General features: G+C 33.9%; 4 protein-coding genes across 24 annotated transcripts; 2 read left to right on the top strand and 2 right to left on the bottom strand.

The window, feature by feature from the left end:
* Nucleotides 1-37,386: 37,386 nt before the first annotated feature.
* LOC140176067 (uncharacterized) lies at nt 37,387-37,752 on the top strand. The gene has a single exon (XM_072205926.1). It carries the CDS (start codon nt 37,387-37,389, stop codon nt 37,750-37,752), a length of 366 nt encoding a protein of 121 aa, XP_072062027.1.
* Nucleotides 37,753-40,371: 2,619 nt separating this feature from the next.
* On the top strand, nt 40,372-41,279 carry LOC112721184 (secreted RxLR effector protein 161-like). The gene is made up of 2 exons (XM_025772259.1): nt 40,372-40,413; nt 40,764-41,279. The coding sequence occupies exons 1-2, from the start codon at nt 40,372-40,374 to the stop codon at nt 41,277-41,279; spliced, it is 558 nt and encodes a 185-aa protein (XP_025628044.1).
* A 9,790-nt stretch (nt 41,280-51,069) lies between these two features.
* Nucleotides 51,070-56,323, bottom strand: LOC112720572 (uncharacterized). 20 transcript variants are annotated; one of them, XM_072206620.1, is made up of 9 exons: nt 56,181-56,323; nt 56,027-56,090; nt 55,866-55,942; nt 54,869-55,024; nt 54,367-54,426; nt 52,822-53,336; nt 52,555-52,679; nt 52,293-52,373; nt 51,070-51,445 (listed from the first exon to the last, which is right to left on the bottom strand). In XM_072206620.1, coding segments are annotated over exons 6-9 (306 nt in total). In that variant the 5' UTR covers nt 52,824-53,336; nt 54,367-54,426; nt 54,869-55,024; nt 55,866-55,942; nt 56,027-56,090; nt 56,181-56,323; the 3' UTR covers nt 51,070-51,347. The 20 variants fall into 20 exon arrangements, 15 of the variants coding, with proteins under 15 accessions (XP_072062721.1, XP_072062716.1, XP_072062726.1 ...); XM_072206615.1 differs by having other exon boundaries at nt 54,869-54,985; XM_072206625.1 differs by having other exon boundaries at nt 52,822-52,937; nt 53,233-53,336; nt 54,869-54,985; nt 55,866-56,323.
* An 8,717-nt stretch (nt 56,324-65,040) lies between these two features.
* LOC112720571 (uncharacterized) lies at nt 65,041-68,083 on the bottom strand. Of its 2 annotated transcripts, none has more exons than XM_025771555.2 (5): nt 67,948-68,083; nt 67,727-67,819; nt 66,991-67,626; nt 66,072-66,416; nt 65,041-65,605 (listed from the first exon to the last, which is right to left on the bottom strand). In XM_025771555.2, exons 2-5 carry the CDS (start codon nt 67,766-67,768, stop codon nt 65,531-65,533), a joined length of 1,098 nt encoding a protein of 365 aa, XP_025627340.1. In that variant the 5' UTR covers nt 67,769-67,819; nt 67,948-68,083; the 3' UTR covers nt 65,041-65,530. The 2 variants fall into 2 exon arrangements, with proteins under 2 accessions (XP_025627340.1, XP_025627341.1); XM_025771556.3 differs by having other exon boundaries at nt 67,727-67,810.
* Nucleotides 68,084-72,089: the final 4,006 nt, after the last annotated feature.

Here is a 72,089-nt window from a genome sequence, read left to right as displayed (position 1 = left end):
TATGCGAAATTGTCTAAGTGTGAGTTTTGGAAGGATGAGGTAAAGTTTTTGGGTCACGTGGTGAGTAAGAAGGGAATAGCCGTAGATCCAACCAAGGTAGAAGCTGTGATGGATTGGAAGCAACCAACCACAGTAACTGAGATAAGGAGTTTTCTGGGTTTAGCTGGCTATTACCGAAGGTTCATCAAAGGCTTTTCGCAATTAGCTTTGCCGTTGACAAAGTTAACTCGCAAAGACACTATGTTTGTTTGGACTCCTGAGTGCGAGGAGAGCTTTCAGGCATTGAAGAAAAAGTTGACCACTGCACCTGTGTTAGTGTTACTTGAGCCGAACGAGTCTTTTGAGGTGTACTGTGATGCATCGTTGAAGGGTCTAGGGTGCGTGCTGATGCAGCATCATAATGTGGTGGCGTATGCCTCACGACAGTTGAGACCTCATGAAGTTAGTTACCCTACGCACGATCTGGAACTCGCTGCGGTCGTATTTGCCTTGAAGGTGTGGAGGCATTATCTCTATGGGGTTAAGTTCCAAGTCTTTTCCGATCACAAGAGTTTGAAATACCTCTTTGATCAGAAAGAGCTTAATATGAAGCAAAGGAGGTGGATGGAATTATTGAAGGACTACGACTTTGAGTTGAATTACCATCCGGGAAAGGCAAATGTAGTGGCGGATGCGTTAAGTCGGAATTCGTTATATGCGTCTTGGATGATGCTTCAAGAGGAGAAGTTGCTCAAGGGATTCGAGAGTCTAAAAATTGGTGCTCGAGAAGTATCTGGAACCTTGTGTTTAAGCCGATTAGAAATCTCAAGTGACTTTAAGTCCGAACTCCTAAAGGCTCATGAAAATGATGAAGCGTTATGGAAGGTGTTACCGGCTATCGAGCAAGGAAAATAGTGGAGAGTGTCGGAAGAAAAAGATGGGTTATGGAGATTCAAGGGTAGGATCATTGTGCCGGATGTTGGTACTTTGAGGCAAGATATCTTAAAGGAGGCACACAAAAGCGGATTCTCCATTCACCCGGGAAGTACTAAGATGTACCATGATGATGTTTTGGTGGCTGGGTATGAAGAATGATATGGCGGAATATGTTTCAAAGTGCTTAACTTGTCAAAAGGTAAAGATTGAACATCAAAGACCTTCCGGGATGTTGCAACCTTTAGAGATTCCGCAATGGAAGTGGGAAAGTATTGCAATGGACTTTGTGTCGGGATTGCCAAGGACTGGTTTTGATGCTATCTGGGTGATTGTGGACCGACTGACAAAGTCAGCTCACTTTTTGCCCATTCGGATGACTTACACCCTTGAGGAGCTAGCTCGGTTATACATAAAGGAGATTGTGAGACTCCATGGTGTACCTGCTACTATAATCTCTGATAGAGATCCTCGTTTCACTTCGAGATTCTGGGGTGCATTTCAGAAAGCTTTTGGAACCCGATTAAGCTTGAGTACAGCTTACCATCCTCAAACAGATGGTCAATCTGGGAAGACGATCCAAACACTAGAGGATATGTTGAGAGCTTGTGTTTTGGATCAACCGGCAAGTTGGGATTGGTATATGCTGTTAGTGGAGTTTGCATACAATAATAGTTACCATATGAGCATCGGAATGGCTCCGTATGAGGCATTGTATGGGAGGAAATGTCAATCTCCGCTATGTTGGTATGAAACTGGAGAGAAAGGCTTGTTGGGGCCGGAAATGATAGCTGAGACTACTGAACAAGTTAAGAAAATCCGAGATAGGATGCTTACGGCGCAGAGTCGCCAAAAGAGTTACGCCGATCAGAGGCGGAAGCCCTTGGAATTTGAGGAAGGAGATCATGTTTTCCTTAAGGTTACTCCGACCACAGGAATAGGTAGAGCGATTAAAGCAAAGAAGTTGAATCCTCGATACATTGGTCTATTTCAGATCCTGGAGAGGATTGGGCCGGTGGCGTATCGCGTGGCTCTACCACCTCATCTTTCAAACCTGCACGACGTATTTCACGTGTCGCAGCTTCGAAAGTACACTCCTGATGCTAGCCATGTGTTAGAACCCGAATCGGTTCAGTTAAGAGAAGATTTGACGCTTCCAGTGGCTCCAGTCAGAATTGATGATACTAGTATCAAACGGTTGCGTGGAAAAGAGGTTTCATTAGTCAAAGTGGCTTGGAGTCGAGGCGGTGTTGAGGAACACACTTGGGAACTTGAGTCGGAGATGCGAACGGATTATCCGCACTTATTCTCAGGTAATTGCATTTGAATTTTGTGGGCAAAATTCCCAATTAGGTGGGTAGAATGTAAGACCCAGTTAATTAACGGCTAATTAACCCATAAATGAGAATTTATTCTAGAAAGCCAAAAATGTTATTTTTATGGCTAAATGTGATAGAGGAAATTGAGACGAGAATTTCGGTACCAATTTTATAGAAATCGGACCAAGATTGGACCGAACGGGCCAAACCGGGCCAACCGGACCCAAAGTGGGCCCTTGGCCCAACATAACTAAACCAAAACCCTAGTTTTCAGCACTCTCTCTCCTCACAACACACTCAAACACGCTGAAATTGAAGAGAGGGGAGGAAGAACACTCTCTCAAGTTCTTTCTCTCACTTGATCTTCAAACCACCATAACTTTTGATCTAGAGCTCCGATTGCCGCTCTGTTTGCGGCCACGCGTTCACCGCGGAGAGCTCTACAAAACCCATACAACTAATCTTGAGGTAAGCCACGTGTTTCTGTTCGAAATTCCAGCCCTTATTTTCGAGTTTCATGGGTAAAATGTTGAGATTTTGGGTTCTTTGATGTTATAGGACCCAACTCTCTTGAAGGAGAAGGTTAATGTTGTCTCCTTGGACCTTGGGTGTGGTAAGATTCTCAACCCTAGTGTGATTTTGTTGTTCTATGATGTTTGGGTTTTGAGATGTTGTGTATGGGTATGATGATTGTGGCTTAGGTTGTGTATATGTGAATATTGGAGCTTGATTGGTGATTTTGGAAAGCTTGGAAGAGGGTTTTGTGTGATAAAATCTATTCTTGGAGGTGTTGATACCTTGAGAGCTTGTGGACAAGTGGTTTGGAAGTGCTCCGGTTGAGCTTGGGGAATCGGCTAAGGTATGGTTTTAGTTTCCCGTATCTAATATGTAATGTGGTAGGAAATACTTAGGCTAGAGGTCCTAAGATAGGCATTGAATTGTTGGTGTTGTTGAATGGTTGAAATATATGATGTGTTCATATATGTGATTATGAATATTGATGCCTTGATTGTGTGAAATATGAGAAATGCGTGTTGTGATATATGCTTGATGGATGATTGAGGTTGAATTGATGGGTGGTACCATGTTGATGGTGAGTATGATGTTGATTATGTATAATGATGGTTAATTGGAAATGGTATTATTGGAAATTGGGATGAGGAAGGATGTATGACATGATATTGTGTTTGTCCTTTAGCCATTTGATTGAGAAGTGTTAAAATGGTTGGATGTGGTTTTGGAAACCTTGGTAAAGTGTCAATGTGTGAGTTGAGGATGGCTTGTTGTTGATTTTGGTACATTTTGAATGATTTCAAAGAGAAGGATTGAAATTGGCATGTTTGATTGATTTTGAAAAGAGTTGAAAGTGGCTTGTTTTGAAAATGGCACCTTGTGGTTTTGTATGAAAACATGGTTTTTGGGCATACTTTGACGGGACATAACTTGGACTACGGATCTCTGATTTGTGCCAAATCTGTTTAGAAATGAAATTGGATCCAGGATGTCCATGCCGTTCGAAGAACGAGTGAAAAACGATTTAAAATGAGGAAGTTATGTCCGTCGGAAGATTGGGGTTTGAATCTGTAAATTCTGCAGCTTTTAACTTAGAAAATTTTTAGCAGAATGACCCCTCGCGCATAGGCGCACTTGGTGCGTACGCGCCGTTCTTCGAGAAAGCGCCATCCACGCGTGCGCGTGGAGTGCGCGTACGCGTGGACCTGTTTTCATCCCAAAGTTGATTTTTGAGTTTTAAAAGCCAAATTTCATACTTCTAAGCCTCCGATCTCACCACTTATGTCTTAAATCATTATGATATGCCTAGCATGAGAAAAAGGGCTAGTGAATGTGGTAACTTGCGAGTGAAGCAAGGGAAAAAAATGAATGATCATTGAGGATCAAAGATGATTATGTGAGATGCGGAGAATGGCGGTGGAAGTGCTTGTTGTGCCATGGGCCGAAGGGCCGTAATTGTTAATGAATTGGCTGGTTATGGATTTAACCGTGAGCCGGATGGCTAGATTATTGCCGTGTTACGGCGGAGCCATGTTTATGGCCAAGTATAAATGCATATATGATGTTGATTGAATTGTGAAGGTTTGCACTTCCACCATTGGAGATGAGGGTTTCCCTGGGTAGTAGCAATGGCTAGCCACCATGTGCTCCAGGTTGAGACTCGAAGCTCTTTTGACCCTATGTCGTAAGTGTGGCCGGGCACTGTGAAAGGCCCGGATGAGCTCGCCCCCATAAATATTCACCAGTGATGGTGATGGATAAATATTCACCAGTGAGGGTGATGGATATGGATCATGATTATGATCAAGTTTATGATGAGTATAACTCGAGTTGGGGATGCACGACAGAGGGACAGTCCAATGGTTAGCTACCAGGACTTGTCGGGTTGGCTCTATAACCGACAGATGATATCATCAGCCACTAGGGACAGGCATTCATCATATGCATACTATGTGAATTGTTTGAGATTGCCTATTTGACTGCATATTACTTGCTAATTGTCTAAATGTCTTAACTGCTCCTATTTGTATATTCTTTGTCTGATATAACTGTGTTTGCTATAATATACTCCTGCTGGTGGTTGGGAGGTTTGAAGGAATTGGAAAGGGAAGTATTAGTTAGACTGAAGAATCTTTAGTCAGATACCCTTATATGGTTTAGCTTGTTTATAAGCTTTGATATTATCTGGAGGAAGTTCTAGGATTGCCTTTGGCTTTCCTCTATTATTATGTATTATATATGTGGAAGCTGTTACCGTGCTGGGGACCTCTGGTTCTCACCCATGCGGATTTTGTGGTTTTCAGATGCAGGACGCGAGGCTTCTCGTTGAGGCATGCTGGAGACTTCTGGATTAGCGAAGATCCTTTGTTCTCGGGACTCTGTTTTGGTTTATATATCTTGTTTAGATACTTTTATCTCCATTAGATAATACAAACTGTGATGACTCCTTCTAGAGGGGATTTTGGAGATTAGGTTTTCGGTATTTATGTCCCTTTGGGTTTTCCTTGGGGTTTTCCTTATTTTATTATATGTATATATTGCTATGCTCGAACCGGTTATCTTCGCAGCCGGATTTTGAGTCTTGATATTCCTGTTTTTGATACTCTTTATATATATGATCTTGCGTTAGCTTATCCTTTGCTCGTTGTGTTAGTGATCGGAGTGTTGCGCTTTGAGTTGCGGTTTTTGTTTATCCTTTTTTTTCTACAAGGCTCCTAGTTATAATCAATCATTCATACTACTATACGTACTAAATTTTTGTTTTAGAGGTCGTAATACCTTGCCATCTCTGAATTATGACTTAAGCATAAGACTCTGTATGGTAGGGTGTTACAGTATCTACCCAGGCAGAAAATAAAAAATCATTAATTATATTTTCAATTAGATTAATCGTAATCCCAATCACACATAATCATACTCAAATTTGTGAGTGGGATAAAATCACTGTCCTTACCGTGGGCAGAACAATACTTCTATTCCCACAATTACACTGCAACACTAAGTAAGCGGGACAAGACTCACGTCCTTACTTCTACCTGGTGCAGGTGTCTTACAAATCAAGTCGTTATTGGGGAATGATTCATTAAATTCATCATATCTATCCTTTACACAACAAGTCTTTATCGGAGAATGACTTATTAAACTCATCATATCTATCTCTTTTTCCAAATATAACCATTATTAATCATAAACACACAAGCAGGATAAACCTCTATCCTTGCCAATCCAGCCATTCGGCCACCATCAACCAATATCAAGATCTTTTAGTAATTTCATAAGTTATTAAGCTCATTAACCCCAATCTTAGGGTAGATTACCAATTCAATTAACTCGTGAGTGGGATAACACCACCGTCATAACTGTGGGAGGCACAAGGCCATCATCCCCACTTAATCCGGAGCAAGTGGGACAAAGTCACGATCCTCGCATCTTACCCAGGTGCCTCAAATCCTAACCTAGAGCAAGTGGGACAAACCACAACCCTTGCATCTTACCCAGGTAATTAAACAATAATCATTAACTTTTAAATCAATTCACAACTTATTAGATTTATTAACCCCAGTTTCTACTAATTAATCAATTCTGTTTCTCGTGAGATGGATTACACCACCGTCCTCACTGTGGATGGCACGAACCACCATCTCTACAACTATGTCATCCGGTTTAACCAAGCGTTTATTTAGAAATAATTTAACTTAATTCATTAGACTTAGCTACTCTCTATCCAGAACTAAAAAAATGAGTTATGAAACTTTATTTAGGGATTACAGGGGTTTATAAGTGTGCCAAAAAAGCCAAACAGTCAAAAGTAGAGTTTCTTTAAGAAAATAGGATCTATGCGTACGCATCACCCCTCATACGTACGCATGAGTTGTAACACTCGGTCTGATTGGTTATAAATCTCTAATCATCACTTTTAATTTAAGACAAGTTCTATCGAATTCCGAACTCCGAGTGTCAAATTATGACCCGTCGAATTTGGTTAAAAATCAATTTTTACCAAAAATTTGCATAATGTCATTTTTATAAAATCTTCAATTTATCTCATTTCAAACCATCACAAACCACTCCTAGACACCCACAGCACATATTTCTCAATACTCAATCACCTCTTAATCAGTCAAGCCTAATCAACCCACTTTTAACTCATATGACATAAACCATCGAAATATATATTTGCAACTACAACCACAACTCATTAATTATCTATCCAAACTTATCATTTCAACCACAATTCACAACATGGCACTTACAACACTTACTGTAACTTATCAAATAGGGGATACATCACTCTATCACGGCTTCCAGACCAATTTTCATTTCATAGCCTTAATAGGCAATGAACCACAATTTTATATTCAATTTCATTCACATATACATATATTGCTCAACAATGCTTCAATTTATACAATCATAGTAATTCACATCATTTCACACAAGCATTTACACTAATCAATCACCATCAATAATAACCCATCATCCAACACTATCTTAGAGGCAATTAACCTAGGTTTTTACATAACCTTACATAATGTCTACCCAAAACCAAAATTCATACCTTAATAATAGCGGTTTTTTAACTCTTTGATTTCCTCTCCGAATGGTTCTAAGCCTCAATTTTTCCAATCTACGCCTCCACTGAGCATTCCACAAGCAACCCAAGTGTTCAATTTTGCAACAATCTATGCCAAGCACTCAATCAACTCTATAGAACTCAAATTCACGAAAATCTCAATCTAGAACTCATGTAAAATAAAGACTTAAAGAGAGAAATGGCCTCCTTACCTTATCCCATTCAAAACTTGGGTGGAATCTTACTAAAATCCATGCTAGAGCTTCTCTATTACGGTAAAATCACAAAAATCTTAATACTCCATACCCAAAATGAAAAATAGAAGGAAAACTCAAAAATAGATCAAGGTTATTAGGAGTAGTTACCTTAAAAGTGGTATAGAATTGAAGAGCACGACGAAGTGATCGCATGGCCACAAATGAGTCTTTGATTGGAACTACGATTTGAAAGTTATGTGGATTTGAAGATTGATGTGAATAGTAAAGTTAGAGTTTTGCTCTTCACTCTCTTTTCTCTATACGTTGTGCTCTCTCTTTTTGGGGTCGAGAATGAGTTGAAATATTGAGTGTGAATGGCTTTTAAGCCTTGGACTTGGGCTCAACATGGGACTGTTTGTGATTTTTGGTCCGTTGGCCCTATCTTGGACCAAAACCTTTAGGATAAGTGTCCGAATTTTTATTCTAAATATTTTTCTTGTCATTTCCACAGTTTTAATTCCCTCACACATAGTACTAAAAAGACTTAAACTGGTACAGCTAATTCTAATGCCAATGCGCATTTTTTCGCAATTAATCATATACCATTTATCGAGGTTTTACAATATTCATATTCATGAATAATTCTATCAAAATTTGAATTAAAACTATAAGAAATTAATAGAATAGTGATCGATTTTGGTAGTCACTAAATTAGAAAATAGCAACCAATTTCGGTCATTAACTATATTAGTGACCGATTTTCAACCAAGGCTACAAAATCAATAGCAAACAATATTAGTCACTAAATCGATCACTAATAAATTAGTTACTAAAAGTAGATAAAGTAGATAAAACAAAATAAAAGCCTAACAATTAGACCAAACACAATGTTTAGAAAATAAACAATTTTACTTTTAAATAAGCATATTAGCGACCGATTAAGTTAACTCAAGTTAACAGAATAGAAGAAGAATATCTTCAGGAGAGAAAAATTGACAAAGATATACAAGTATAAAATGAAGTAGTATGCAGTTTGAAACTAATCTAAAATTTGATCTACTTAACTAATTTTTCATGGAGCTTTGACAAATTGTATCTACAAAGCACATAAGACAGTGGCCTATATATACAACAGGCATTGGAGCTTTGGCGAGCAATGAGTGAGTGATGACGACCAGAGAGGAGAGCGCAGCGGCGAGGGGAGAAGAGTGGCAACGAGAGAATGACAATTGGAGAGGAGAGAGAGTCAACGACAAGCAATCAGTGAGGAGAGAGAGAGAGAGAGAGAGAGAGAGAGAGAGAGAGAGAGAGAGAGAGAGAGAGAGGTGAGTGGCATGTGTTTTTGTGAAAATGAAACTCTAATTTTAGAAGTTAGATTATTTTTATCGTTGAGTTAAATTAGTGATTAATTTTAGCGATAGACTTCTCTACTACCTTATTTTTTTTGTTAGTCGCTGAAATGGTAACTAATTTTACCAACAGCGATCGATTCAGAGACCAACTCCTTAGCGATCGATTTTGCAACTAACAAATTTTCAGTCTAACTTTTATGTTGGTCGCTAAATCGGTCACTAATGATAAATTTTGTGATCAATTTTAGTGACTAACTACTTTATTATCTTATATTTTGCTAATTGCTGAATGGGTCACTAATTTTATCATTAGCGACCGATTTAGAGACCAACTCCTTAGTAACCAATTTAATAACCAACAATATTTTCAGCCTAGTTTTTATATTAATAGCTAAATTCGGTTGCTATTCCAATAACTTTTTGTGGTGAATTACATCTCTTTGGTGCAACAAAAAAGTTAAGAAAAACAAATGAATTACCAATTTTTCTTAATTTTCTTAAATTTATATCAATATTAAAGAAATAAAGAGATAGGGGGTTAATTTTTTAATTGGTTGAAATTTTTATACAACACATTTAACGTATACTTTATAGATATTTAATTTATTACTAATTGTTTTAATTTATATTATATAAAATTTGGTATAAAAATAAAAAAATAAATTCTTGTGGTAATATGAATTAAATATGCTTTTAATTAACAACGTATAAAATAAAAATTTATCTTAATCAATTTTAAAAACTATGCTTCATTAAATTATTTTTATATATTATTTTGACTCAATGATACTATTTATACACAAAAAATAATCACTGGTATACAATAAAAATTAAATAAGTTAAACAATACATATATTTATATATAAATTGATTTTTGTGTATACACATAGTATTTTTTTACTAAATACATATATATCAGAAAACTCGAAATTAAAAGTAATTCAAATCTTATTAAATAATATTTAAATAATAAATAAGAAAGAGAATTCTTTTGAGTAATTTTAATTAAATGGATTTATTACTTATAAAGAAATAATAATTAATAATTCAAAAACATATAGTGGATGGAAAAAATAAGAAAAATATATATTATGAAAAAAGAAAAAAATGATAGATAATTAAAAATAAATAAATAATTCATAGAAAAATATATGATATAATTTAATGTCTTTATTTTAAAATACTTTGTACTAAAAAATGAAAATGAGAGATATGATAGAAGAAAAAGCTACAGTAACACACACGTTATATATAGCAACAATGAGAATAATTTATTTATTTAAATTATTATAATACCAAAATTATCAGACTGTTCTAAAAGTGACTATAATTTTATACTTACATTTTTAATATAAATTATAAAATCTATATATGATATAATTAAAATGTAATGATTTAAATAAGTAAATTATCCGAACAATGAAGTATTCACGTATATGATATAATTTAACATTTTTCTATAAAATGATTATCCAAGAGCAAAATGAATATATATTAACAAAAAAATGAATCTTATTAATATTTAAAATTATATGAGTAAATAAAATTATTCTTAAATAAATCAACATACTTAACTAATGATTATACAATTACCTTAATCAACTTTTAATATATAAAATTTTATTTATAAATGTTTCTTAAATTTACTTTTTATTGAATCTCATTTGTCAACTTAAATTTTTATAGATTATTTTTTTACCCTCTTTTTATAATTCACATTATTTTATTGGATTTTTTCACGCTGGCACATCACTGATTGCGCTTCTTATATATATATATATATATATATATATATATATATATATATATATATATATATATCAATAAAGAGAGTAATTTATATTAATAAATTTATTGGTGATCAATTTTAAGCAAATATCCTGAATACAAATGAATTATATATTTGTCTTAAATAGATAAAAACTTTTTTTACCTAATTTTATTTTAATATCAAATTGTTATAAGATTTGATCTGATTAATTTAGAATAAGCATGTAAATAAAATAATTTTAATTTGTCCTAAAAAAATGAATATGCATGATTTGATTGGAAAAAAGAGAGTATTTTATTGTAAAAAGAGAATAAGTACATTAAAAAAACATTTGTACTCTCTTTTGATTTTTATATTTCATAATATGTAAATCAGATGGATTTAATTTACTATGTATATCTTGTATAAAAATAAATCGAATTATATTCATTAGATTAAATAAAGAATTTAGCCTGAATTCAGACGATACCGTGTCTTTTTTTTATCAATAAATTTAATTGGTCTAATTTAATTTACTTAAATTTATGCTAAATTAAATTAGGTTAATTTAATTTATATATAAATGCTTAAATAGAATTTGCTTGATTGGATTTATATAGATCTATTTATGGTAAACGGATAACTAATTTCTATTCAGAATATTTGTATAAACATACATATACTCTAGGAATTAGAAAATAAATTATTTTCTGATATGTGTGTAATTACAAGATGAAGTTATTATACACACCTTTTTCATGCAAAAAGCATTACACCTCTAATTAATTCAACTCGTAGTTAAAATTTTGACCGAATAAGTTTTGGTGTACACATTAAACATAATTTTAAATAATATAAGTATTTATTAAATACAATATTTTATATTTAAATAAAATATTTTTATAAGAATAAAAATAATGTAATAAGTTAATTGGTTTAAATACAATATTTCTGTAAGAATAAAAATATTGTAATAAGTAAATTGGTTTGAATTCAATTTAAATACGATATTTTATATTTAAATAAAATATACAAAATTTATTGTACATATTAAATGATTCTATCATAAGATTTATCATACAATAATACATGATAGAAGATAATTTATCTTTTAATTTTTAGAAAATATCGGATAATTGTATATATGTGTACGTATAGTTTTTATTTATTAATTCTCTATACGTTAAAATAATGGAATAATCCTCCTTTTACTTATTTTCTTTGTTTCTTCATATTCTTTTCCACTTATATATTTTTCACTTTCAAACAAATCTTAATTACGAGAATCCGTTGCGATTATCTGTCTTAAATTTTGTGAACCTTTGTCCATCCGAACACCCCACTCCAGTTTGTACTACTGCTAAAGTTGCTTTTTGACTCATGCTGCGAAACACCTTTTTCACATGCAAATATGAAAAGCATAATTTATAAAAAAAAGAAGTTGAAATTTGTCAAGATAATAGTTGACAGGTGTTAGACATAGACCCATATGTCAATCTGTGGTTCGACATAGACCAATATGTCAATTTTCTGGTGCTAAAAAGTGAGCTATTTTTTTAATACAAAGATCCAATGTTAAGGAATAAGGATAGTAACTTCCAGACAATTGAATGGCGTTAAAAGAAAACGTGGTGTATAATTGAAATGTGAAACATTATTGTACTTTATTCGGGGCCATGCTTGTTATTGGTGTATACTCAAGGAGATATTGAATTTTGTGGAGTGAAGGAAACAATGGGAGAGAGAGGGCGAGAGAGAGGGCGGTGGGAAACCACCGGATGGGGTGGGTCGCGACAACAATTTCTAGGTAAAGATCCGAGGGTTTGGAACCGAGATGAGTATCTTCGATTGGAACAGAATTTTTTCACCGTTTTTGTAGACAGGCTACCGATAGACATATCGAAACAAGAATTGTTTGGTTTGTTTTCATGGACAGGGAGGATTAATGACATTTACCTCTCCAGAAAGATGAGGAGTGGGATGGTCAACCTCTTTGCATTCATCCGATATACCACAAAGGGTGGAGCTTTGAAAGCAATTTCAAAAATGAATCGCTTGTGCTTACGGGGGAAGGAGATCTTCGTAGGGGAGGCTAAGTACAGGAGGGACATCTCTAAAGGAAAGAGGACACTGGAAAATGCAGATACAAGGAGAGAACTAGACAAGAAGAAGATTGAAGGGGGAAATCTCAGGTCGAACATGGTTGTTCTCTGGTAGATAGAGTGGTTGCTAGAGGGATAAGAATGGTTTCGATTGAGAGCCAATCGTGTGGAAGCAAATCTTTGGAAAATGTAAATGATCCGCACGCAAGTAGTCTGCTGAAGGATGGAGAGGGCTCGGGGGTAAGGATAATTCAGGCTTCGGTGGCAGAGAATAACTGGGATTGGTTGAAGCGGAGCATTGTTGGAAGTACTATGCAGGCTATTGATTTCCGGTTATTAAGCACCGTAGCTCAAACGGAATGGCCTAAAGTCGTAAAGGTTTGTGCTTTGGGAGCATACAAAGCCTTGTTAGTTTTTGATAGTACAAACAGTGCGGACGAGGCACTCACTATCCACATGACTGATCTCTTGAAGTTTTTTCATCGAGTAGGACGCTGGAGTGAGCATGATCGTTGTGACAAGAGACGAGTATGGATCGAGTGTATCGGAGTTCCGTTACACACATGGTCTGAAGCTACGTTTCGTGCGATTGGTGAACAATGGGGTGAGGTAGTGGTGTGCGAACACGCAACAATGTCATGCTTGTCGTTTAGCACCGGTCGTGTGCTGATTGATACGCCAAGGTTTGATGTTATTCATGAGAAGATATGCATGTACGTAGGCAAAACTAGATTTGATGTATTTGTATCGGAAGTGAGGAGCGGGACTTGTGACCCATTGAGCGGTGCAGAGGGGGGCGCAGTCGCACGGAACCAAGGGCTGTCTCTTGGCAAAGGCTCTGCTGGAATGGGCAGTACAAGAGTTGTTGCTGCTAACTGTCATGGGCGACTGGGCACAGGGGACATATCAGCAAAGGTGATACTGCCGACGGTAAGGGAGGAAGAACAGGTGAAGGGTAAAGTGGTAATCTCCTCGGAAGATTTGAATGAGTGGAATAACGAATTTTTGAATTCCAAAACGATAATGCCTACAATTAAGGGATTTGATCTTAATTTATCACAAGAGGATATTGGGGGATCCCGCACTAATGATGGGGAAACGGATTTAGATAGAACTGTGTCATGGGACTTCTCTGGTGGGCGAACATGTGCTGGGGCAGAGGCTACTAGTAGTGCTAAGAGGTTTTGTTCGTGCCCCACTGAAGTTGGGGTCCAAAATTTTTTATCCAAGGATATGGGGCTTCCTTTGGGCTTCAAATACACAGGCCCACAAATTGGAAGTGAAGGGAAACATGGGCTAATCTGCGCTGCTTGCTTCCTGGATCGGGTGCCACACATGATCCGAACCGAAACCTGTGCGGAAGGGGATTTGGAGCACGTCTTCGATGAAATGCACGAGGGCGGCGCAGACGTTTTCGGCGGGGGACGAACCCAGTCATTCTGTGCCGCTCCTTTGTCGGAAGAAGGGGATGCTCCAGATGGCGAGGTAGTACGCCGGGGGCTGGGACGTCAGGAAGCTTCTGCCGAACCGGGAAGCCTGAGCGTTAACCATGACATGGCTGGGGAGCCGAGATCATTGGCGATGGAGGCGGTGATCCTTGAGGGGCGACCGAATTTGCGGATAGGGAAGAACCGAAGGAGCGGTGGTGACCGAGAACTGGTTCTTGCTGGAATAGACCGAGAAGGGGGGGAAGACGGGGTATGATGTGACTGGTGACTTGGGGTTGCGATTTTGCAGCCCGATGGAGGTGGTCTGGGACTGGTGAAGCCACTGGTGGTGGAAGACGCGAAGGCTGGTGAATCAATGTATACAGTGGGTGATGAAGTAGGGGTTGTTGCTACGAATGGTGCTGAGTTTGAGACATCTGAAACTACACGGGCAGAAGCCATGGAAGAAAACCAGAAGGCGTGGGACCTAGCTATGGAGTGTGAAGCTGTGCAATATGATGAGGAAGACGATATTATGATGATACTCCAGGAGCAGAATGAGGCACTGGCACTGAAGAAAAAGCAGGCCAAACAGCAAGCAAAAGCTAGAAGAAGTCGTCCGAAAAATCGGAATAAGGTGTGTACAACTGTTTTAAAATGATTTTTTCATCTTGGAATGTTAGGGGGTTGGCGGGAATAGGTAAATTGAGTATGGTGATGAAATTTAGGAGGAGATTTAATTTGCATATGTTAGGCTTGATAGAGACATAAAAAGAGGTTCTGGCTAAATTTGACGTAGTGTAAATGTGGGGTAATGATGTAGTAGGGTGGGAGTTTGTGGGATCGGAAGGTGCTTCTGGTGGTCTACTGTTGATGTGGGACGAAACGGTATTTAACATGAGCTATTGTCATAAAGGAGCTAGATGGTTATGTGTGGATGGAGTGCTGGTTAATAATAATTTTCGGTGTGCTTTCTGTTTAGTGTATGGTGAGCATATGAGGGAGGAAAAGCTTATTGTGTGGGAGGAGCTGAGCTTCATGTCAGGCTTCTGTCAAGTACCTTTCTGCTTTATGGGGGATTTCAATGAGATTATTCAAGTAGAGGAGAGGAATGGGGCTACTTCTCTGCCGGTATCTGCTGTTGAGTTTAAATCTTGGATTCAAGATATGGAGCTTGTGGATCTCATTTTATCTGATGGTAGGTTCACATGGTTCAGGGGCCATTCATATAGTCGTATTGATAGAGTACTAGTTAGCTTGGAGTGGCTGGAAGAGTTTCCTGAAACAAGATTACGAGGAAGACCACGAGGGTTGTCAGACCATTATCCGTTGGTTATAGATGTCACAAGGATGGGGGGGCCCCAAGCCTTTTCGGAGTCTGGACTCTTGGTTTACTCATGATGGGTTCTTGAGGATGGTGAAGGAAGAGTGGAGGAGCATAGGGGAGAGCCAATTCTTGGACAAGCTGAAGGCTATGACGATTCCACTGCGCAGATGGCATAGAGAAAATTTTGGAGATATGGATAGGAGGATTGATATGTTTGAAGAGGAGATTAGGAAAGTCGATGAAATGGTGAGCAATGGTGTGCATGATGGAATAGCGGAAGCAAGGAGGAAGGTGCTTGTGAGCTCATGTAAGAAATGGTATATCAGGAAGGAGATCCATTAGAAGCAGATGTCTCGATCCAGACATGCTGAGGAGATGGACAGAAACACTAGGTACTTCCACAATATAGCCTCGGCAAGAAGGAGAAACAATCGGATTGATGCCTTGAGAATTCATGGAAGATTAGTTAGAAATCAACCCCAAATTAAAGTTGCTATAAGAGATTTCTAGAAGGATTTGTACCATCAGAAGACCTCACCTAATATAGGTTTTCAGGATGGGCTGGTAAGGCAGATATCTGAGGAAGAAGCAGCAGGGCTGGAGTTGATGCCAACTGCTGAAGAAATAAAGAATGCCGTGTGGGATTGTGAGTCAACAAAGGCACCAGGGTGTGACGGGTATAACATGAATTTTATTAAGAAGTGCTGGGATGAAATTGGGAAGGAATTCATTAAAGCAGTCATGGGGTTCTTTCGGTCGGCTAGGCTCTCTAGGGATTCGAATGTCACTTGGGTGGTTTTGGCACCAAAGTTTGTTGGAGCTACAAAAATCAAAGATCTCTGGCCAATTAGCATGGTGGGTTGTGTGTATAAGGTTATCTCTAAGGTGTTGGTTTGAAGAATGCGGAATGAGATGCCAGGCTTAGTAAGTGAGACTCAGAGTGCTTTTGTGCAAGGCAGAAAAATTCATGATAGGGCTTTGATAGCTTGTAAAACTGTGCAGTGGATTAAGGCATGAAGAAGGAGCCCAGTAATAATTAAACTGGACTTTCAAAAGGCATATGATAGGGTCAAATAGAGTTTCTTGGATATAGTTCTGCAGAAGATGGGGTTTGGCCAGAAGTGGCGGGGTTGGATTAAGGAATGTGTATGCTCTGCGTCTATGTCGGTGCTTATAAATGGATCCCTTTCAAAGCCATTCAAAATGGAAAGGGGTCTACGACAAGGAGATCCGTTGTCGCCCTTTCTGTTTGTGCTAGTTGTTGATGTCCTTCATCGGATGATCGGAGAGGCGGTAACAAATGGGCGCATTTCTCTGCTGTTGGTTGGACGAGATCACATTGAGCTGTCGCACTTGCAGTTTGCGGATGATACTATACTGTTCTGTCCTCCAGAGGAAGAGACTATCAGGAATTACAAGCGCTTACTACGTTGCTTTGAACCGATGTCCGGGTTGAGTATCAATTTTGAGAAGTCCAGTTTCATTCCAGTTAATTGTGAACAGCGTTGGACAAGACAGATGTGTCAGCTTTTGGGATGTAAGGAAGCCTCTCTACCAGTCCGATACCTTGGAATCTCTCTGGGTGCGAACCCAAGGTTAGTTAAGACTTGGAAACCAGTGATTGATAAGGTGGAAGAAAAGTTGAGCTTGTGGAAGGCGAAGACCCTCAATAAAGTGGGCAAGCTAGTTCTCATCAAGTCCGTCCTCAATAGCCTGCCTATATACTATCTCAGCCTATACAAGATGCTAAAGCCAGTAGCAGAAAAGTTGATCTCGTTGCAAAGACGGTTCTTGTGGAGCAAGGATGATGGGAAGATAGGGATGCCACTAGTGAGATGGGAGATAGTGATGGCTCCTAGAAAGGCAGGTAGATTAGGAGTGGGAGATGCAGTGGTTAGGAATACAGCCCTTCTGTTCAAGTGGTGATGGAGGTTTTCGAAAGAAGACTGCCCTTTATGGAAGAGAGTAGTATGCTCTTGTAATAGCATGAATCCCTCTGCGATGCTGTGTGGTCAGCCTATTCCTACAAGAGGGGGCCCTTGGAGAGATATCTGTCAGCTCCAGATCAGGGAGCCACAATAAGAGAAAAGATTATCAGAGGCTTATTTATGGATGTAGGGAATGGCAGAACAATCAAGTTCTGGAAGGATGTCTGGCTACCTGGTGGAAGGTTGAAAGAGATGTTTCCAAGATTTTTCTCGGTCTCAAACCTCACAGGATCTGTTATAGGGGAGTGCGGGTTTTGGGATGGGTTAGAATGGATCTGGAGTTTCCAGTGGAGGAGAGAATTATTTTAGTGGGAGCTAGAGCTTTTATACCAACTCCATGAGGTCTTGCAGTCAATAAGATTAACAACTGAGATGGAGGACAGGGTGGTCTGAAAATATGATAAAACTGGTATTTTTACTACTAACTACTTTGTGCAGGTGATACAGGAAGCAGCTCTCCCGGAGAAAATTACGAGCTATAGCTTTACTAGTGCTATTTGGAGGGGATTCGCTCCGCCAAAGGTTGAATTATTTTCGTGGTTTGTTTTGGTTGAGAGGGTGAACACTAAGGAAAGACTATGCAAATTAGGTGTCATTGACCAGCATGATAATATGTGTGTTTTATGTTGTAAGTATGTTGAGTCTGCTTCTCATCTATTTATTGGCTGTGAGATCACTTGGCAGGTGTGGTGTGCATGGCTATTCGCTCTTGGAAGGATATGGACTATGCCGGGTACACTAGAACAACACTTTGAGAGCTGGACGAATGCTTCACAAAGAAAGAATGAGCGGAGGCAGTGGTTGATTGGGTTTTTTACTATTATCTGGGCAATTTGACTAGAAAGGAATGGTAGAATCTTCAATAATAAAGGCTCGGGGGTGATGGAAATAATAAACAGGTCCTTTATGCTCTCCGACGAGTGGCTTGGTGGTGAACCTCTTGGTTATTGATGGCAATGTCAAAGATAACTAGAGGGTACTTTACTTATTGAGTTGACCGATAATGGTTTGTACGTTGAGTAGCCTGTTACTTATGTTCTGTTGCTCCACTTTGTTGTGTTGAGCACTTTTTATTTAAAAAGATAAAAGAAAACGTGGTGTTATTTGTAATGATTGATTAGGAAACACAATTTTTTTGGGTAAGAATAAAAGGGATAATAATATCCACTCATAAATAGAGTAATGGCAGCAGTTAAAACATATTAAAGCAGTAAAAAAAATAGTAATTATCTAAATTAATTTTTAAAAATTTTAAAAGTGAATATTTTAGTTTTTTTTTTTTTTACAATAATATACAAAAATTTAGTCAAAATTTTATTCTGGCAGATAAATTAGTCCTTAATTCCTTTTTCGGCATAGTAATTACTAGAATTAGTCTCCAAAAATTTTAAAGCGGAAATTTTAGTTCTCAAGAAAAATTAATACTCAAATCAATTTTCAATGTATTTCTCCATCAGATATAACAGTCCTCCGTTTATTTTTCAGTATGACTTACTAACTTCTTCAAGTATCTATTAGAAAAAGAATATTAGTAGATATGTTTCGGACTCGATCTCCGAGTCCTTCTTCGGAGCAGCCACCAAACCCGGTTATCTTGGCCTGGCCACCATCACGGCCCAGACAAGCCCAATAACCACAAACTACTAGTAACATTCAAAATTCAAACACTCCTCTTATCTTAGCCAACAAGATAAGATAAAATAACAATCGCAAACTATATAAAGGGAGTCAAAGGCTCCCTCAGGTACGTTACACATTCCTAACCCTCAGTTATACCTCTCAGATCCTTTATGACTTGAGCGTCGGAGTGTCACTACAAAAAATTACCGAAATAGTGACCAATTCATGCTAAACCCTTTGCGACCAATTTTGGTGGTTGCTAAAACCTTGGTCACTAATTTAAAAATAGCGACCAACTTCGGTTGCTAACCGTTAGTCACCGATATTAGTGATCGATTTTCAACCAATGCTACAAAACTAGTACCAAACTGTATTGGTCGCTAAATGGCGACCAGTTATTTTGTCGCTAAATTGGTCGCTGAGAAAATCGGTCGCTAAATAGTTGTAACACCCTTACTTTTAACGCCTCATGATCGTACTAAAAGTTCAGGTGTTACTTACCTTTAATCCTTTATTTTGATACTATATTTATTTAATATTGAACCTTCGTAAATATGAACCTAATTTTAAATTATGAAAGCGAAAACCTTTACTTTAAAAATCACACAGTTACATATCATATTCAAGTAATAATAATTACATAAACTTATCCAAAACTTCTTAATATACAAGTCCTGCCCCTCTAAATTCTCAAAATCACAGATGACGAGGGGTAAAATAAAATCTAAAACTAAATCATAAAACAGAAAAGGAATATATATATATATATATATATATATATATATATATATATATATATATATATATATATATATATATATATATATATATATATATATATGCAATGCTGCTTCGTACCAAAGCTTCTTGAACCTGTCACTTGAAACCAATTCTTCTCTTCTTATAACAATTCTTAAACCCTCTACTGAGAACCCTTTCGAGGATGATGTTCTCACCCCCTACAGAATTTCTTTCCCAGTAACAGGTTCAATAAGCTTTGGCACGAAGCCGCAATTCAAACTACGGAGCTTTGCATATATATATATATATTCCTTTTTCTGTTTTATGATTTAGTTTTAGATTTTATTTTACCCCTCGTCATCTGTCATTTTGAGAATTTAGAGGGGCAGGACTTGTATATTAAGAAGTTTTGGATAAGTTTATGTAATTATTATTACTTGAATATGATATGTGACTGTGTGATTTTTAAAGTAAAGACTTTTCGCTTTCATAATTTAAAATTGGGTTCATATTTACGAAGGCTCAATATTAAATAAATATAGTATCAAAATAAAGGATTAAAGGTAAGTAACACCTAAACTTTTAGTACGATCATGAGGTGTTAAAAGTAAGGGTGTTACAATAGCGACCAACTTCTTGGTCGCTAAATTGGTTGCTAATAAAACCGGTCACTAATGTCTGACCTGAAAATCTAAAATCGGTCTTTAAATGGGTCACTGTTACTGATTTTCAAATTATAGATTTTTACTAATTATTCACAATATCTATATTGAAATATAGAAATTAAAAGAGACAAAATTCATAAATATTCACAATATCTATATCGAAATATAGAAATTAAAAGAGACAATTCATAAATATATCAAATTTATGATCTACAATCCAAATTTATGGTACATGATACATTTAATACTCATATCTTATAACACTAAGCCTATAAATCTACATTGATCTTTTGATTTACAAAAAATAGCACATAATATTGTGTGCAGTTAAGAAAATGAGATTCTGAAAGTAACGTGGTCAGCTTCTCACACTGCTCTGACTGGTTAAAAAAGAAAAGCTAATTCAACTTGATACACTTGGAAAGGGAAACATTAAAGAAACAATCAGATATATGACGTAATAGAAAACTCTCATCTTCTAAGAAAACTTCTCGGGATACCCGCAACTAGTAAACAAAGTGTCTTATTGAACATCATTTGCTGAAAAAAATTAATATACCATATTGAAAGCTAATTTTGAATGCAGGATGCAACATACATAAGATGTGAATACAAAAGAAAATAATTTCTATTGAAATCTCCCATCTTTGCCTGTGCCAAAGGAATTGTATCCAATGATTTGATTAGATTTAGCTATCACCAAAAGTAATAATCTGCCCAAGTGCATGTCTCGCACGAAGCTACAACAATAGAAGGAAATTAACATAATACTTAACAAACGTGTAAAACGAATTCAATTTGGGATGAAGAATAAAATACCTTCACATCCATGTGAGAATCATTGATCGTCCTCTGTATTTGAGAAACTTTGCCAAATCTACGCAAAATCATAATTCGACCAAATGCATTAGGACTTTTAGGAAGAGTGAGATTAACTATAACCCAAATAGAAGCTGAGCGTAAATGCCAGTTATTGCTCTGTAGAAACTGGATGAAAATGATATTAGAGTAAACATATATAATGTAGACACACATGCATGATGCAATAAGCATAAAAACATAGATGAAGGAATGTCTTAAACTCAAGAAAATCAAATGTGTGATCCTGAATACTCATATAACAATAGTCAAAGTAACTTAAAATACTTATACTACATAGATAAAGGATGCTTCATACTCCTTTAAATTAATAACATCGCATTGCTGCTCTAAACCACTCAAAGATATTCTAAAAAATATCAGAAATTGATCTCACTAACTAAAGCAAATTAGAAAATCCTAGTGTGATTAAAAGAATGTATGATTGGAATAATAAATAAACAAGGGTATATCTTAGCATAAAAACCAAGATTATCTTATAAAATTAAAAAATAAAATAAAATAATAAAAGTGCCATTCCATCCAAGATAAAAGTTGCTCAACTCAAAAGCATGTTCCAATACTTGTGACAACAATAGCCTTAACATCATCCCTCCGTGAATCCTCATCAAAACTCTCTTTCAAACTGTGCAATACTGAAGAAAGAAAGGAGGTGGAGCAGAGATAATATAGGTTAACCACATAATGTAAAACAGAGAATTATAGAAAAGAATATGCATAGTAAAAGGTCAAGGTTTCAAAGAATATTGTTGCATTATCCTTAATTTTGACAACAGAGCAACCCAAGCATAAAAAGCATGTGATGAATTCAATATGCATTAAAATCCACATCCTTTGGAGGAGACCATTCTCAATCAGAGTCAACACAATTCAGTTGCTATGGGCGATAAAAAGAACACATGCCCACCGTTGGAATTAACAACATCACTAATCAATTTATTAATTCGTTTGACTTGTTAAAGTACTTTAAGTCACACTTGGCATAATATTGACAATCAGAATATATTTAATCATTAAGTAATAGAGAGGGAACAAGATCTAATTAATTTTAATCAACAATAATATAATCAGTATTAGGTGGCAAATGGTGAATTTCTAATATCTTAACTTCTTACCAACTGAGGCCAGGCATCAATGACACATGCTTCCACAGTGTTCAACAATCACTCATATTCTCCATGCTGAACCAAGTCCTTCCTCAGATTGTATGCAGCAACATTTGTATGCTTGTTTTTTGATTCGAAGTTCAATTTTAAAATCAGTAAAAATAGAACCATTAATTACACACAGAAAACAAATCAAATATAGCAAAACTCAAATCGGCGAGGAGAGAAGGAGAATACCTTCTTGCGACGGAGCAATAAAGAATAGCAATGTGAGTTAGAAGCGGCAGTGGAGAGTGAGATCGAGATCAAGGTGAAAGAGATTGTTAGAGTTAGATCGAGATCGAGGTGAGAGAAATCGTAAGAGCTTGATAGCGAGAAGAAGGTGAGAGACGGTGAGCCAGCAACGAAGAAGGTGAGAGATGGTGAGCCAGTGACAAAGAAGGTTGAAGGCTTCAAGTAGTAGACGACAGTGATGACGGCTTAAATGGAGAGGGTGCTGTGCTTCCGGCGGTAGTCACATTAGGGCTAGTGAGATGTGTGAGGGATCTGAGGATTATGTGGCTAGGTTAAGGTTAAATTAACTCAGCAACTTCCTTTTATTTATACTAGAGACTAATTTAGTGACTGATTAGTTTATAACACTATTTTTGTATTTCTATCACTGAATTGGTCGCTAAATTTAGAAATAGCGATCGACTTAGCGACCAACATCTTTAAAACAACATTTTATAATTGGTCGCTAACTTAGCGTAGTGACTGAATTAGCGACCAACTAGTTTTAGCCTATTTCTTTGTTAGTTGCTAAAAATAGGTCGCTAAATTAAAATTAGTGACTAATTTTGTGACCAAAAGAACCAAAGATGAAATTTTCTGTTTTGGTTGCTAAATTGGTCAATAAACTAAAAAATAGCGACCAATTTCATTTTGGTCGAAGAAAAATATTATCGGCCACCAAATCGGTTGCTATTAGTGACCAATTTCATTGGTTGCTAAAATTGATCGCTAAATGAAACTTAGCAACCGATTTAGCGACCAAAATTTTTTTGCTCCTATAAATCTTATATCGGTCGCTAAATCAGTCCCTATTAGCGACCAATTTTTTCAGTCGCTAAAATCGGTCACTATTCTGGTAATTTCTTGTAGTGTGTCTTTGTAGGTACCACTCCCGCCACTCCAGAAATCCAGTCCTGTCACTACCTCGACCGACAAGTCCATCTCACAATCGTACCAGCGACTTTAAGTACAAGATATTATAATCAAATTAATTTTTACGGTTAAGTTAAACCTATTTGATTTTTAATATGGTATTTATTATGAAGTAAAAATTTAGTTAACTTTTTGAGTTATTTGTTAATTCGGTGATCAAGTTGATTATACTTAATTCCTAGCTATCACACCAAACTAAGTTATATTAAATATAAAAATATCAAATGATTTCAATCTCGAGTTTTTTGTATAATAATCTCTAATAACTTTTTGAACATCATCATCATCATCATCATCATCATCATCATCATCGAGTGACAATATAAATGCATACATAAAAATTTAATGGATAAATTCATCATTATTTTTGCCCAAGGTGAAATACATATATGGCTTGGAGTTAGAGAATATAACATACCAAAATGAAATGTACAAACAAAAAGACATTAAACTAAACAAACAATAATAATATGCTTTTAATTTAAGAGAAATGAGACTTAGTATATCTCTTCTTGTTGGATTTAGAATTGTATATGTAATGAGAATAGTTCAATATGTCTATATTCTTTTTACATGCAATCCAAATGAACTTCAGAATGACATGAATAAGAGCTTGCAACCAAAAAATTAAGTAGAAAGTTAGGCCTTTTAATCACAATAGAAATTTCACCTCCAAAAAATTGAAACCAATGAAAAACAAGACATTAAAATGAGAAAGGAAGGGCTATCAGGGTTTGCACACTCAAAGGTTACTTCCCCCTGGTGGCGTAGAGAGCATCGACGACAAGGGGAAGCGGCTGCGATGCCAAGGAGCAAATTTAGGCTACAAATGGACAACGATTCAACGACGGTGAAAGGCAAAGGCAAGGCGGATATGGTGAAGCTGTAATGGCAGCAGTGGCGATAATTGCATCGTCAATTGTCGCCCTCTCTCCCCTATTTCTCCTTCGATTATTTTCCTTCCTTCATCGCTCTCTATTTCTCTCTGTGCGATTATCTCTCTCTTCTGAAACTTGTCAATGATCCAGTTGTGGTGGAGGCCCTTCACCAGCAACCATTTCCCCTTCTCCCCTTCCTCTTCTTCCCTCAATCTCTCTTCCCAGACTCGGCGATCCAGTTGTGGTGGAGGCCCTTTACCAACAACAATCAATCTCTCTCTCTCTCTCTCTCTCTCTCTCTCTCTCTCTCTCTCTCTCTCTCTCTCTCTCTCTCTCTCTCTCTCTCTCTCTCTCTCTCTCTCTCTCTCTCTCTCTCTCTCTCTCTCTCTCTCTCTCTCTCTCTCTCTCTCTCTCTCTCTCTCTCTCTCTCTCTCTCTCTCTCTCTCTCTCTCTCTCTCTCTCTCTCTCTCTCAATTTCTATAAAGTTAATAGATAAGGCAGAGATCTAGAGTTAAATATATAATATAATAAAATTAGTTTAAGAACATAAAAATATTTATTTTTTAATTTGCTAATTAGTTTTAAAAAATTATTTTAATTCAAAATTAGAAATAATCTCATTAATTTTCTTTATTTATAATATTAAATGTTAAACCTCAATTATTCAAATTAATTTACTTAATTCTCATTATTTTTTAATTATTAAAATTATTAAATTTTAAATATGAAAATATCCAATATTATAAATATTATATGAGAACTTTAATTAATTTAAACTCAAATTATTAAACACTTGATTTAGTTACCTTTAATTAAAAAAATTTGACGTGGAGTTAAGGTAGAAGGAGGTTAACAATACGGCGACTAGAGCCTTACTAATGAAGTATTAGGGTTGGAGAAATGAAAAACTGTGATGATCATGACTCAGTAAGAACGAGAGAACAACTAACTAAGAGAGAGAGAGCAAGGTATTAACTATTTAAATATTTTTTATTTGAGAAATTAATTTATAAAATGATTATTAAAATTGATAATTTTTAGCAAAGATTTCTGAAAATAATTTCTAAATTTTTTAAATATATAATCTAATCTTCAATTTTTTTTTAAAAATTTATTTAATTAACCAAAACACTATTTTAAAAAAATAAAGTTTTGGAACAAATTAAAATTACCATAAAAAAAGTTTGTGAAAAATTTTTTCTGACACAAAAAATTTTAACATTTTTGAAACAAAATATTTTTAGTTACAAAAATTCTTGAATTTTGTGACAAATAAATAACTTATTAAAAAAATATTAATTTTTGTGACAAATTATTACAAGTTAATTTTTTGTTATAAAATATTATAAATTTTTGTAACAAGAAAAACTTTTCGATATAAAAACTAACACAATTTGTAACAAAAAAAAATAATATTACAAAAAATGAAAAACTTTTGTAACAAACTGTCATCATGTTATAAAAGATCCTTATTTGTAACAATAACTAACTCCTGTTATAAAAAAAAATAATAATTTGCAACACTTTTAAAATTTTTATACAAGAATTTTGTTACAAGAGACACAAGGATCACAAGTTAATGAAATTTAATCATTGCTGTAGATCACAATTCCACCTCCAAAATTGACTAAGAAGCTAGAAACAGACCTTTTTAAATCCAAATCTTCTGTCAAGTCTAAGTGAGTGTAACCAGCTTGAGTAGGCTTTTTATTTCTTGGACACTAATATATGCTATATGTACCATAAAAATATATCATGATCAATTTCATATTTCAATGATCTTTTCTTGGGTAGGAAATAAAATAACTACCATAATCAACATGAGTTATATCCAGTCTTGTGCACATCATAGCATACATTAAACAACCTATACAACTAAAGCATGTGGAACCCTTTTTCATATCTTTCTGCTTGCTTTCATTTGGTAGACTTTACTTACAACGTAACTTAACTTGAAGTGTGAAGTAAGAGGCGAACTAAAAGCCTTTGCTTTCTCTATTTGAAACATTTGCAGCAATAATGTATGTCTCTTGTGACAACCAAAGTTTATTCTCCTTTCAACCATGCTCAATTCTTATACTATGAATCTCTTTTCCTTATCCAAGATCCTTTATAGCAAATGACATACTCAGTAGCCTCTTGAGCCTGTCAATTATTCTAGAAGAATTTTGGCTAACAATAAGTCATAAAAGTTATAAAACAGATAATGAAATTGTGACTAAAAAACTATTTGACAAATACACAATCACTAGAAGTATTATTCTTCTAGACTTGTTTTTACATAATAGATTCTAAACTTCTTATACGATCGTTTCAAAGTTTACTTTAAATTATATAAGCTCTTCTTCAGTTTATACACATGATCCTCTTTGACTTTCACTATGAAACCTTTAAGTTGTTTCATATAAGTTTTATCCTTAAGATCAACATGAAAAAAAATAGTTTTCACATTCATCTTCTCTATCTCTTAGATTAGACTCAAAAGAGTCATAATAAAAGACATCCTCACAATTGGTGAAAATATTTCATTATAATCAGCTCCGTCTTTTTACATGTAGCCCTTGACTACCAATCTAGCCTTATACTTTAGAGACAAATAATTTTTTTTATGTTTCAACCTGTATACCCACCTACTTTATAGTGTTTTTTGTCATATTGTCAACTTCACAAGCTCAAATGTTTTATTATCATGCAAATACTAAATTTCATCTTGTAGTTTTATCAAACTATTTCTTATTCACGTTACTTTTTGTAGCTTCTTCAAAACATCCATGTTCTCTGTTATCAGTCAATATCACATACCCATAATTAAAGGTCACATTCTCATTAGAAAGATTCATGTTTAAAGGATCGCCTCTTTAGTGGAACTTTTAGGGTGAAAAATATTGAATCTTCAAGTAACTCAAGTTGATCATTAATACCATTGTCAACTAAAGAACCAAATTGATTTTAATCTGGGTCATCAAGATCCAAATGCTCATTTTTTGCATATGATTCTAAGTGTGATTCTCTACTAATTCTAGTGTAGGCGATGGCTGAACTAGATCTACGTCAATTAAATTACTACTTTCTTATAATTAACTCTTCTCTAGTTTATCAATGTCTTCAATGGTCTAGCCTTCAGTAGATAATAAGAGTTTGCAGTCGAATGGACCCTAACCATACCTAGTAAAAATGCATTGCTTAATCTTTACATTAGATCTCTTATTCTTTGAAACATAAACAAATGCTTTGTATCCAAAGACTCTCAAATGATCATAAAGGACATCTTTACGAAAAGAAACATTACCTAGAACATTATTGTCCAAAAAAACTCTAGATCTTACATTAATCACATGAGATATTGTAAGCAATGCTCTTCCCTAAAAGATTTAGGTAGTTTAGCTTCAATGAACAAATACCTAACTCCCTTAATCAATGTTCTATTTATCCTCTGTATCAAAACTTTCAGCTAAGCTATATTAGGAAGCATCCTTTCATGCCTAATAGCCTACTACTTGCAAAGCTGATCCAAGGGTCTATAAAATTCACTACCATTATTAGTGCGAATATACTTTAGCTTCTTATCAGTATGTCTCTTGACCAAAGCTTGGTTCTTTGCCTTCATTGTATAAGCCCAAAGTTTTTTGAGTGATCATAAAAAAACGTAACAAAGTAAGATCTCTACCAAAAGATCTACCTTTAAAGGACTGTAAATATCAGAGTGCACAAAGTTCAAGAAATCTGACTTTCTTGAAAGTTGATACTTCTTGAAGTATAATCTTTTATTTTTTCTAGCCATTAATCGATTACATTTCTCCAACTCTGCATCCTACAAACCAAAAATTACATCTATTTGAAAAAAATAATTAAATCCATTTTCACAAATATGACCAGGTCTTCATTCCATGCTACAAGCTACAAACTTCTTTATTTTTATCGTATTTATACTACCTTTTGCAATCATAATGCATCACACACAAATTGAAGTACCTTTTTCTCAACTGATAACCATATTTCTTTTACTGAGCGCCTATTGTCCCAATGCAAACTGAAAGTGTTAACATCTTTATTATCAAGACTTTTAACTAAATCCATTTTAACTAATATGACCATAACTTTTTGCCACAAGATACAAACTTCTTTACTTTTAACTATATTTATATTACTTTTCGCAATCATAATGCAACACATACAAAATTAAAGTACCTTTTTCTCAACCCACAATCATGTTTCCTTTAATGAGCTCCAATTGTCCCAATGCAAGTCAAAAGTGTTAGCACATTCCGTACCAAGCCTTTTAACTAAAACAAATTTCAAGCAAACCATCTAAAGCGTATTTAATATTTTTGAGTAGTATATTCATTTTCATATTTTTCTCTAAGCAAATGTTTTATATGCCAATCACCTTGGCCAAAATATCACTATCCGTCTTAAGCACTTCAAATTACTTGGAGTATTAAAAGTGAAGAATTTCTTCAGTGTAATTGTATTGAGGTGCCACTATGAATTACCCAGATAAAATAGCAGATACATAATCATTACCACTACAAGAAATTACTGGAATAGCGACCGATTCTGGTGGTCGCTAATACCTTGGTCGCTAATTAGAAAATAGCGACCAACTTCGGTCGCTAACCGTTAGCGACCGATTTTTTAACAAGGCCACCAAAAGCCTCACCAAAGAGTATCGGTCGTTAACATAATCGTGCTAAATGGTGACCAAATTATTCGTCGCTAAATTGGTCACTAAGTAAATCGGTCGCTAATTGGCGACCCACTTTTCGATCGCTAAATTGGTCGCTAATTCCTAAACTAAAAAACTAAATTGGTCGCTAAAGCGGTCACTGTTCCTAATCTTATAATTATAGATTTTTACTAATTTCACATTTACCACTATTAAAACTTAATTTTATAAATAATTATATTTTCGCAAAATAAGAAAGGAATCAAACATAGATCAATTTTTCAAATAAATACCAAAAACATTCACAATGTTTATAAAGAAATATAGAATTTAAAATATTAAAAATTTCTAAATACATCAAATTTATGATCCACAATCTAGACTAAAGGTAAAAATAATTCATGAATAATATAACTTTGCTCTATTCATGAACCACAGTATGGTTCAACAATTTCTGCACTAGTTTTGTCTCTTTGATTTTTTTACTGCTTTTGGAACTACAACCAATACAAACTACAACAGAATCTTTAAGCAATCTTAATCTTGAATTTTGGATCAGGCACAACTTTGTTGTTCACCAAGGTTGCCAAAACACTGTCACAAGAAAGAAAATGGAAAATAAATGAAACTCACTTAAACCAATTCAATTCAAGTCTTAGATCATGTTCAAAACTCACAAGTTTCACAAGGAAGAAGGTTTCAACTTTCAAATAAAACACAAATGGGTGTCATACAAGGTATAACATGGAGATACTAATGGTTTGTTTATTGTACCAAAACCGTTACAATATATACACAATCAAATCTAAACCAAATGGTGATATATAACAGCAACGATAATGCACATAGATAAAGAGAATGGATTTGTTTATTTGTTCAACTATCCAATTGATAAACCCCAATTTTGTGGTTTATCTTGTGTTAAATTTAGTGGATTTCATCAACTTTTCCTACACTTATTCATTAAAATATCATGGTTTTGTAAATTCTCTCTAAATTGTGCTTAAGATTGAAAATATGCTTTTTAGGCCCTTAATTTGCTAAATTTAATTCACTTTAATTCCATTCGATGCCTTGATGTGTTTGTTGAGTGATTCCAGGTTTAGAAGGCAAGGATTGATCAAAGAAGTGAAGAAAAAGCATGTAAAAATGGAGAATTCAGGAAGAAATGAAGTTTTAGAATCTGCCATGCGACACGTACGCATGACACCTATCACATGACCTTATTAAAGAAACATGCTGGGGGCGATTTCTGAGCTCACTCAGGCCCAGATCCAACTCAATTCTGAAGTATTTGAGGCCAAAATCAAGAAGGAACAAGGGGAGAGCAATTAGGATAGTTTAGTAACATGCTTTATGTTATATTCTAGAGAGAGAAGCTCTCTCTTCTCTCTAGAATTAGGTTAGATTAGTTAAGTTTCTCTTAGATTTAGGTGAAATTACTTGTTTTGATTTATTTTTTTTTACTTTACCTTGTTCCATTGCTTTAATCTTCTTAGTTCTTGTTAATTTCTCATTTTGGTTACTTTTATGTTCATGCACTCTTGTTACTTTTGATTTTCATTTAATGCAATTTGATGTTTCTTTATTTATTGATATTTATTTGAGTTGTTATTATTGTTATCTTGCAATGAGTAGTCATAGATTTTATTAATTTTTGCTATTTACCATGCTTTCCTTTTATGCCTTCCAAGTGTTTGATAAAATATTTGGTTGGATTTTAGAGTAGATTTTGGTACTCTTGGCTTGTGATTGAGGACTTAGGTCCCTTGAGATTATTGATATCCAATTCTATTGGTGATTTAGGATTGTTAATTAGTTCTAGGACCAATTATGTCCACTTGACTTAACCCTCCGATGTTAGAGGAAAACTAAGTGGAGTTAATCCTTTGTAATCACCATGTTGTGGTCAATGATCCAACATAGGATACCTTGACTCTTAGTCCTTGTCTTGAGTAGCTTTTAGCCTTTATAGTCTTTTTGTTGTTAGTTTTAATTTCTTGTTTTCATATCTAAAACCCCAAAAATACTTTTTCATAACCAATAATATGCACACTTTCTTACAATTCCTTGAGAGATGACCCAAGGTTTAAATACTCTCAGTTTTTATTAGGTTTGACTTAAGTGACAAACAAATTAAACTTTGATTGAGGGTTAATTGTTAGTTTGGACTATGCTTGCAACAAAATTTCTTTGAGAAATTCCTAACCGATGATTTTCTTCCGTCAACAATCAAACAAACTTGACTATATTGACTTTGCCAAAGCATCTCTCCGGTCAATAGCCTACACCATAAAACATGTTACATTTAAGACAAGCTTAATTCAATGTTGCCAGTTTATGCAGGAACATTAATGCTGATTGACAAAAATTGGCATATACTCATTCAGAAATACAAAACACATTCATAATCAAAAGATTTTACCTCACATGAAAATGATATTTTCAATAGTTACAAATAAAGGTTATTGTCAACACAGTACTTATATTACCTAAGAAAGTTTCAACTTTTGGACAATATTATCGTTGCCAACTTTCATTTTGTGAGTTGTTAATGTAAACTTGAGATCTTCAATGTCACAGCTAATCAAGTTGGCAACGCTAAACAACCCTTCAAAAAGCAGGAAACAAAATTAATCTTCAATATATTGATTAATTTATAACATAGGAAAGCAAACGAAATATTGATATGGTTGAAACATATACCCATATGCATATTACAATTATACAATATGAAAATTATTCGAGTTGAACTTCTGTCATATTCTTCCAAGTTTCCATCATAAGTGCACCAATAAAAATTAAGAGAAAACCTCTTTACCCCCCTCCCTCCCTCGCCAAAAAAACAAAAGTTAACATGAAAGTTTTTTTAATCCAGGGACATTCACAGTGAGAAAATGTAGTAATGTAACTTGTAGATTTAGGTTAATTTTCTCATGCTAATTTCAATGCTTTCACAGAAGAGAGGATCTTCTAAAAATGTTCACATATTCTAAAAGATAGCCAAACAGATATGCTTTTATAATCTAAAATCTATCGCGCAGAAAACATTCTATCTAGTAAATTCAATCTGTAGACATCTGAAAATTTCTTACCCTCATCTTCAACAGCTTGAACATGATTTTCATTATCAATCACTGTAGACAACATCCAGTGCTTCTTGGAAATCAGTAACAGCATAAGTAAGTACTCTGCATATCAAGTAATAGTTTCAAATGCAATCCATCAGTCAAAGCAGAAGGAAAAAAAATTATATGGAAGCATATACTCCATAAATAGTGGAAATGTATACCATGACTATGTGAAATTCTTCTACATCATTAACACCAATAATTGAGTAATAATTGCTCTGCCTAAGATATTTGTAGTCTTCAACACTTCTTAGATTTAACTTCTCTAAGTCATAACATCAAATATCTGAAAATATATAACAACACAACACTAATTTGGTTACTTAGAAGATACAAACAAGTACAAAAAGCTTAAACTACCATAAAAATTAAACGCTACATAAAATATCCCCATCAATAGAACACTAAAGGAGAACTACATGCTCATTGGGCTTAAATAATGGATTTCCGTAGGAAAAAAAAGGAAGAAGACAATTGCATGCATCAAACATCAAAACAACTTTATTCATTAAAGAAAATCAGGAAAAACAGGTATACTTGAGAATTAATTCTAGATCAGCCTAGAGTCCTAGACATAGGTGAAAATGGATCTCAAAATACTGCCCAAACATGGATAATTACTGTGAGAATAAATGGTAACCAAAAAACTCATAATAAAGAAATCATATAGTTTTCATGGTTATCCTGAAATAAAAAGGTCTAGATAACAGAGAATGAACAACTATACATAATATGCAACAAATATGTTAGCTAAGATAGAAAAGCCAATTAGTCAATTACCCCTTAGAGATGGTGGCGCCCTAGCACATAGCTGATAAAATATATGATAGGACCTTTCACGTTCATTGCATTGGACAACTCTAGACTGTTCAAATATTAAATAAAATTAAGGTGTCTTGATGTAGCATGAACAAAAACTAGGACAGAAAACTAGCTCAGAAGAATGCATCATTACCTTTTCCAGAAGAACTATTTATGGTATGATCATGCGAAGAGCACCACAGATCAATAGTCAAGACATAGATGCAAACATTTTCAACTTTTTGTTAAAAACTTATAATGGAAGTAAAGAAATGTAGCTTCAGTCACAATTAAGTAGTAGACTTACATGTTTGGATATTAGCACCACATATTTTTCCTGCAATTTTTCCATTAAGACATGACAAAAATAAGATAAACCATAACAGTAACAATCTGTAGAGCTGCTGCAAAAAAAAAAAACAATTAATAGCTTCAAACTTAAGCAACAACAGGCACAAGCACAAGACTAAAAAATGCTTAAGTTGTGAAACCTTACTAATATAAGATTAGGTTTCCTTTCAATCTGAAACTAAGGGAGCTCAAGTCACCTCCATCGTCATGGTCATCATCATGATCAAACGAGTTTTACAACTTGAAGTCCCTAAATCAAGTATACGATTACAATTGAACTTTACATAAGTTCGTGAATTTGATTACCTTGATAACCATGTCTTAAATCAACCAACTATTCCCTAAAATAATACGATGAATTGGAGGAGCATTAGTAAAGAGAAAAATGGAGGAAACCTGGCAGGAACGAGAGCAAAGTAGGTAAGAGAAGAAGGGAAGAGGTAAACGAGAATGTGAGCGGCAACAAGAACCACTCCAACAGCCCCGTTCCCTATCATAACAAGAACAAAATCCCTCACAAAATTTAGAGATCTGGCAAATTCAACGAAGCACATCGCTAAAACCCTAATCAGAGGAAAAAAAACAAACCTAACAGAATGGATCAGAATCAGCAATTAGGAGGTTACCTGCTTGAAGACGACGATTAGGAGGTTACCTGCTTGAAGACGACAAAGACGGCGCCGAGATCTCAACGAAGAAGGCGACGACACCGAGACTACAGAAGAAGATGGTGATGAGACCTCAGAAGACGGCGCTGAGACTGCAGAAGACAACACCGACGGGACCTCAGGAGACGGCGGCAAGACGCACAAGACGGTGGTGAAGAAGACGACAATGGCACTCGGACACGACAATGGTATCTGATCGGAGAAGATGAGAATGGTGTGGGTGAATTAGGGTTAATGAGAGTAATTTAGATAAATTTTTTTAAATTAACGACTGTTTTTGCGACCGATTAGTTTATAAAATCGGTCGATAACTTAAAAATTAGCAATCGATTTAGTGACCACAATTTTAGTGACCGAATTAGCCACCAATATCACGTTTCATTCTATTTACCTATCGATCAGTTGCAAAATCGGTCGCTAAATGAAAAAATAGCGACCGATTTTGTAACCAAGAATCCTAAGGACATTCAATCCTTTGTTTTGGTTGCTAATTCGGTCACTAAAGTAAAAAATAGCGACTGATTTTAGCGACCATTTTTATTCTAGTTGTATAAAATTAATCGGTCACTAATTCAGACTATTAGTGACTGATTCTTTTAGTCACTAAAATCAGTCGCTAACTTAACAATTAGCAACCGATTTAGCGACCAGTAATTTAGCAACTGAATCCTATTTCACTATTAGTTGCAAAATCGGTCGCTAAATTAAAAAATAGCGACCAATTTTAGTGACCAGCTTTATTCTAATTGTATTAAAACCTTATCGGTCGCTAATTTGATTGCTATTAGTAACCGATTTGCAACAAATATTTTTTTCATCCTAGAAATTCTATATCGGTCGCTATTAGCAACCAATTTTTTTATCGCTAAAATCGATCACTATTCTGATACTTTCTTGTAGTGTACCATTTTACTTCTTCTTTTTTATTTTTATTGTTCTTTTTTTTCCAAAGAAAATAATATTTCTAGATGTCCCACGTTTTAAGACAATAGTGATATTCAAAATTTTTATATCTCAAGTTTGATTTGCTCTTACTTTTATCTTTATCCTTTGGACCTCTACAATATTTCTCTCACTTTTTTCAGTGACTAACATTTTAGATTAAGACACAGGACTTTAAATCTTTCTTCTCATCTTTTTATTTAAAATTTCATCTTTGATGAGTTTACATGGTCACTTCTCCTTTCGTAGTAGATTAGTAATAAAAATTCAGAATATCTCCTAAGAACCTAGTAGCATATTTAGCAACCACAATCTTTAAACCTTATGTTAGCTTCAAACTTGATTCTCATACTTAACAACAGAAGAGAGTGTCATCATCAAACTTGAGATTGGAAGGAAGGATACAAGAGGGGATTGAAAGAGTGGTGGCGGCTGGTTGAAACTTGAGATGTTGAGAGTTTGAGGGAGAGGATAAGAAAAGATTGGATAAGACTGGAAGTAAGGGAAACAGGTGCTAAACGACAATTCTGTAAAAAAGAGAAATGTGAAATTTTCAAATTCAAGAACCCTAATTTACCTGATAAATTACCTAAAATACCCTTGTTTTAAAAAAAAGTGTTTAACTCGTCAGAGCAATCCATCCCGCCTTACCAAAGTCATGGATTTAGCAATACGAGCTTGGCAAATTTTTTAATTTAACGAGTTCAAAATCTCAACCGATCAATCTTTTCTAGCAATTTTGACAATCTGTTTAATAAATTCTACCTGTATATATTAACACCACTTATATTTATTTTTTGGACGTATCGTTATTTGATTATATTTTAGTTTTCAGCCTATAACACTTATATACACATACATTAAATCATATTTAGACTATTAATCCAACTAATATTTGTCATCATCTATATTTGTTAATATCAACTCTAAACTCAAGAAACTAAAATTCAAACTACTAATTATACATGAATATTTGTGTCTTCAACGAATCATGTGCTCGTATTTAAATAGTATACATGACATTTTAAATAATGTAAATTAACTTTTATTGTTATCTTTGAAAATAAAATTTCTCTGTTGTCAAAGGAAAAAATATAATTGTGCACCTAAAATCATCTTATTAATGGGGTATATTGTGATAAGAAAAATACATAGAAAACAATGAAAATAGGAAGGGAAAAAAATGATTATCATATTACAATCTTTTATAATTTTATTTTTTTTATAATTATTTTAATTTTAATTTTTTAAATTTTGTTGGATTTATTATTCATCACCGCTACATAATCAAAACTTACTACATTCGACATTTATTGTATACTTTAACACATTTTGTTACATGATCAATAGCCATTATACATTTAGTTTAAGAGTACGTTTGTACTCCAAATTTGCTAGATGATAATTAAGTTAGTTAAACTTAGTTTGTTAAAATTTGTACAGTAGATTAGTTTGTTAGTTTTTAATTGTAAGCATATATATTGGATAGAACCTGAGTAGGTGATTTTTTTGCGTGGGTTCATCCTCTCATTTGCAAATGCCAATGCTCATGCTTTCTCTCTTTGAGAACCAACTTCTTCCATCTCTTTCTTCTACTTTCTAGAACTTTCTTCTCGTTCTTTCACTCATTCTTGATTTTTTTAGTTTTCTTCTTCCATTTTTCACTTCTCTTCACATCTAAGGTTACACGACAGATATGATGAGAGTTGCTTCACCTCAATTCACGGTTCTTTAACATGGTGCGGTGAGCGTGGATTCGAGGTAAAGGCTCCGATCATGAGCACTGATGTGAAAGATCTAACAGATTTGAAGTTTTAATCAAACTTGTAGTTTCTGGCATCCGGATCTTGAAACTTACAAGATCGTTGAGTTGAATCCCTAATTTTCAGAAAGAATGGCCAACCAAACCTCGAATTTCGACATTTAAACTCTTGCGAACCTCGTTAATCAGGTTAATCAATTGCAATCGGCAGCAAATTGAGCAAACACAAGTCCAATTATGGATCTAATGAGTCCGTATTTCCTGCATCCTAGTGAGAGTCCAGGAACTCCTTTAATTTCTGTGATTTTAGGTCCCAGTAACTATCATGCTTGGGAGAGAGCTATGTGTAGAGCGTTGAGATCTAAAAATAAATTAAAGTTTGTTGATGGAACTTTAGTAAAACCATCGGAGGATGATTCACTGTTTGATGCGTAGGATAGATGCAACACATATGTGGTGTCTTGGTTGAATTTGTCTTTAAGTCCAGAGATAGCACACAGTGTGGTGTGGATGGACGTTGCTGCAGACATATGGCATAGTTTGAGACATCTCTATTACCAGGGAGACTCTTTCAGAATAGTTGAGTTACAAGAAGACTTGTTTGGCATAAGGCAAGGAGACCTCAATATTACTGCATACTTCACTAAATTGAAAGAAATTTGGGAAGAGTCAGATAATTTTCGCCCAATTCCAGCATGTAAGTACTGCACTGGAACTTGTGATTGTGGTTTAGATGTGATGAGGAATTACCAAGAAGATACCAATGTAGTGAGGCTCCTCAGGGGACTAAATGATCAGTTTGCCGTAGTGAGGTCCCAGATCATGTTGATGAAGCTGCTTCCAACGGTAGATGCAACCTTCTCACTTTTGTTGTAGCAAGAGAGACAAAATGTAGATATCATTGAAGGAAAAGCATTGATAACCACGGGTGACACTACAGCCAATCAAGGCTTTAACCCTCATATCAATATGGCCACTAGAAGAGGTAGGAGCTTTAGAGGCAGAGGGGGTAGATTAAATGGAAGAGGAGGCAGAGGTCAAACTTACAAACAGTGTGTATTTTGTGGTAAGAGTGGACACACTGAGGATGTATGCTATAAAAAGCATGGATACCCACCTCATATGAGGAGTGGCGGTGGTAGTGGAGTCATCAACATGGTTACTAATTTGAATGGTGATAACATCAGTAACAACACTCAAGAAGCAATTAGCAAGTTAGAGGCTCAATTCTTTGCAGATCAGAGAGCAGCATTATTGGCACTTCTTGAAAGGGAGAATAATCAATAGCAGAGTCATAACACAGGTTCTAATCATACCATTTCGCTACCATCAAATCAAGGTATTGCATTCATTATGTCTTTGGCCACATTTAGTCCAAATTCCTGGGTCATAGACTCAGGAGCTAGTGAACATGTTTCTTTTTCATTAAAATCATTCAAAAATTTGTATCACATAAAACCTATACGCATTAACTTGCCTGATGGTACTCAAACAGTTACTGATGTAGCTGGAATAGTAGAGTTTAGCAACACATTTCATCTAGTACATGCATTATACATTCCAAATTTTAAATTCAATCTCATTTCAGTATCAAAATTGACTACTGATCTGAAATGTGAATTCGTTTTCAATGATTCTACTTGTGAGATACAAGATTGTCTCTCCAAGAAGACGATTGGAGTAGTTGAACAAAGAAGAGGATTATATGCATTTGAGAGTCTGACAACTATTGCATCACCAAAACTGCATACAGCATTAACATCTCTGAGTTGGCCTCACAACTCCAATAAACATGAAGCAGGAGCCTTATGGCACTTTAGACTAGGACATATACCATTTCAAAGAATAAATGTAATGCAAAAATCATATGAATTTTTGACAAATAAAGGATTTATGGATCCCTATGATTCTTGTTATTTTGCCAAACAAAGAAGGATAGCTTTTTCGCATAGTTTCTCTCAATCTTCAGTTATATTTGACCATGTGCACATGGACATATGGGGACCCATTGGAATACCTTCCATGGAAGGTCACAAATATTTTCTAACAATAATAGATGATAAAAGTAGATATACCTGGTTGCATCTCATGCGCTCTAAAGCTGAAACTGTTTTCCATGTGCAAAATTTTGTCAATTTTGAACAAACTCAATATGGCAGCACCATAAAGAAAATTAGAACCAACAATGGTCTTGAGTTTAAAATTGCGTTGAGACACCTCAACAGAATGGAATTGTAGAAAGAAAGCACCAACATATTTTGGAAGTTACTAGAACATTAATGTTTCATTCAAATGTACCTAAAAGTTTTTGGCATTTTGCTGCAGCTCATGCTGTCCATTTAATCAATAGGCTTCCTAGTGTGTCTCTCAATGAATCATGTCCTTATCAAATTTTAAAAAATAAATTACCTGAAATTGCTTACTTGAGAGTATTTGGTTGCCTTGCCTATGCATCTACATTGACTACACATAGGAAGAAATTAGATACAAGAGCCAAAAAATGTGTACATCTTGGTCATAAAATTGGAGTTAAAGGATATCTTTTATATGATTTGTCAAATAGAGAAGTATTTTTGTCAAGAAATGTCAGTTTTTATGAACATGTACTACCTTTTTTGCAAACTGAGAAACTTGAATCATCATTACAACATCATGCAACACCCTGCATACCTATACACTATACAGTTTTTGATCCTTTTGACTCACCTCATCATAATATCATCAGCAATAACACAAATCACACACAATTTGATGGTACTCAGCATGCATCTCATGACTCTCAACACACCTCTGCATCCATTGAGCTAACCAGTGACAATTCTAATCAAATTGCACCTAATAGTCCTCAATTGGAAATTACTCTTAGAGGTTCAGCACCCCAAATAATACCTCATCAACATACATTACATGAAAACCATGAATTGCATTTAGAGACACGAAAGTCACTTCGCCCTAAGAGACCACCGTCTTATTTGAGAGACTTTCATTGCATGATTGCCTCCTCCAATAGTTCAGCTACTACCAGCACCACACATAAATATCCCCTCTCACAAGTAGTTTCATATGAGTCGTTGTCCCCAAAGCACAAAGCATTGACACTAGCTGCATCCATGCATTTAGAACCCAAAACTTATGATGAAGCTGTTAAGGATCCGAACTGGAAAGAAGCTATTAATAATGAACTTTCTGCTTTGGAGAGGAATAAGACCTGGACACTTACTGAATTGCCTGTTGAAAAGAAAGCAGTGGGTTGCAAATGGGTTTTTAAACTCAAATTGAACCCGGATGGATCTATAGAGAGACACAAAGCACGTTTGGTGGCACAGGGTTTTTCTCAAACTAAGGGTGTTGACTACAAAGATACTTTCAACCCTGTAGTAAAGATGAACACGTTTCGGATAGTTATGGCTATTACGGCTATCAAAGAATTGGCATTTGTACCAGCTAGACATCAATACAGCGTTTTTACATGGAGATCTCAATGAAACTGTCTATATGAAACCTTCACCAGGCCTCAAAATTCACAAACCAGGTCTGGTATGCAGATTAGATAGATCCTTTTATGGATTAAAACAAGCAAGCAGACAATAGAACACAAAGCTTGCTGGCTCTCTAACTAAGGCTGGCTACACTCAATCTAGGCATGACTATAGCATGTTTACCAAGAACACTTCGAAGGGTTTCACTGTTATCTTGGTATATGTGTTGATGATTTAGTGGTTGCAGGCAGTGACTTACAGAAAATTCTTCACATCAAGACTTATTTGCATAACTTGTTCAGAATTAAAGATCTTGGGGAGCTCAAATACTTTCTTGGCATGGAGGTAGCTCGAAGCAAGAAGGGCATTTCCATTTGTCAGAGAAAATACTGCCTCGACTTATTGTAGGATTATGGAATGCTTGCTGCCAAACCAATATCCACTCCTATGGATTATACCACTCATTTGTCAAAGGACTCGGGAACCCCTCTAGCCTCAACTTCAGAATATCGCAGAATTGTTGGAAGACTCTTATATCTAACAAATACAAGGCCTGAAATTTGTTATGCAGTATCTAGATTAAGTCAATTCTTAGATTGTGCTATAGATAAACATTTTCAAGCAGCATTGAGAGTGTTGAGATATCTCAAAGGAGCACCAGCAATGGGTTTATTCTTTTCTTCAATCACTGACCTCACTCTCTCTGAATTTTCAAATAGTGATTGGGGAACATGCCTAGATTCTAGAAGATCTATCACAGGGTATTGTTTTTTCTTGGGCACTTCAATAATTTCATGGAAGAGAAAAAGGCAAGATACAGTTGCAGCATCATCTTATGAAGCAGAGTACAGGGCATTGGCTTCAGCAACAAGAGAGGCGCAATGGCTTCGTTACATGATGAAGGAACTTCAGATTGACCAATAACGACCAGTGATGATTTATTGTGATAGCCAATCAGCATTACATATAGCTGCTAATCCTGTTTTTCATGAGAGGACAAAGCATATTGAAGTAGATTGTCATATTACAAGAGATAAATGGCAAGAGGGGGTCACTAAGTTGCTGCCAGTAACAAGTGCTGATCAAACAGTAGATATTTTAACTAAAGCTTTTGCACCTAGCCTGTTTAGAAACTGTCATAACAAACTTGGACTATTGGACATTTGCACTCCAAGTTTGAGAGGGGGTGTTACATGATCAATAGCCATTATACATTTAGTTTAAGAATACATTTGTACACTAAGTTTGCTAGATGATAATTAAGTTAGTTAAACTTAGTTTGTAAAAATTTGTACAGTAGGTTAGTTTGTTAGTTTTTAATTGTAAGCATATATATTGGATAGAGCCTGAGTAGGTGGTTTTTTGCATGGGTTCATTCTCTCATTTGCAGATGCCAATGCTCATGCTTTTTCTCTCTGAGAACCGAACTTCTTCTTCCATCTCTTTCTTCTACTTTCTAGAACTTTCTTCTGGTTTTTTCACTCATTCTTGATTTTTTTAGTTTTCTTCCTCCATTTTTCACTTCTCTTCACATCTAAGATTACACGACAGAGATGATGAGAGTTGCTTCACCTCAATTCACGGTTCTTTAACACATTTATTAAGAATTTTTGACGGAGTTAACTTTAAAATAAAATTTTTGAATCACTTTTAAAACCATTAAGATTCAAATAAAACAAAAAAGAAATTTGAAAACAATATTAATATCTGTTAAATATATAATTCTTCATGTTCATTTACATATTAACTTATGTTTGATAAATTAAAATAGGTTACTTTTAGCAAAACACAAGTTAAAAAATTGTGTTTGATAAAACTACTGTTAACATTTAAAATAATTTTAATAGATATAAATATAATAAAGAATAAGAATAAATGTAGGTATTTACTAATATATTATATTAATTTTTTAACTTTAGAAAAAACACAAACTAGCTTTAAATAATGTTTTCATAAATATTTTTAAAAATATTCTTAACTTTTTAGAAATAAAAGCACAGGCATATAATTTTTTTTATTTGTTAAATACAAATAAACTGAGATGCAAAAGCACCTCAGTAAGAAATTTTTATCAATTCAAACCTTAAACTTCTGATATAAGTAGTGCTTTCATGACAATATTTATTTCAATTTTTATAGAAAAAATATAACATACAACCGTATGTACTAACTCCTAAACAAAATATGTAGATTCATACACCGTGTATATTAGTTGGGGTACATACATAATTTATGCTATTTAATTATAAAAATAAAAATACAAGACAGAAACTAAACTTAAAAAAGAAAACCTGAAACAGAAGAGTCACTAAAAAAAGTCAAGCATGATTGTATAATGCAATTTGCAATCAATCCAGGTATACTGCATTGCTTTAGTATGTGTTGTTCTACATATTTATTTAGATTTGGAAAGATATCCATCCCCACCAAATTAATTAGTTTCAAAAAGTTTCGAGTAATTAGATAAATGTCAGCGCATAAGGACAAAAATGCAAGACCGATAAAATACCTAAGAAGGATTAAAGAATAGATAAGTTGACAAATATTTGCATGTCACTTTAACGTATATTTAAACTATATTTTAAAAATGATTATAATGAATTCTTTTATTTAGAATTATTAAAAATCATATACAAAAATGAAACTGCGTAGTAGATACAGTTAGTATTAAAATGCGTATTAAATCTAGACTTTTATACAATCATCTAATTATATTTATTATTTTAAATAATTATCCATATTATCAAAATAAAAAATAATTATTTTATTAATATAATATTATTTAATTAAATATACGTATAAAATTATTTTATACTGACAATGTATTAAAATTAAATTATTAAATCTATAACAAAAATATACAAATATTTTTCTGCTTGTTGAAGAAGGTGGGGAGACATAGAAGCTTAACATAGGATTGTGTTGTTGCTATCCACATCTATAACCAACTTGAATTGGGACAAATGCACAACTACAATAAATTTATTAAATTCAATTACATAGTTCAAATACCGCTATCAGCTATCCTATCCATTTTATATAGTATAGTACAGTATTGTATAGAGTAGTTTAATTTGTTCACATTTTATTTTGTCCATTATTTACATAGAGATTTAGGTAGCACTATAGTACAAATAATACATATGGGAAATGTCGTTGCATCTACACGGGGATGTGGCACATTATTATTGTTATTACTAGTGGAATTTTCACATTCTAGGGTCTTTATGTTTCATCTTCAAAGTTGATGTGCAAAAGTCATTAGCAAGAAAGTCAGTGAGAAAAGGGAGAATTAAAGGAGGAATAGTAATCATTGTGTTTACATGGAAATTGTTGCTATTCCTGGGAATTTGGAGAAATAATGTAAGATCACCGACCATGTTTAATAATAGTTGAGTCAAGAGTCTCATCAAAGTCATGATAGGCGGTAAATGAAGTTTTGAACAAAATTATTTTGGTGAATGAGTCCTTGACACGTATAGGGAAATTAAAGGAAAAAACACGAAACTTAATTAATTATAAGACGCCAATAATTCAGATGCCGTCCATGTTTTACATGTCTTTTTTCGAATTGGATAATTTTGGTGTATTGATTATGGCAATTTATAATGTGGACATAAATATATTCATGTTTCGTACTTTCATCTTATTCGGAGTTATTGGCATAAATTAAGTACGACATTTTGGACCCAAAAAGTAATAATCGTATTTATATATTTATTTATAAAAACATATTTTTGTTCCTAAAATTTTAATTTAAGATGCTAAAAAAATTACTTACTTTCTTATTTAATCGTCTTGGTCGTTATTATTATTATTATTATTATTATTATTATTATTATTATTAATCCACTAATTTTTTTTATAAAAGCTATTGGGATTTGTGACTAGATGTAAATTTCAAACGTTTTTAATTTCTTTATGCTTAAAAATGAAGATTTATGAAAGGTATCAGGCCTGAGTAGAGAAGAAGAGAAGAAGAAAGAAAGAAGGAGAGAAGAGTAGAGTTGAGTGAAATTTTGTATGATTGATTAGTGCTTCATCAAGTTACTTTAGGTACACTGTGTAGTCTTATTTATACAAGGACAATGCAGGGTAATTAACTAGCTAACTGATGCAAGCTAACTGACTAATTCTCCAACTAATTGAAGTTCAGCCTGGCACTCATAATAGCAAACTCTAACTGACTATAACTGAATCTAACTGAAACTTTAACTGTCTGAGTTAATCATTATTCTATCATGCTCCCTGCTTTCAGATTCTTCTGCTTCTTCCACCAATTTTGAGTTTTCTCTTTGTGACTCCCGTTTTCTGGCTCTTCTAACTTCAGTCTTCCTTCTTCACTGCTTGGCCCGTTCTCTCTTACATTCAGCATTGATCGAAATTGCAGGAATGAAGCATTGGGGAGTGCTTTGGCGAACACATCTACTTCCTGTATTGAACCAGGAATATGACTAACAGCCACCACTTTCTTTGTTACATAGTCTCTAACAATGTGGAGATCAGTTTCAAAGTGCTTTGACTTCGAGTGTAAGATGGGGTTTGCTGCCAGTAAGACTGCACTGAGATTATCATAGTACATCAAGGGAGGAATTGGAATGTCAATTCTTAATTCAATCATCAGATTTTTGAGCCATATTAGTTCAGCTACTAAATCTGCTAAGGCTCTATATTCAGCCTCAATGCTGGACCTTGCTACAACAGTTTGCTTCTTTGCACTCCAAGAGATGAGATTTTTGCCCAAGAACACACAAAAACCCCTTGTAGACTTCCTGTCATCTGGGTCACCACCCAAGTCTGAGTCACTATATGCAGTGAATTACATGCAGTTATTCTTGTGCATATGTAATCCATAGTTATAAGTCCCACTAATGTACCTCAAAATTCTTTTCACTAGCTTCCAATGCTCAATTAGAGGATTATGAAGGAATTGTGAAACTTTACTTACAACATAGGCCAATTCTAGCCTCGTAATAGTTAGATATTGCAGGCTTCCAACCACAGACCTGTATGATTTAGGATTTTCGAAGCTAGCTCCTCCAAATTTTGAGATTCTGACTGATGAGGGCATGGGAGTTTGGCAAGGCTTGCATCCAACCATTCCAACCTTGATGAGTAAGTCCTTAACATACTTTTCTTGAGTGAGCAACAGTCCACCATTACAAGTTTTTTAGACTTGTATTTCTAGGAAGTAGTGCAGATCACATAAGTCTTTGAGTGCAAATTTGCTGTTTAGCTGTTGAATTACCTGATTGATTTCTTCATTTGAACTTCCTGTGATGATAATGTCATCAACATAGACTAGAACAAATAGGCTAGTCCCTTTTGTAAACCTAGAAAACACTAAAATATCTGACTTTGTAGCAGTGAAGCTCAGGTGATTAAGTGCTGTGCAAAGTTTGTAGTACCAGGCCGTGGGTGCTTGTTTTAGCCCATATAATGCCTTGGTGAGTTTGCAAACTAGGCTGCTATCTCTAATGACATATCCTTGAGGCTGCCTCATGTAGACATCTTCACTTAAGTCACCATAAAGAAATGCATTATTAACATCTAGCTACTTAATACTCCACTCATTTGACAGTACTACTATTAGAATCACTCTTATCGAAGTTGGCTTCACTATTGGGCTGTATGTTTCATCAAAGTCAAAACCAAGTCTTTGGGAGAATCCCTGTGCAACTAACCTGGCCTTGTGCTTCTGTAATAACCATCAGCATTGTACTTGGCTCTAAACACCCACTTACTTCCAATGGCTTCTCTCCCTTGTGGCAGTGGTACCAGTTTTCATGTTTGATTGCTTATTAATGCTTCATATTCACTGCCCATAGCTTTCTTCCATTCAGGATGAGCTAATGCTTCTCTGACACTTCTTGGCTCAACAGTGGCTTGTAGGGCTCTTGGCTTAAAGATGCCGTGTTTACTCCTTGTGATCATGGGGTGCTTATTGCTGGTTCTTGTCTGAGCAGTATCATCTGGTAGTGAAGATAAGACAACCTTTAAGTCAGAGATGAGAATCGGAATTGCAATGCTGGATGGTGCTATATGTTGTGGTATGGGCTGGTGTATAGAAATTTCAGGTTTTGATGTGTGATTCATAGGTAATATTGGCTGATTTAGTGAGTTTAAAGGAATAGGGTGTTGTATGGGAGAGTTAGGTTGCAGGGTAGGTTGTAGGGTTGAGGTGTTAGGTGTTATAATTGAGGTTGTTGTTAGGCTGGTGTCTGATGTGGTTGGATGAGGTGGAGTTTGATGTTGCAATTGTGTTGAAGGGTGTTGTCCTTGAGGCATGAAACTTGGCAGAAGAGGTATTCTTGGTGGAGTATGATTGTTGGTGTCTGAATTCTCCTTCTCTAACTTGTTGATCAAGAATTTTCCCTCTTTGAAAGGGAATGTGTTTGCATCAAAGACTACATCTCTGGTCACCACTATCTTGCCACTTTGTGTAAGGAATTTATAGCCCTTGTGTGCTGAGTTGTATCCTATGAACACAAAGGGAGTAGAGCGAAAGTCTAGCTTGTGCTTGTTGTAAGGCCTTAGATGGGGGAAACAAAGGCAGCCAAACACTCTTAGAGTGTCATAATTCGGCCTCTTTCTAAAGAGCTTCTCCATAGGCGAGGAATTGTCCAGATTTGGTGTAGGGAGTTGGTTGATTAGATTTGCTGCTGATAAGAAGGCTTCTCCCCAGTATTTTGTAGACATGCCAGCTCCAGCAAGCATTAACAGTCCTTTCTCTACTACATGTCTGTTCTTTCTTTTAACATTGTCATTCTGCTAGTGTATGTAAGGGCATGAGGACCTGTGTATAATTTCCTGTGCCTGTAATTCTTTAGTTAAACTAGTATATTCAGCAGCATTATCAGTTTGTAGCATTTTTAGCTTAGTATTTAATTGCAATTCAACCATGCATTGGAAAGAAGTAAAAACTAATTTGAGCTGAGACCTTGCTTTGATGAGGTACAACTAGAAAAATTTAGAGAATGCATCAATGAAAGAAGTTTCCATTAGTGTCAGGTGTAGGGGCAGGACCCAAATGTCAGAATACACTAGTTGAAGTGGTGCTCTATACACAGATTCAGAAATGGGAAAAGGTAATTGATGAGATTTTCCTACACAACAGGCTTCACATACTGACTTATTCGAATCAAAATGGACATTACTATTACAAGACTTTAGGACAGTGGCTACTACACTATTGGAGGCATGCCCCAACCTATTGTGCCAAAGCAAGAAGTTATCCTTACTGCACAGAGTTGAAAAACAAGCAGACTTGATTGATGGTTTGAAATTGAGGAATTTGTACATTCTATTTTCAACTTCTCCCTGAATGACTACTTCACTGGTTCCTTGGGATTTTACATAGCATTTGTCAGAATATAACTCAAAGTACACTGCATTGTCACAGTAAAATTGATACACAGTTAACAAGTTTTTAGTAATATCAGGCACATGTAACAATTTTTGCAGAATAAACTCCCTATTGCTATAATCATATTTAAAAAGAGATTTTCCAACAAGATTGATTTGCAAACCTGAACCATTTCCTACAATCACTTGATCTGATCCTTCATAGACTTGTTCCTCCATCAGATTTTGTTGATCTGAAGTCATGTGATAAGTTGTCCTCAAGTCCAGGTACCAATTTGGATCATGAATTGTGGAAGGAGTTGCAAGCAGTGCATGAGGATATTGAGTGCCTGCTTGTGAGTTTTGTGAATTGAGCATATCAGGTCTTGAATCAACTCCTCCATAACAGTTGTCCCTTTCATATCTTTACCAGCAGTTCTTGGTAGTATGACCAACCTTATCACGGACTTGACACAGGTCTCTCACCATTTATCATTCTTCTATTGTTCATATCACCATTTTGCATAAATCTTGAATTTTCATTGTAGCCTCTTTGTGTAAATCTTGAATTGTCATTGTATTGAGCAGCAAATCTTGAGCTATTCTGAAAATTGTTGTTTTGAAAATTGCTGTTCTGGAGATGATTACTATTCATACCCTGGGTCGAGATGTCCGACCCGGGATGATCGACGACAAGCCGACCGACCTCTTCAGGTCAGGACTATCCGACCTCTTCTCCCAGAGCTCGGCCAAATCACCAGAAAAGCCCAAAAAAGGGGCCCAAACAGAGGAACACGACCCAAATTCAAGGGCAGCCCAAGCCTATAGAGAGATGGGCAGTTCCCTTGAAGATAAGATGACTTCACTCAAAGATAAGATAAGATAAGATAACTATCTTATCTCCAAGAAGGTCACTCCTCACCATTATAAATATACTGGAGCACTCAGGTATAACTCATACTCTGATTCTACTAAAAACCTGCTTAATAACCTTGCTAACTTAAGCATCGGAGTCCCTTGCAGGTACCACCACCCTCCGGTGATAAAGGATCAGCATCACTAACAAGTTCAACCAGTCGGACACAACAGCTCCGACCAGTACAGAAGATCTCGTCCGAGATCGACCTACAGTTTCAGGTAACCCTCGGAACAATTACCTTGAAAGTTGCTGTTCTGAAATTGTCTTGAATCGAACCTATTGTTGTCATTATATGAAAATCTGCCTCCTCTGCCTGATCTTCCACCCCGAAATCCTCCTCTGAATCCGCCTTTTATGTGAGAAAGATTAGCTTGAACAAACGATTATGGTTTCTTGAATTTTTCAAGCATGCTTTCGTGCATTAGAAGAAGTGCTTCAAGTTCACCAACTGTGATGCTTACTAGTCTTGCAACTACTGATGTAATTACAGATTCATAATCTTCTATTAAGCCATTTAGAATTACATTAACATGATTGCTTTCTCTCATTGGTTCTCTAACAGATGCCAATGCATCTATGGTGCTTTTCAATACAAGTACATATTCGTTTACCGAACTCCCGATCTTGATATTGCTTAGTATGTGCTTTAATTGAATAATCTTTGCTCTTATATGAGAGGTGAAATGATCATCTAGATGTTTCCGCACCTCATACACATAGACACAGCCAACTATTCTGGTGGTGAAAGGATTTGTCATTGAAGCCAAGAGCCACGATTTCAGCAGAGCATCCTCTCTCTTCCAAACTGAGAATTCTGGATTCACTTTACTATTTTCTTTGAATCTTACTTGTATCCCTTCTCCAGTTATGTGATGCAGCAAATTATGTCTTTTAATTGTAGATTCGGCTTGATCCTTCCATTGTAAAAAATTATTTTCATTGAGCTTCATTGAGATCGGAGAGGATGTGAAGCTTAGTTGCGGTGCATCTTGTTCTTTAGCCATGATAGCAGATTCAAGATCTGATACCATGAAAGGTACCAGGCCTGAGCAGAGAAGAAGAGAGGAAGAAAGAAAGAAGAGAGAAGAGTAGAGTTGAGTGAAATCTTGTATGATTGATTACTGCTTCATCAAGTTACTTTAGGTACACTATGTAGTCTTATTTATACAAGGACAATGCAGGGTAAATAACTAGCTAACTGATACAAGCTAACTGACTAACTGTCCAACTAACTAAAGTCCAGCCTGGCACTCATAACAGCAAGCTCTAACTGACTTTAACTGAATCTAACTGAAACTTTAACTGTCTGAGTTAATCATTACTCTGTCAATCTAGAATATAAAAGTTTGGAAAATTATATATGTGTATCTACGTCTCAACTAAAAAATTATCGGATACACGGTTTAAATTTTGAAACAATGTTATTTTAAAATGATACAATTAATTATTTTTAATTTTTTATTTTATTTAATAATATGTTAAAAGACGATTGGGAAAAATGGAGTAGTTGCTGAAGAGGAGCCTAAACTCATCAACAGTGACGAAGTCTGGAAAATAGGCAATGAGGACTATATATATATATATATATATATATATATATATATATATATATATACTTTTGTGGTTCATCGTTATATATTCTTTACTAAGGAGTATTGGACTCATTATCAATTAAACAAATCTTAATTTTTAATTTATTATATTTTATATTAATTACTAAAATTTAAAATTTAAGATATATATATATATATATATATATATATAGTATTTATGATTTAAGATTTAGAATTTAGGCTTTAAAGAGAGTTTAAGAAGTACTACACTCACTACAAAAAAAAAGGGTTAAAATGGCAGTTTTTTAAGGTAATTACGGCGGTTATAACCGCCATTATTACCGAAAATGGCGCCCCCAAGAAACGCCGGAATTCTGGGCGCCATTCTGGTTATTACGGCGGTTTTCTGAAAACCGCCACAATTTCTTGGGTTAAAACGGCGGTTTTTGAATAGGTTAAAACGGCGGTTCAAACCGCCGTTATTTCCAGGGTTAAAATGGCGGTTCTTTGATAGGTTAAAACGGCAGTTTGAACCGCCATTATTACCCTGACAGATTGACGTTTTGGTTGGTTAAAACGGCGGTTCAAACCGTCGTTATTTCCAGAGTTAAAATTGCGAGGTTAAAACGGCAGTTTGAACCGCCATTATTACCCTGACAGAGTGGCGTTTTGATTGGTTAAAATGGCATTTTTGAACCGCCATTTTTACCCTGACAGTAGCATTTTGATTGGTTAAAATGGCATTTTTAAACCGCCGTTTTACCCTGACATTTTTTATCGTTTAAGAAAATCATTTTTACCGTCATTTTTATCGCGTTAAATAAATGTGATTAAAATTTCACAATAGCAAAAAATCATAATCCATAAATGAAATATTATATAACTCATAAACAAAAGATTAATATAATATATAATTTTTTATTATTGAAAATCAAAAGTAATAACTCCTATGCAAAATCTTGTCTTACTAAACTTACCAAAATACAAGCATTGCAATAAACACTAATCAGTCAAATCTACCGTCTAGTTCCCAAAACTATGTTAATATCTAATAATGTATTTAAACGAAATATGAATATGTATTTAAACTCATTTGATAACACATAGTCACTGATTCTGGACACAGACACCAGATTTCTAGTCCTAGAATCCAAGATTTCACTGATTATAATTGATTTATCTGAAGCTTGCTGCATTTCGCGGATCCAAGAGCTGTGAGAGAACCCCGATAACCTTAAAGACGATGTTGAGTCTCTGCATGGAAGTCGTCTTGACTACAAAAACAAAAGAGGCGATTTTATTTTTATTAGAATTCAGTTCACAAAACAAGGTGATACAAGTTAGTAACTTGGTGTACAGTTGAAGAATAAGAATAAGAATGGGCAACAGAGTCCTCCACTGATTCATCTGCAAGAATAAGAATCTGTTCTCTAAGAGTTAGTAACTTAGTGTACAGTTGAAGAAAATCTTCATTTAGTGTGTTTAACTGTTTCTAGTCTAGGGATATTTAGTGTCAATCTTCATTTAGTGTACAGTTGAAGAAAATATATATATATATATATATATATATATATATATATATAATGATGTAAAAAAAGAAATCTATGCTTAAATCTCAGGATCTAATATAAAATATAAAAAATACTAATAAAAGAAACTATATGGTTATTCTTATATTGATTCCAGGTTCCCTTCTAGCAATGCATCTAGAATTTCAATGCATAGGAATGGAAATTAACAAAAGAGAAACTTGTAATATTTAGTAACATAGCATCTAGTTATGTTTGGTTTGAAGCTAAAAGTGAAAAGCAATTCAGATGAAATTTCTGTTATTCTAAATATATATGGCATTGCTTTCAGCCATTGTCTCAAAAACCCAATTGTAGTGTGGACCATGATTTCCTCTTTGAGAAAATAGTAATGAGTATAAACCTGGAATCAGAATGATTTTATCCTTTATATTCAAAACAATTCAAATACCTTACTGATATTGTATGAAGCTGCAGTGGTGATAATTAATATAATGTTAAGGCCATATCATAAGGACTACTACAACATATGTTTCTTGTACGGAAGCCTTTGTGTAAATGAACAAAACAAAAACAATATAAGAAAACTTACCCTTACAGCCAAAGCTTTTATGACCTCTTGCTGCTTTGGATTTAGCAGCTTCCTCCTTTGCTACAAACCAGCTTTTATTAACTGTTTCTTTGTCACAAATGCAGCATGTAGAACATTGAAACAAAAGTTACCTCAGCTCTCAGCCTCTGAACTTCTTCAATGAGCATCTTATCAGATTATATTTTATATCAATTATTTAGATTAAAGTTTATAATTTAGAATTTCTAATTAGAATTTAAGATTCAAAATTTTTAATTCATACATGATCCAAAAAGCATAGCCATATCCCAGGAGTCTTTATCATTGATATGCTGCATGTGAGCATGACCAAGATATGTCCATTTGCAAACTGTGGTGGACAAACTGCGAGTATCATCTCCAGTTGCCCTAAAAAGGTACCAGAAATAAATCAAGGCTAAGCAACACTTGACTCCAACACTTGACTACAGGGACAGGAACTCCAATATCAAATATTGTTTAACTACTTTAATATCAAATATTGTTAAACTATTCAGGGATAGGAACTCACATTCAGAGGGCATATCTTCAAGTCAAGAAATTCAACATCAATAATGAAGCAACCAATGAATGAAGTATCAACAGGCCAGACAAAGTCATCATATGTCCTAAGTATCCTTTCATGGACTGCAACATCAAAAGCAAAAAGAAATAAGAATCAAGCTGTGTTACAACTTCATTGTACAATCCTAAAACTGCTATTACAATCTACTATAATAAAATTTCTAAGAATTGTTTATCCTATATAATATTACTAAATGTTTTTAAGAATTGAATATGGTTTACTAACTCTAATTGCTTAGTTTGCATCTTATATACAGCAGCAATATATATTTATTGTTGCCTCTGTACTACTTGTGGCATTTAAATTTTAGAAAAGAGAAAGATAGTTAAAAGAAGAAGCAATTATGGCCTACATTACCTCACAGAGAAGGACAAAATAAAACCCAAAATTTAGTTATAACAGAACATTATCATTCAAGTTTAGATACCAAATTTTCAGATAGATTAGAGTTATCAAGATCCCTGCAAAAAGTAACATAAGATGATCAATTTTATGGAACAAGTGGTTAAGATTTCAGCGCAGAGGCAGATAACAAATAATATTAGAAATAATATCCTTACTAAGACTGCTAGTTAATCTTCTCATTATTTTTGTAGATAACTAGTGAAGTGAATGCCTACTAACCTCAACTTATTCCCTTTGAGTTTGATAAAAATTATTATTCATAAATAGTGTCGGCTAGTGAAATATCTAATTTAATTAGGAACTCATAGATACAGTAATGATTAATAGCAGTGAACAAATAAAATTGGTAACTTGATTATTAGGAAAAGCTAATACTAGTGGACACAAAAGGAAAAAAATTAACAAATTATAAATGTTAATCTCATGAAAAGCATATCATGATGAGAGCAACTAGCAATAAAAATTAACGAATCTCTCTACTTTCTAATTTCTTGCATTGTCGTGTTTATTTAGGATTATACAATATCTTCCACCATGTTCTAAAGGCCGAAAAATAATACTACTAATAAACAATAAAAAGAAAAAAAATAAGTGCCAAGTATTAGTGCACCAAATTTCCATTATATTATCCTTCACCTTTAGTTTTCTTTTTAGTTTTTTGACGGTAGTTTTGTCTAGGACTCTAATTCTCCTTTATATTATTAGGATAAAAACAAGTCTCTTAGTCTTAATAATGTTCATTTATTAATAAGTATTTTCTCTCTCTGTATTTGAATTATTGAAAAAATGACCTCAAAAATAATATCAAAGGACAACAATAACGATTTCTGAATTCCTTTACAAATATTCATTGTTTAATCATTTCAAGTCTTTCTTTCAGGAGAGCCAGAATGAGCAGTGACACACTCCACAGTCCTAAACCCTCTTCCTCTCTTAGTGAATGAGAACAGCAGCAGAAATAATGAAATAAAATAATGATATAAAAATTCAAGATGAACTCAACAACTTACAAGAAGAAAAACAACCACTACCAATATCTGTATTGCACCAATCTCAAGACATGTACCAACTATTGGAAAACCATACCTGAAAAATGAAAGTCCAACAGCAGCAATAGTGGGGGATACAACTACAGGATTGATCAATCTAAAAGAGATCATAAAATGAAGTTCATTATCAGCTACACAGAACAGAAAATCTAAGACACAAAAAAAGATTAGGAAGAGTGATTGAAGTTCTTAGGAAAGTAACAGGTCATAGCTCCATAATAGAACAGAGGCATTGAGGAATCAAATTAAGAAGAACAAAGGAACAAAATGCAGAGGTTGAACCAAAGAGTAAAAAAGTGATGAATTTCAAACCTGACAAGAACAAAGGAATTGATATTCTATTTTTCGGTGGATTAATAAGATCAATACCTGGATATTAGGATTGTTTTCCATAACAACTCAGTAATAGGAGAACAACAAAAAAAATTGACATGATCAAAACATTGCTGTAGGACGGTACAAAATACCATTAAGACATAAATTGACGATAACAAAATGCAGATGTTGAACCAAAGAGAAAAAAGTGATGAACTGCAAACCTGCAAACCTTGCTGTAAGTCTAGTGGAAGATCAGGAGGAAACAATTTCACAAGCTCATTGCTGGCAAAGTTTTGATAAGTGCATTTTCGGATAAGCGAGCGAAGGCATGCCAAGACCTATCATGACCAACTCACCATCAGAACATACTACACAAACTGCAACATAATCACTCATATTTCAACAACTTATGACAAAATTGAGTAGCAAAACATATCAACTTCAGAAGAAAAAACACACACAATTTGAATAACACCTTTACACTACTTGAATTGCTTCCTTTTGCTTGAGAAATAAAGAGAACCAAATAGAAGTAAGCAAAACAGAGCAAACATAGTTCAGTTATTGCCTCATAAACTAGTTTCCAATCTGCAAAACAAAATGGTTCCAAGTACCTAAGAAGCAAGTCCAAAATCAAAAAAATAGCTCAACCAGTGTCCAATACACACATCAAAATAACAAAAAAGTGGTGAATTTTTTCTCAAAGAAAAAATCTTCTTTTACATATAAACCACAACCATCCATAATCAATTTCATTCTAACTAATCTGTTTTGAGCTGAGTCAACTAATTTTCTACATTCAAGGTGATTGGACCGCAACACTCTTTGAAACCTCTTCACTTTCTTTCGGTCCCATTCGAAACAAAAACCACTGGAAGTTTATTCAATAAAGCATATATAGCATATATAGCATGGTTTATTCAAGGGTTCAGTTAATGCAAAAAACATTGAACAGAGCAAGGGCAGCAGAGCTAAATAACTACAGAGATTACTCATTTATAGCTTTGCTTAAAAGAACCAAAGAGGCAAATAGAGAAATTGAGATTGGAGCAGTTTTTTCTGAGATCTAAGATCTGAGATCGGAGATCAGAGAAACACCTTAATAGAAGTAAGCAATAGAAGATCTGAGTTCAGAGAGAGAGAGAGAGAGAGAGAGAGAGAGAGAGAGAGAGAGAGAGAGAGAGAGAGAGAGGAGGGGGTAAAGTTACGAAAGAAGACCTGAGATCGTCGTCAATCACCCCCGCACCAACGTTAATCCAATGCTTCAACGGAAGACCCAAAAATCCCTAATAAAGCTGCAGAGAAACAAAAACTCCCAAAAATCAGCACCAAAAGCAATTTTGAAACCCTAACCCAAACAAAAACAAAGAAATCGGTGCCTTCTGGAATCGAAATGCTGAGGTCAGTAGCCACTAGAGCCTTGCCTCTTGCCGGAATCTTCGTCTCCATAGCACAAAAGAAAAAACAAAATAAAACAGCATTTCAGTTTCAGTTTCAGTTTCGGTTTCAGTTTAACTTGAGAGGGAGAGGTACCTGGAGAGATCGTAACTGCCGGAGAGAAGAAAAGCCCTAGAAGGAAGAACGGCGTGGTCAGAGAGCTTCTTAACACGGAAGAGATGAGAGCGTCGTATCAATCGTATGTTCAGAGAGGAGAAGCCCTAGCTAAAAGGAAGAACGGCGTTGAATGAGCCTAGGGATTACAATTTCTTTCTTTTTATATGCGTGTGAAAACGGCGGTTCAAAACCGCCATAATCACCAGAACCGCCAAAATATATAAAACCAATTATGGCAGTAGTAAAAATTGCCATAATGTTTCGATATTATGGCGTTTCTTTAAAACCGCCTTAATATAAATGCCATTTTAACCGTTTTTTTTTTTAGTGACTTCTTACTTTATTCAAAATAAATTAGCATTCGTCATTGTTTTTATTCTTGAGATAAGGTGTTTTTATTTTTCTGAAATGAAACATATGCATTCTAGAATTTTAAGGGTTTGAGGGAGAGAAAAAGAAAAATTAGAGATGGTGAGACTTTTATGCGAACGTAGAGAGTCTTGATCTTGTTGATATTGATTGGGCGGGGAGAAATGGATTAACTATGAAAGGGGGTATTATTCTAGGTGGTGTTGTAGCTTTTTAGAGTTAGCGAGAATTCTTAAAGGAAGATGAAGTTGGCTCGCAGTTATAGGTAGGATGAAGGGGATAAAGTTGGTTTGTGCAATTTGTGTAGTCGATGGGCCACATCAAAGGAAGAGGAAGAGCTGTTTTGGGGAGAATTATAGGATTTAAAAAGGGTTTGTGATGTGTCACTACTGTTTGGTGGCAATTTTAATGAAGTGTTGGAGATGGATGATAGGAAAGGCATCAATTCGCTTTCTTAGAGCAATGTGAGTTTTAGAGACTGAGTGAACCATATGGAGTTGATTGAACTAGGATTAAAGGGACAGAAATTCATGTGGGTTGGTGAAAAATTCGGTGTTTGTATTGACAGGATTTTTGTGGATCCGAAGTGTTTGAAAGCTTATGGTAGCCTCAACTTAAAGGGTCTGCTTAGAAAATTGTCGAACCACTGCCTGTTGGTAGTGCACACTGATGATATTGACAAAGGTCCTAAACATTTTAGGGCATCAGACGCACGTAGTTAACTCATGATAACTTTGTGAAAGTGGTACAGATGAATGACCAATATTTGAGGAGATAAATGTTTATGAAAAAATTAAAGAGCCTAAGGAAGCAACTAACGATTTAGAACAAGGACAAATTTGGGGTGAATGAGCATAAAATTGAAATGTTAGAGATAAAGATTGAGAAAATTGACAAGTTAACAAAGATGGAAAAGTAGATGAATGCTCGTTAGCAAGAAGAATGATCCTTAGGTCAATGGACGAAGGTTGGTATGTTAGAAGAGAATTGTATTGAAAGCAGTTGTTATGTTCAAAGTTTGCGGATAGCATGGACAAAAACAAAATTCTTCCATGTTATTGTGACGTCCGAAAAAAGGAAAAGGATTTTTGAGGAGCTTCAGATTAGTGATAGAAAGTTTAGAGGGCCTAAGAAGGTGAAAAGGGAAATTAGGAGGTTCTTCAGGAAGCTATACTCAAAAGAATAGCAGCTTAACATTGATTTTGATATTACTCTTGTAAATTCAATAGCTAGTTCGAAAGCAACTTAGTTAAAAAGGACCCTCCGATTATGAAGAGATTAAAAGTGCAATTTGGATTGTGGTCCTAGAGCGGCAAGACCAAATGACTTCAATTTCAAGAGCATTAGGAAGGATAGAGGATTTGAAGGATTACAAACCTATAAGCATGTTGGGTTACTTATATAAGGTGATATTGAAGTTACTAGCAAACAGATTGCGGGTTCTTATGTGAAAGCTAGTGGGGGAGGTTTAGTCAACATTTGTGAGAGGAAAAAAGATTTATTTTTTATGGGACTTTGATAGCGTATGAAACTATCTTTTTGGGTGAAAAAGAGGAAGTATCGAACATGGCTTATTAAACTTGACTTTCAAAAGGCCTACGATAAGATAAGGTGGAGCTTTGTGGACTTTTTTCTTTAGAAGATGAGTTTCGAGGAGAAGTAGATATCGTGGATTGGGGTGTGTCCTTTGACAATCTCGATGTCAATTCTGGTGAATGGGGTGCCTATAAAACCTTTTAGGTTGGAGTATGGTCTGAGGTAAGGAGACCCATTGCCACCTTTTTTCCTTGTCTTAGTTAGAGAAGTTTTGAACAAAAAGATACAAAGACTTTGGAGGTAGGACGCAATAAAGTCATGTGATCTGATATTAGTGGTGAACTATAGGAGATTATTGAAGGGGTTTGAACTTATGTTGGGATTGAAGATCAGATTCAAAAATCAGTGATCATTGATATGAATTGTGACAAGGAGGCCACCGACCAACCATGTTGCGTTCTGGGGATGTAATAAGGTTGAGCTTCCCATCTGCTATTCAGGTAATCTTTTAAGGGTAAATCTCAAGAATGTGGAGACTTGAGCATTGGTCATCAAGAAAATGGAAAGGAGGCTAAAATGTTAGAAAAAAAATGTCTCTTTAACACTAAAAAGCTTGTTTAAATCAAGTTAGTTTTTAATAATTTTCTCTTGTACTACTTAAGTTTATTCAAAATGCCTAAAAAATGGTGGAAATAATTATATCACGTTAGTTGAATTTTCACTACAAGAAAAAAGGCTTGTCGCCATGCTTTTTTCATGCTACGCTTCAAAAGTGTGGCCAAAAGTGTCCACGCTTTGATGAGGGTGGTGATTGATTAGAGATTTGGACATGCTTTTTCTTGTCACGCTTCAAAAGCATGGCCAAAAGGGTCAATGGTCATGCTTTTATGAGGGTGGCAATTGGTTAGAGATTTAACCATATTTTTTGTTAAGCATGCTAATAGAGCAATCATACGGTGACAATTGTAAAGCGTGCCAATAGAGTATGTTTAATATATTGAGCAAAAACACTTCACTATATATTAACACCAATACTTACACATTTTTCATCACTCTTCATCATACTACAACTTCTTCATCATATCGCGCCTTCAACCCTAACCCTGCTTCTTCATCGCGCCTCCAATGTAACCCTAACCTCAGAGCAGCTTGGTCGCGCCTCCAACCCTAGCCCCCAAAGCAGCTTGGTGGCGCCTCCAACCTTAACCCCAGATTTTATCGCTCTCCAACCCCGAAAACTTTTGCAACGAACTTTTGCTTTGCCAACCAAGCCTTGCAGTAACTTACAATGAAATTGAACCTAGATTGAACTTCTGCAATAATAGATTTTACATTTATCAATGGGTCTACTTCAACCAACTACCTGATAGCATCTGCAATCATGTCTGACTCCAACTTGGCATGCATGATCTTGTGAAATCATCCCCATGGTGCACGTGTGTTTGCTATTGTATCTCCTGATCTCCCAATAACCTTTCTTCCGAATCAAGCTAGCTCGGATAAGTAAATCGCATCCTGTATCATATCCCTTGCATTTTGCGTAGAATGTCTGCGGCTCTAACTCATACACAGTGTAATCAACTCCTCTAGAAATAGTGTATCTTTTGATTGTAGAGATCACCGACTCTTTAGAACCAAATTCCATTCCAATACTAAACTCACCATTTTCCACTGCAACATTGCCTTCACCTATGAAATGCGAACCACCATTAGTCGGTCAAGGCTAAACAAAGAAACAATAATGCTAACTTCAATTAAGAAACATAACTTATCCAAATTCGCATACTCAGAAAATTCCGAAGCATGCATGGCTGTGAGATCCAGAGTTCACATAAAAGAGGGAACACCAAAAGGGTGCTGGTTGACAACTGCATCTGCTTTATTTTGCATCGCCAAATCGCCTGCCTCGTTTTTGTCATCGTTTTCATCATCGACTTTGTAGTTGGTTTCGAATTCCTCTTTACTATTGTTGTTATCTTCTTCCCAATCTATATCTCCGAGTTCATCAATATTTACCTCCTCGCCAACCGTGTCCGGCCCTAAATGTTGTTCAAACTCAAAGTACAACTCTATCATCGACACGTAAAATTGAGTTTGTTGATGAATATAGAACATCTTCTGCATACATGCGTCGTCAGTGATGGACATTATTTGAAACTGTATCCCACCAAATACTTGTACAGCATTCCTATATAAAATGTTGCTCACCCTCTTTGAAATATGACTTTATATGTTTTCACAAAGACTATTTTATAACTCTACAAAACTCATGGTGCATGGAATAACAAAAAAAAAAAACTGACATTAACAAATAAAAGTTATTTCCTCGTATATGTTTGACTGTTTGGTATGATCTCACCATTATAATACACTCGCAAATTTGCAATACCTTTCATAATCTCAATTTCATCTTACTCAAATTTTTTTGACACTACTAATTATCACAAAAAAAATTATAAATACAAAAGAGAGATGAATGACAATGATATTTATAGACAAAGTTCTCAGAATTAAAATATTTTATTTAATCAAAATCCAAACTGCACTTTATAAAAGACAACTTGAGTTTTGCAAATTTTATAATAAAAAAATAATATTTCTGCGTTTTGTGAAGTTCGAAAAAAAAGGGTAAAATACAATTTGCATTTTGCAGGTTGTATGTTTTAAAAATATTAAAACGCTAATTGTAACCTATATTTTGCTGGATTAAAATTAAAAAAAAAAAGATAAAATTAAATTATAGCCTGCATTTTGCATGAATATCATACCAGTATAAATATTTTATATATATCCATTTCATATGTATCACCAATATTTTTTTTTATATGTAAAACAATCAGCCTCATTTTTTGGTTGATCTAATGTATATGGGATTGTATTATGTCCTATAGTTATCATTTATAAGTGAAAGACATTTTTTATCCGTTGAACTAGTTTTTTTAATTGATTTAGGTCCGATCAATTCTAAAAGCGGTTCCTGTTAATTTATGATCATTTCATAAATTACTATGAAAGAGTTTTAAATTTATATCAAAATAATATAATTGTTTCTTACATAGTGCGTAATTTTAATTTTTTTTATAGGCCTACTAAAATCTTAAATGATATTTAATTTTAAACGAGAAAAATATTAAATTGAATGAACATAATTTAAAAATATTATTATTACGATCTTATTCGATCTCAACTAATTTAGGGCTTCTGATAAAAATATTGTTTTAACTTGATGATTCTAGAAATTCAATTTGAGAAGGATTTGCTTGAGTATTTATTACTCGATATTTAGTTCACTTGTTTATAACGAAAGGGACGTTGCCGCAGCTATTCGGGGATTGGATCCTAAATGTTCATATTGGATTTTCATCAAACTAAATGAATAAAGAAAAATTTGAAAATCTACCAAAATTTAATGTTGTTACCAACTCTTTTAGTAGGGCTCACCTCTGGCCTGTATACTTATTATTTAATATAATTTGTCTTCTATCTATTTGCTTATCCAGATTCCGTCTCTTTTTTTATTTTTTTTGTAATAATTCATATAAATGAGTAAATGATTACTTTTACTAATAAAAGATTATTTATTTTTTAAATTAATTTATAAAAAAAATTTTTATTTAAATTTTTTTTTAAAAATTTTAAATTGATTATATTAGTTATTTTGTTATTTTTGCTATTCATGACATTAAAGTTTATTAATATTATACGTTAAATGACACTATAATATATATTTGATAATCTTAATTGGCTGTTAATATGATAAGTTTATGAAATTAGATCAAATTAATTTTGAATCAAAAAATTTTAATGCATAAATTTATTGGTGTTACTAAAATTGTTATATCCACAAATTTTAATGTTAATAGTAACAAAAATGACAGAAAAATTAATGTGACTAACTTAAAATCTTTAAAGGATGAATTTAATTAAAAAAATTCAAAGTTAAAATTAGAAAATGAATGATATTTTAAAAATGAATTTAAAAAAAAAAGATTTTGCAAAAGAATAGAAAATATAATACACAAAATAAGAGACTAATTTTTTTATATTGAGTTGTTATTAGTATTTTTTATTAATATTATAATATTTTTATGTAATACAGTGGTATGAGATAAAAAAAATTGTGCATAACAATTTTAAATAAGACAAAAATTAAAAAAATAAACAAAAATTGTGAATCACAATTTCAGATAGAATAAAAGAAATAAAAAAATATGAGTCATGATTTAAATTTATTAATTAAAAATTATAATTTATAAAGTCGTAAATAATGATTTTTTGTTATACAAATCGAAGTACCGATTTATATTATGTATCATATTTATAAAATACATTTATTTTAACTCATATCAATGTACCATACCATTTTAATTTATCCATTAAATAAAAAAATAATTAGTGAAAATAAAATCACTTCCACTTTTTGATAAACCTATACCTTTTGATCGTGACAACTGTCTTGCAGTATTTTTCTTATTATAGCCACGTGCATTTTTGGTAGAATTCACCACGTGCATTTATCTGATCATATAAGTGTATATAATATACTAAAAGTGATTAAATTAAATTTAATGAAAGAAAATTAAGCTTAAATTTAGTGATAATTGCAATCGTGACAACTGTCTTGGAACTTGGAGGTGATATATCTTGCCTTATGACCACGTGCATTTGCTTCTTAATCATTTAATTGGAGGTGTTAAAAAAAGTAAATAGGAAAAACATAATCATATATATACGAGTAAATATTTAAATTAGTTTTCTAACAAGGGCATTTATGGTTATATAACTTGGATAGATTATAAAAGTGTCTTTAATAACGTAGATACTTAAGTGTTAATTCTAAGTTGACGTGTATCACAATACATGATTCCTAAACTACATTATACATAAGTTTAGAAATATAATTAAAATTTACCAAAATGTAGAAAAAATTTAAAATAAATAATAAAATTAAAAATTCACCCAGAAGAATACTCTCAAAACATGTTAAGAATTCTCATTTAGTAATTATACAAACTGAAATTTATAACTGGTAATTTTTTTTAAAATAAAAACCATATTAAGGATACTCTCAAAAGTCAAAACATACTTACATAGTAAATTAAATGATTAAACCTACTATACTTTTACTATATAGAAATAGGTCACATTCCTTTAAAAATATTTTTATATAATTATTCATAAGAATATATGACATTTAGCTATTTTTTATCATTTAATATTTATTTTTAATTAAAAAATTGTTGTATTCATTAGTTTTAACAGAAAAAAGTATTCAGCATAATAAAATTTTTATTCACAAAAATAGTTGCTGGAGTTTTCTTTTCATCTCCAACCATAACATTTATTTTTAATTTTATCCACAAACATTTTATTTAATATGTTTTCAATTATCTCTAAAATTGATATAGGGTAATAGGTCAATTTCATGTTGAGAAGCGCTTTACATAATTGATATGTCTTCATTTCTGTTAACTCCAACAACGGGTTTAATTATTGAAATAAGTTTAAAAAAATTAAAAAAAATTCGAAAATAAAGTAAATGTTAAAATTTTTAAAAAACTTATATATATATATATATATATATATATATATATATATATATATATATATATATATAAGTTTATTTGGAAAACAGGCGGATTATCATTGTTGATTGTTGACATTGCAAGCGAATCATGGGGCCCATGTCATCACATTATTATTATTATTGTTCTCTTTCAATTTAATAAAAGAAACACTTCATTATCAAACCCTAATGAGATCTTTTGCTGATCTTGTAGTTAATTAAAAATATATATACGTATGCAGTTTCTTCCAAGTAGATCAAAGTTTACATTTATTGACATTCAATGATATTGTTTCATACTATTATTTTTGGTATAAACTAAATAAAAAATAATGTTTGATACCTGTTGAGCAAAACATTATCTATCTTTATCATCAACATAACTTGATCATGACGTCCCTAGTTATATAGATTGTATTAGTTGTGAGATAGATTGATATGCAAACAAGAGTATTTTATAAAGTAATGAAACATCATACATCAATTTAGGGGTGAACGCAAATTCCATCGGATTAGATATAACCAAAATCTCGATTCGATCCATATTAAAATTATCGAATTAGATCAAATTCAATATCCGAGTTTTTTAGTTTGGATCCGATCCATCCACATATTTGCGGATCGGATCGGATATTAGATATATCTGCAAAACATAAAAATACTTTTTAAAAGTTTATTTTTATTTAAAAAAATCAATAACACCTCTTTTTTTTACTCTTTTAAACATGTTTATTTTTAAAATAGTATTAAATATACTTTTTTTAAATAAAAAAATAAAATAATACTACATATATAATAATTATTAGTTAAAATAAAACATAAAAAAAATATTTATTTATTTATTTATTTATTTTTACGGATTCGCGGATATACGGATACCTACATAAAATCTGCAATCCGATTCTATCACTGTGCGAATCTGATCTGATCTGATCCAATCAATATCTTTGTGGATCGTATCTATATCCACAATTTTCGGATCCAATTTAGATAAATACTGCGAATATACGGATCGATCCGATCTGATCTATAAACACACCTATAAATCATACTTAATCTTATTGTCAAAGAATTATATAGTAAAAATAGTATACATATATAACAATACTATAAATTAGTCCATTACATTCAGCTTTATTGGCGGCTCATCATAAATGATAAGTTACCAACGACCATAAACCGTAGCTAAACTATGAAGCTTTGGTAATTTGGCTGGAAAAATTTTTTTTTTCGACGAGTTAATTTTACGACGGCTGAGCCATCAATAAAAATTTAACGTTTTTTTTTAACATAGTCAACAAAAATTTAATCATGATATCTTTTTAGAACGCAATTTATCTTTTTAAAATGGTTCTAGAGTACCCAATATCCAATCAATAATTGAAAGTAATTTTATACAAAAGTGACAGAGGCACAAACCGACACAAATGGGACCAATACAAAAACACAGCCTGCTCTATAATTATAATTCACAACGTGGAAGAGGGAATAAAGAGGTCTATCACAATAGTCAAATCCTCTAAAAAATTCCCTCATAAAAAAAAAAAAAAAAGATAAAGTTGCTAAGATATGAACATTGAAAATGCCATTGTGGTGGGGGCGTATATTAACGTAGCCTACCATATAGTATTCCTCTATACATATCAACTACGCAAAAAAACCACATTGGCCTTTTATCTCTGTTGAACTCAGCACTGATCCAAGTAAACTGTGTATGGAGAAATAATTAAGGTACACCAGAATAGTCAACATATCACAGAAGAAAAATTAAAGAAAGCACTGCGATGAAAAAAATGGTTACTGTGAAATTAATTATTAAGCTTATTATTATTCATTATTTTTGGTGTAGTCATCAATATCAACTCAGCTGCTTCAAAGCCTGATTTAAGCCTTTTATTATATCTTTTGCTGTCAAGGTGCATTCCTTCTTCATCTGTAACAAAAAATAATTAATGTGTGAAAATTTATAATGGAGGGGAAAATATATCCAATAGATTAAATCATGATAATTAAAATTTAAGCTCTTTAATTTAAGGCATGATTTTGTTTTAGAATTTTTTTATTTTCCATTAAAATTTCTAAAATATGCAATTATGAATAAAAAATATGAGTCTCTTTTATTTTAATGTTTTTATTTTTTGAAATATTTTTATGAACTTCTATAAAAAAATTAAAATAATAAATATTACTTACTATTTTCATTTTTACCCTCAAAATATTTAAAATTGTAAAAAAAATATCCAAATTGAACAATTATATATTTTGAATCAAAAGTTGTGGTATTATTTCTAGTTATTTGTGATTAACTAACTAATTGTAATTTGAAGTTGATTTAATGAATGAACATTATTATTCATCTACAATAAATTAATTAAGCTGAAGTTGAAATTTATATTTACCTGAGCAACAATGGTGATGTCAAGTGAGTTGTTCCCAAAGGGCAAGAAGCTACTACTTTGAACACTGAGATCATGCTTCTCAATCTCGTTGATTATTTTTGGCACTATTCCACTGTGTTTGTCACAGTGGATTCTAATGAGAACGTCTTTGCCTGAAATTCTTGCTTCTATCTCCGGGTTCTCTTCCGAAGAAGATCCATTGTCTTCTGCGAAGAGGATGGATCTCTTCACGAAAACTGCGGATTCTACGGTTTTTTCAGCAACTTGCTCTTCTAGAATCTTCACTTTTTCTTGCAGTTGCTTCAGATATTTGATAGCATCTCCCAATACAGAAGCCTTGTCCATCTGCATGAAACCCATTGAATAATTCATCCTTCTAATAAAAAATGTTCAAATATATTATGTTATATACATGTAATTTTATGGTTAATTACATGGTTTAAGTAAAGTTAGATCTGTATTTGTATCCAAATGTTGCGAATTTCTAGCTAAGTGAGTTGTTATGAAATTCATTCTAGATTATTGATCATGACTATGGTTCTTGACTTATTGTTGCGAGTGTTCATCAGTTGGTCAATTCACAAAGATTTTGAGGTGACCTAATAACATATATTTTATGCACCAAATGTCAATAATAGAAGATGCATGGTTTTAAATTGTGAATTCTGGGGTTTTATGAAGTCTAGTTTATTCCTTGCTGAAATTTTATTTTTATTTGAAATTAAAAACTAGGAACATTATTAAGAATGGTTTCTAAACGTTTTAGTAGTAGAAACAACTCTCATGTATCATGCTATTAATTATCAATGGTTCTACATTCGTATGTAATACTACTTCCAAGATAAAGGACATGAATTGTTATATCTCTACCAAATAGGAGCGATACTTGTGCAATTTAAGACAAAAATAAAAATAGTACCTTCTTGAGTCCAGGAACAATGGCGGAAAGTGCAATGAACCTCTGGCTGAGCTTCTCCCTTCGTTTTCTTTCGGCAATGACGTGATCTTGGGCCTGAGTTGGGTTTCTGGTGGTGGCCGCCCCCGCGGAACCTTTATTGGCCTTATCAGCTTGAGAAACCACACTGGCAAAATCCAAATTCTCACTGCACACACTCTCAGTCTTGGGCTTCAAAACATGGTTACCCTGATCTGAAGAAGGGTTATTATTGTAGAGTTGCTGATGATGGTGGTTATAGGAAGCAACCGAAGAAGCGTTCGAGTGCTGCTCGAACGAGATGATTTGGGAAGAAGAAGAGGAAGAAGCTTTGGGAACCATGAATTCATTGCTGGTAGTAGTAGTGGTATTAGTACTAATCCCATGGCTATAAGCATTTTTTTGTTGCTTAGTTGGTCTTTCAATTGGTGAGAAAGAAGAGTTGAAGCGCTTGTTTGAGGTGTAGCTCTTTGGGGATGAGGCTGAAGAGAAGGACTCTTGGATTTGGTTGAAGTCAATATCATCAAGATTAATCTGCGGCCATGGTGTTGGAGATGATGTGATTGTTGATGAATCCATCATTGGGTATTGATTATGGAAGAAAACCGACTCATCCATTCCCTATGAAGAGCTCAAATCAAATTAAAGGGTCAGAAATTTTCATCAGATTTATGCAACAAATGAAAACATTGACCCAAAATAAAAGGGTTGGTATGCTTACAAATTCAGGCAAGTACTTGTTGGTGGTGGAGATTTGCATCATCTTTAATAATCTTTGCTTCCTTAGAAATTAATTGGAGTCACACTGAAAAAGCTAAGGAGGAAATAAAATCAGAATATATATATATATATATATATATAGCTGCGGTTTCAATAGATCCCAAGATGGAGACTGAAGTGGAGTACCAGTGTGAAGAAATAAGTGTAAGATGATGTTGTTACCTTAACTAGATCGAAAAGTAACAGTAATATATAGAAGAAGGCGAAGATGATAATGAAGAGAGTGGTTAAGGTGGGGATGATTCTTGTTTCTTCCAAGGAATGGGAACAAGTTGCAACAAATTTGCAAACCTTTTTTATAGAGAGAAAGTGTGTGTGAGAGAGAGAGAGGGGGCAGGACCGTAGGAGTTTAGTCATGTATGACAAACACGCTTCATACCCGTTTGGCTATAAAACCCACGTGTGAATGCGTCATATCCCATTTTCTAGGATTGTTACTTCTCTTTCATTTTTCTTGGTGGGCGCTCCTCTGTCTTCACTAGTGTAGAGAGTATTTGGTCAAATAGTGGGTTCTTTGGCTTCTAGCTAAATCTTCTCTTTCATTTGCCACATAAATACATATGCTAGTATAAAACAACAGAAATCCTTGATAAATACATTGACACAACTCAATCAACAAGAGGAAGTTATATATATGAAATATTTGAATGTATAGTAATGTAATATATGTTGATTATATATAACATTTTTTGAAAGGTTGAGTATATGTTTATTATTCCATCCTTAATATTTACTTTTTAAATTCTATATTTTTATTTTCCTAAAAAAATTCAATTAATATATTGATGGAGTGAGGATAAGTGTAACAAGAAGAAAGAAAAACAAAAACAAAAACACTTCATAAGTAAATATTTATGCTATATTTGTCTATATACATATTGTTTCACATAATTTTTTTGGATAAATTACATAAATATAATGGTTAGCAAAAAATATTTTTATATATAATATTATAAACGTCCTAAATACAATCTAATATTATAATATTATAAATATCTTAAGGAGTATTTTAATTATTTTCTATAATGAGGATATTATAGTCATTTTCTATAAAAAATTAAATTTAGATTGATTCAAAATTTGATTCACCATATTTTCGATCAAATTAATTTGTTTGGCCTAATTTTAACAAAAATAATACGATTTAATCGATTATATATACTAAATTTTAATTACTAAAAAATATTTAAAAAAAACGTTTTAAATATCTTTATTTGAGTGGATCTCTTAAATTAATATTTATAGTCATTGACCGAATAAACATTCAATTTTATTGGTTATCTAAGTCGTATTGATATAATATTAGTCTTTTGAAAATGTTGTATGAATTATGCTCAAAGAAGATAATGTAGATCAAAAAATGACAAACCTAAAAATAAAAAATTATTTATGAAACAATTAAATTTAAATTCTAATAAATCAGATATAATATATTGGACAATTAATTTGTTCTCCAAAAAATTCTCTTAGTTGAAATACTTTTCGGATCCTATATATATATATATATATATATATATATATATATATATATATATATTTTTTAAGAATAGGACGGAAAAAATGACTAATGCTATCTTTTTAAAATCTATAAAAGAGCTCAATTTTTAAATTCGTGATTTTTAAATAAATTATAGAATAATGTTAAGGAATTAATTTTTTCATTTAATATAGTCATGCTACACATCATGTAATTTTGTATTTAAATTCATTTAAGCTGTCCCAACACCAAAAAAACTCAATACCATTAAATGAAATGTGAAATACACGCGCTTAAAACACACGAACTTTAAAACACTCTAACTTCACTCACGTTTTTTGCAAAAACCACTACTAGAGAAGAATCGCGAGAAGATTTTGCAAGGAAAAAGCAAAAAACGAACCACCACAGTAACAGAGACTGAGGAAGGTAGGAGAAAACTACTGTTCATTTTAAATATTACAATCTCGCGTTTCTCCTAGTTGCATTTTAGGTTTACTGGATAGAGTTGCTTCGTTTAGTAGATCAACGCATTCTGATTCCATTTTTACAGAGTAACTAGGGCTTGAAATGAAATGTGTTCTTATTTTCATTCAGTTCAGTGGAGTTGCTATTTTTGATTCAGTTGATTGTTAGTATGTTCACTTGACTTCTTTGATGAATGAATGTTTATAACATTTTATTCAATACATACATGTTGCTCGGTTCAACGGAGTTACTCATTTTCATTTACTTGATTGTTAGTGTGTCCAGTTGAGTCCTTTTGCATGCAGAAATATTTTTCATGATCATTGAATGGCTATCACGTTTTATTCAGCATATGGATGGCATTTGCAATTGGTTCAATAGAGTTGGTTATTTTCATTCACTTGATTGTTAGTGTGTTCAGTTGAGTCCTTTTCCATTCAAAAATGCTTTTGTTGCTGATTGAATGCTTATCACGTTTTACTCACAACATGAATAGTGTTCAGTTCAGTGGAGTTAGTCATTTTCATTCACTTAATTATTAATGTGTTCAATTGGGTCCTTTTGTATGCAAAAATGATTTTGTTACTAATTCAATGTCTATTACGTTTTATTCAACACTTGAATGGCATTCAGTTCAGTGGGGTGGACCATTTTCATTCACTTGATTGTTCGTGTGTTCAGTTTGGTCCTTTTGCATGCATGAATAATTTTCTTGATGATTGAATGTTTATCACTTTTCAATGGAGTTGATAATTTTTTATTCAGGTGGTTGTTAGTGTGTTCAAGTAGCTTCTTTTGCATGCAAAAATACTTTTCTAGGTGTTTCATAATTTATCAAATTTTATTCAATGCATAAATGCCGTTCGGTTTACCAGAGTTGGCCATTTTCATTCACTTGATTGTTAGTGTGTTCAGTTTGGTCCTTTTGCATGCATGAATGATTTTCTTGATGATTGAATGTTTATCACTTTTCAGTGGAGTTGATAATTTTGATTCACCTGGTTGTTAGTTTGTTCAGGTAGCTTCTTTTGCATGCAGAAATGCTTTTCTAGCTATTTCATAATTTATCATGTTTTATTCAGTGCATCAAGTGAGTTCGATTCAGTGGGCTGGGACATTTTCATTCACTTGATTAAGATATGCATGCTTGTGCTTGTCGGTATATTGAATGAAGTATTGACCAAATTTAACGTCCTTACAGCAAAAATGAAGAAGACAACGGTGACAAAGAAGGAGAAGCCACGCTACAACGTAAGCACATTAAATACATTTATCCGCTTTCATTCGAATAAAATTATTTTGTATTATGAATATATTATGACATTATGTTTTGAAATCTTGTAGAAAACTCATGATTGCATATGCCAAACAAAAGGCAATAGCAACAACGTTCAAGAATTTGAGTCAGGAAAAGAAAGATATAGTTGAAGAAATGGGATTCGGTGCCCTGGCACATATCCCGAAAACGAACGTTTTTCATGCCCTCTTGAGAGAATTAATTGATTGCTATAATGAATACCATGGATACCTAAAAAATCTCCATGGAAAAATATACATAACACCTCGCAAGATAGCAGCTGCATTGGGCATAAACCACGACAGTAATACACTTTTCACTTTCTGCTTATTTTCGGTTCATTGGTTCCTTTGATTTTGGTTCATTTGGTTACAGAAAATTAAACTGAGCCTTTTTGGCTGATTTCTTGCGATTAAAATATTATAGGAAATTATTTTCCTGAAAAGGTTAAGTATGGCAAACTGAATGAAGCAGAAAAGGCAATATTTGATAGCCTTAAATGTGTTACATTGGTGTCTTTAACAAATTCTATCCTGTATGTGAGTGTTGAAGGGGAGGAGAACCGGCAAAAATTCTGAAAGACTTTTGTTGTCTTCATACAGAAGTGCCTCTTGCTGCCAACAACAGTAAGCATGGCCTCCCTGATCCATAAGCCGCCTATCTTTCATGTGGACAATATCCGACGGTGGGATTGGGCAAATCATGTGCTCAGCTTCTTGAGGAAGGGAATCGAGAATAAAAGAAAGGGAAAGAAACAGTCCGTTGACGGTTGTGTTTTTGTTTTGATGCTTATTTATTTCCATGAAACCAAGTTCCCTCGCTTGGATGGACCTGATGCTCCCCCACTACCGTGGGTGGCCCACTGGACAAAGAAGATGATGCTTGACCAAATTACTCAAGAATCAACGGACACAATGGTAAATTTAACAAAATTTTCCCCTAAAATTTCTCCTAGTTGCATTTTAAGTTTATTGGATTGAGTTGCTTCATTTAGTAGATCAACTTATTCAGAAATGTGTTCTTATTTTCTTTTTGTCCAGTAGAATTTCTAATTTTAATTCA

Source organism: Arachis hypogaea, chromosome 11, assembly GCF_003086295.3.
Source record: "Arachis hypogaea cultivar Tifrunner chromosome 11, arahy.Tifrunner.gnm2.J5K5, whole genome shotgun sequence".
Lineage (NCBI taxonomy): Eukaryota > Viridiplantae > Streptophyta > Magnoliopsida > Fabales > Fabaceae > Arachis > Arachis hypogaea.
This window is presented reverse-complemented; position numbering and strand designations above follow the sequence as displayed.

Coding starts and splice junctions, on each gene's coding strand:
- LOC112721184 (XM_025772259.1), top strand. CDS start 40,372: ATGAAACCTTCACCAGGCCTCAAAATTCACAAACCAGGTCTG. Junction 40,414..40,763: donor AAATTCACAAACCAGGTCTG/GTATGCAGATTA, acceptor GACTTATTGTAG/GATTATGGAATGCTTGCTGC.
- LOC140176067 (XM_072205926.1), top strand. CDS start 37,387: ATGGACGTTGCTGCAGACATATGGCATAGTTTGAGACATCTCTATTAC.
- LOC112720571 (XM_025771555.2), bottom strand. CDS start 67,768: ATGATGCAAATCTCCACCACCAACAAGTACTTGCCTGAATTT. Junction 67,627..67,726: donor ACAAGTACTTGCCTGAATTT/GTAAGCATACCA, acceptor AGCTCTTCATAG/GGAATGGATGAGTCGGTTTT. Junction 65,606..66,071: donor ACATCACCATTGTTGCTCAG/GTAAATATAAAT, acceptor TTTTTGTTACAG/ATGAAGAAGGAATGCACCTT.
- LOC112720572 (XM_072206619.1), bottom strand. Junction 52,374..52,554: donor GGCTATGCTTTTTGGATCAT/GTATGAATTAAA, acceptor ACAAAGAAACAG/TTAATAAAAGCTGGTTTGTA. Junction 51,446..52,292: donor TAAAAGCTTTGGCTGTAAGG/GTAAGTTTTCTT, acceptor TTGTTTTTGTAG/TCAAGACGACTTCCATGCAG.